The sequence below is a fragment of the Cryptomeria japonica genome, chromosome 8 (genome assembly GCF_030272615.1).
Source record: "Cryptomeria japonica chromosome 8, Sugi_1.0, whole genome shotgun sequence".
Taxonomy (NCBI): domain Eukaryota; kingdom Viridiplantae; phylum Streptophyta; class Pinopsida; order Cupressales; family Cupressaceae; genus Cryptomeria; species Cryptomeria japonica.
The window spans coordinates 436,625,326-436,697,414 of record NC_081412.1 but is presented as its reverse complement, the minus strand read 5'-3'; the positions used below and the strand labels follow the sequence as shown (position 1 = coordinate 436,697,414).

The 72,089-nt window shown below is 34.7% G+C and overlaps 2 protein-coding genes across 2 annotated transcripts; one reads left to right on the top strand and one right to left on the bottom strand.

Annotated features, from left to right (window-relative positions):
• Window positions 1-7,461: 7,461 nt before the first annotated feature.
• On the bottom strand, window positions 7,462-9,092 carry LOC131067842 (uncharacterized). Its single transcript, XM_058003011.2, has 2 exons — window positions 8,976-9,092; window positions 7,462-8,615 (listed from the first exon to the last, which is right to left on the bottom strand). Exons 1-2 carry the CDS (start codon window positions 9,052-9,054, stop codon window positions 7,684-7,686), a joined length of 1,011 nt encoding a protein of 336 aa, XP_057858994.2. The 5' UTR covers window positions 9,055-9,092; the 3' UTR covers window positions 7,462-7,683.
• A 26,979-nt stretch (window positions 9,093-36,071) lies between these two features.
• On the top strand, window positions 36,072-57,440 carry LOC131067837 (uncharacterized). Its single transcript, XM_059210406.1, has 3 exons — window positions 36,072-36,469; window positions 56,340-56,744; window positions 57,146-57,440. Exons 1-3 carry the CDS (start codon window positions 36,072-36,074, stop codon window positions 57,438-57,440), a joined length of 1,098 nt encoding a protein of 365 aa, XP_059066389.1.
• The last annotated feature ends 14,649 nt before the right edge of the window (window positions 57,441-72,089 follow it).

The window sequence follows — 72,089 nt, the reverse complement described above, 5'->3', positions numbered from 1 at the left end:
TTTTGCACTGCAGGAACTCGCTCAGATCTTCTTCGGTCCTAGCATCACCTTCCGGTTACTTCTGAATCACTTTGTGAATTAAAATAATTTTGAAAAGTCTTTTATTACAATCTAGGAATCAAGCATCATCATCTTGTCCGACATTATTGTTCGTGCGAGTGGAAAACAGCTTGAATTCATATTTGAACCAAGTTTGAAACTAGACCGTTGATTCTTTCCACAATGACACATCACACGATCCATACTAGTCAATCTGACATTGACCATCTTATGTGGCAAGTGAAAATATCAAAAGCATGATGCGACATCTCCAACTCATCATCCTCTTCATTGTTGTCAGCGGCCCCCACCATTTGGCTTATCTTGGCCCGCCCTAGATACATGGCATCATCTCGCGATGCCGTGATCATTAACCTCCAAGCACATTCTACCTCGGGGTAGCGAGAACCATCGGATATGTCTGAACTTTATACTGCTAGCCACGGTATGCGCCTTTTCTTGGTCGTTTAACGACAAAGCATTTTTCTGATCATGATTAAAAGATCTTCATCCATTAACACGTGCAAATAAAGGGAAACATTAGTAGCCTAACTGTTATTACAAATATGTCGGTAAAAAACAAAATAAATGCCAAGGACATAAATAGGCCCCGCCAACATTACTATAACCCGCAGACTTAAGTGATAAAGTAATGCGAGTTTATAACAAGTTTAGGAGCTCTTACCAGGACTTAGACAAATGCATAAAACCCTAAACCCTAACCCTGAAGCACAAGACAAAGAACAAGATAGATGACCCATATTTCACCTAAGACATGAAAATTTTTGCTAGGTCATTTTTACTGACCTTCAAATCCCAACATGAAAAAGGTCAAAAGGTCGTGACTCGACAGCCAATGCATCAATGCATCATCCTTATGTCGATTTGCTACCATTTGACAAGTGAAAGCCTAATGATAATGAAACAAATTTAAAAAGGAGTATGTAGTTATATCTTACGTTTCTTATATCATCATAAACTTTCATACATTTGCCAAAAGCAAGCAGCACTAGAGTCCTTTACACCATGTCAAGATCTCACGAGAATGCTTTCCCTTAGTAGAGCGAGTAGCAAGTTAACACAAGGTGGAACACCTATGCTAAAACAAATCCACAGAGAAAATGTTGTAAAGACGCCTTTTTGTGATCTTTTCAAGCCGGAAATCTCCCCCAAAGTCCCTCGAGCCCCAAAATATCGAGTAGCAAATTTAGAAGAAAAATCATAAAAATGAGACTCTACCCTTCCATGAAATTGTTCATCCCATCATGAAATATAACTATCTTAATGACTGATAAGAATTTCCTCCTCTGTTCTTTAAAAGCAGCTAAACTCATGTCCAAATATACACCATGGTCTACTGAATCTTCACACCGGTTGTGATACCCACATTAAGGTGAAAACTTGATTGACAATCTTTAGTCGATGTATAGAGGTATATTTATACATGCAGAAAAACAACTTTATGAGTCTACGCAATGGGAAATTGCGAGGTTATTTTGGAGAATTGAGAGGGTATCTTGGTATAGATAAGACCTTCACACATTAGAAGAGTGATGTTCTTTGCCATGTTTACACTAAGATATCAAAATATTTCCTAAGATATGGAGGATCTATCAAATTGTAAAGGGTGTCACAAAAAAAAAAGATTATACAAATGCTTTTTAATTTTTCAAAATTATTTGGGAGAAAGGTTCTATAGAATTTATGTCTGAACTACTAAAAACTTGAGGATAATTATTCCCTCTTGAAATATGATGAAAAGTTTTTAGAATTAGTGAAATTAATTCTTTGTCAAAATTCAAATCTTTTCAAGATTACAATTTTTTTCTTTAAATATTCGGTAAAGTTGTATGTGTTGGAACATGAAGTATCATCCCAAATAGAGATGATGCGATTATACACCATATTTAGAATACATTGTATAAGAGTTTCAACAAATAGTTGAACTATACTTTCGAATACTATCCACAAACATATGGTTAGATAAAAGGTTGTTTATGTAACTTGGGAAAATCTTCTAATAATTCAAATACAAGATGATGAATACATAGGGATTCTTGTTTTTGGTGTAGACTAAATTTAGAATTAATAACTTAGCAATTTATTCTATTCAAAATACCTTTTTTCATGTTATTTATGAGACTTCACTCAATGATTTCATCGACTTTTTCAAGGTTCCTTCTAAAAAAATCTTAGTATAGATATAAATAAATTTTAATATATATATAAAGAATGTACTTGTAAAAGTGAAGATATTACTAAAAATTAATAAAAAATCAATGATAAGTATAAGACAAGTGTATATGGCCTGAAAATAGGAAAATTACTTGGTGAGTGAGATCCTTGTTGCAAATTTAATTGGGTAAAGGCTCATTAGAGGAACATCTCATTACTGTAAGTACAATGAAATTGGCCCTTTGATTTAAGATTGATTTGCCAAAGGGATTGGATGTGAAAAATATCCAATGTGGAACTATATGAGTATCCTGAAGTTTAGAATTTAATAGAATACATATAAAAACAAAAATAAATAGTTTATGTAGCAAGTGGATAAGAGTACAAGACATGGGATAGATTAAATTTTGAACGAGTACCTAATTAGAAGAAATACAAGACGAAAATACAAGAACTATTAATTTTAATAAGTGAAGGGCAATAATAAAAAATACCTTGAAATTTAAAGTTGTAGTGGAGTAAGTGACAAACACCCTCCCTTATTTCTTTAATTTTGAATACCATTATAAAAAATTTATTAGTTAAAGTGTTTGAAAAAAATTGCATCATGTAAAAATAATTCTTCTATAAATTTTCTTATTTAATAATATTTTTCATCTTCTACATACAAATACTCTTGTAATATAGAAACTAATGTTTATAGAAAAACATGTTAATATTGACTTCATTAAGTTATAGCATATATGCTTCATACTTCCATATTTTCTATTATAGGAGGTTTCAATGTGTTATAATTCCTAGGAAGAGCCCCTTTTAATATTTCACATCAACTTTGGGTGAAGAAATAATACTGCATCATAATCTTCAAAACACACACACACACATACACACACACACACACACACACACACACACACACATAGATATATATATATATATATATATATATATATATATATATATATATTTTCTTATATTCATGTTAATTTTACCAAACAACACATCAAGGATGATGTAAAATAATGACATATGAGATTTTCCTTGATTTTATATATAAGATTTAAAACACTTATATATAAATATTTAAACATGTTTCCATGATTTCTTTCAATTAGTTAACTAAATATATTTTTATATTATTTTTTAGTTTTATATTAAGTAGTTTATTTATTATTAATAATTTTAAATTGGTATTAACAGAATAGTTAGACACATATTTAATCACATAACTTTTTCTTAACTTATATATAGATTTATTTTTTCTCTCATTGAAAGAAGATCATACATTTTGATGGAAATACAATTTTTGAATATTTATCTAATGAAGAATGTTATTTTTCTTAATGTCACAATTAGAGGTCATTTAAATTTTATGATGCATCTACATTGATTCTAAAAATTTAAAAATATAATTTTAGAAAACATAATATATTATATAGTTTTCAAAAACCTAATATTAATGGTGATACACTTACATAAACTTTTTTTTAAATAAATTGACATGATCTCTCAAAAGAGGCAAGAAAAATATTTTTAATTAATTGTTAATGTTGTAGAGGAGACTTTATCCAAGATTTAATTTATGGTTTGATCTAAGCCCCTTAGGTGGACCCCATTTAAGCTTCAAACATGTATTTTTAAAAAAATATGATTGCAAATAAAATATAGGATGGCCTACTAATAGGATAGTGATTTATGTTCTCACATTTTTAAAATGATACACATACTATGATATTCCATATTGAACCACAAATAATTTTAAGGAAAGGATCACAACCCTTGGTTGATCACTTTAAGAATCCACTACATAAAGAAAGAACAAGGACCTAAATAGATTTGTGTAAGATATTTTTAGCTTTTAATAATTGGATATTGGAGAATATTGAATTCTCACATGTACAATATTCAAACATATACTCTTTAATGTTTTTCTTTTGTCATGTAAATGTGGTTTTAAAAATTATGTAAGATCTCTTCTAAATCTACCTTTCTACCTTTATTGGGTATTTTTGTTGGTAGATTATATTTCTATATTTGACATACATTAAGAGCCAATATTTTGTTGGCTTCATCATCTATGTATACATTTGTGGATAAATATGATGCACATCATGATAAATTAAGAAACTAGATGTCTTGTATGAGCTAGATAGATACATAAGAAAATGAATAATTCAATTGATGATAAATATAGATAACACAAGAGAATAAATTATATTGACATATCAACAATAGGTTAGGAAGGTAGACAACATTTAAAGATTAAAATAGAAAGAAACAATGACAAGTTCAATCTATCTTCAAGAAAACTACAACTTTAAATGTATCAAGTGTAATCATGTAACAATGTAAAAGAAAATCATAAAGAATATAAGATAAATCAGATCATTAGAATAATATGTGAATATAGAAGGAGAGTGATAATGACATAATATGTGAATATTCATCACTTAAACAATTAGATAAACAATAGAATAAAACGTATAATTAATCATAATAATACAACAATGTAATCTAAGAATGGTTGAGTCAATGGATTATCAACAATGATTGAAGACTTTTGGTGATGATATATTTGCATTAATATAATAATGACACATACATTCTTAAGAATACATGGATAAAAGATATAGTTATGAAGTAAAATCACAAAAGGGTTAGTAAGTATGGATCACATGGACATGAAAAAATAAATCAAACCCTACTTAAAATTGAGTAATAAATAGAAATTAAAATGGTATATCTGAACAATAATCAAATCTTAAGAGAAAAAGTACACAATAAGAAAAAAAAGATCTAATATTATATTGTATAAGAATAAACCCTAATAAAAAAGTATTATGAGGTGTAGGATATGTCAATTTTACTAAAAATGTGAAGGAAAGTAACCAACCCTCACAAGCACCATAAAGAGTGTCAATTAATTGTATCTAATTATAAATAAAACTACATTAGAAAAATTAGAAAAAATAGTCAATATTGATAGTAATATATCAATGTATAAAATTTAATAAAGAAATTAAATGTGCCTAACAATAGACTTGAAGCAAATTTGACTATGAGAGATCTTGCATAATTATTCAATACTATTTTTCAATTTACTTAATCATTTAAATCTTTAAGTAAACTTTATGTTGTAAAATACTTTATGTCAAAAAAATATGATATGCAATTCATTTAAATTCCATGAAATCATCTTTTTGTGTGCCAAATTGATTTTAGGTACTTTACTTTAAATTGTTGTATGCCTTATTTAATCATATCTAAAAATTATAATAAATAGATTCATAATATTTTTAAACAACTTTAAGGAACTTTTAAAATAATAGTTATGTTTTGTCTACTTAAAACCTTAGTTTTCTTGATTTGAATGAATCAATTAATCATAAATCTACATTGCTTAGTAATCATGAAACAAATATTTCAAAGAATACATCATAGGGGATATAATTAAGAAATATAAAAGTACTAAAGGGCTTGTGAGTAGGGATGCAATACATATGAAGCAATCAAAATATCAATCCATACTCAAAATATAGTAATAAAGAGGAATAAAAGGGTGTATCAAACTCCTAATCAAATTGCAAGAAAAACATTATATAACCATGAAGAGAATATTTAAAACCATAGTACAAAAGAAAAATTACATGAATTGTAAGATATATCACAAAAAATATGAAGGAAACCAACCAAACATCATAAATATTTTAGAGAATGTATGTTAATAAAATTTAATAACAAACAAAAGTATTGTAGAATAAAGTCAAGATTGATACTAATAAATAAATAGATTAAATTTTAATAAAATAAATAAACGGTCTTAACTCTAGATTTCAGGTGTATGAGATTGTGAGAGATAGTACATAACTATTCATCACTTTTTTAGAACACTAAGAAGTAATAGATTGCTATTCTATACTAGGAAAGAAATAATTGAAATCTCAAGTCAATTATTTTGATGTGAAATTATTTTAGGCCAAATGTATGATATGGAATTAATTTAAATGCCTTGAAATCATCCTACCCTAAAATCGTCCATTTCTCTTGCAAAATTAAATCTTCCACATTTTGTTATCTATTCTTGTTCACCTCGCCTTTTGATGTTAAAAACTTATAGAAAATAGACTAAACATTGGTAAGAACCATTTACAAGCTTTTTGAGGAATAGTAATGTTCTCCCTAGTCAAAAATTTAATTTGTTTGATTCATTGGTTTGTAAGCAATGAGTAAAGGTATCAATTGATGGTCGAATATGTTTTTCTTCCAATCCATGGTTCTCTTTTGTAAAGAGTTTCGGGTCCCCTCAAAACTTATTTTTAACTTAATCAAAAACACAATTTTCATAATATTATATTTAAAACTATATTATTTTATAAATTTCATAAAAAAAAATTATTTATTATAATTAATTTTTATAAATAATGTCTATATTACCATTTAAAACAATCTTATACATATTTATAAAATACATAAATATATAAATAAAAGTAATATAAACAATTAAAATAAATATATTTCCTGCTACAACTATCAATGTTGAAGACCTACCTCATACAACTAACGACTAATGATTATGTAACAATAACATTCACAACTTTGTAAGATAAAATATGGACAAAATATATGTTTCAGACATTCTAACATGAATCATTAATTCTTAAATCCTAAGATTAAATGAGTACTGACAACTTTGCTCTACTCAATTTAGTTACTTCATTATAGCTTATATATGATTCAATTTAAACCACTACCACGTTGAACATTAAAAAATAGGCGGTACTGGATCGCATTCAATGCGCTTTCAATTTCTCCAAGATTTATGTTTTCTCATGAGTCCTGGGCTACAACTTGTTTTAAATTTAGAGAAAAACCTAGGCAATATCCTTTGATTTCTGTAATAAATTTCTAAATGTTACTCTAAGTTCAAACTGTTTAAAGCCCAAACAAATCAGAGACCCACAGACCAAAATACACACGTAACTGGTTATAGGTAACTCTAAATATCCAAAACTCTTTGAAATTTATCTCTGGTCATCCTACATGATGATTATCACTAACCAAACATATCTACTTAAACCATTGCATAAGAATCTGTTAACACTGCGTAAGCGACAGGATGCAGATTACTGTATTAATCGTGATCCTGTGAAATAGACTTCACAAATCAATTGGATAGAGTTTTTTTATTAAAGATAAAGCAAATTTTCAAAGGATTCAAACCTATTTACATATTGAATAACAAATAAATTATCGGAGGTCATCGAACCAACTTGAGACAATTATCTACATTAACAGTGCTACTAATACGGAAAGACAATCATAAAGCACTCAGAACTCCAAACCAAAAAAGGTAGTCACGTCTTAAAACTGTAGAACTCCAGAGAACCCTAAACTCTAATACTAATCATTTCCTCCTAACTCCTAAAGCAAATTCCCTCCCTTACAGTTTTCCCTTCCTTGCAGCAGCCATTATTTAGTTTGTTGAAACCACCATGGTTTCATGCTTTGTGCTGATTTGGGTGTTAAGCATTCCACCCCAGAAGGTTTTGATGAATAAAAGACGCTGATATCATTTGGAAGAGAAACAATTTTGTTTGTTGGAGGTGCATTTTGGATTATTGAAACGGGGTTCTTGCCCTTTCCATTTCTCAGTGACTCAGACCGCAATATGCCTACTGGTCCACCAGTCCAAGTCAAATCTGTGGGTGAATACCTAGGTTTAGGCTTGGTCTGAGAATGGTCAGGAATTGTATGATCTGTAGCTAATGAGCTACACAATGCACAATTTTTTGGGGAAATATGAGATGGTTGTGGGAGTTTATCTATAGCAACTTTTGCTTTACTCATAAGCCAGTCTATGACTTTGCTTGAATGATCAAAGCCCAATCTTTGCTGTAAATCATAAAACTGAAGAGCTGTAGAAATAGAAAGCCTCACCCTTGTGTCGCGAAGTCCTTTTGAAGTACTAACTTTACTATGCCGATCTTTGTTTCCACGAGAACGAACTCGTAAAGCTTTAGAAGCGTGAGGGCATATGTTTTCACATTCTGGTGCTTCTGAATCCATGGGGATTTCATGAATAAAGGCATCTTGTTTTGTCACAGACATGTTAGTCAAATTATTTGAGTTCTCCTTTGGGCAAAGCTCTTTTCCATCATTAAATTGAGGACGTGAGCCCAAAAGGATGGGCAAATTATATTCAACGTTTATTTCAGCTTGATCTGGAGAAAGACATTTGAAATGCATGTAGTCTGTAGCATCATATTCTTCATGGGACTGATAAATTCTTTCAGATTCCCAGAAAACATGGTCACTGTAGCTGGGGGGAAGTAATCCATCATCATCCACAGGGACAGGTCTATCCCACAATTCTCCAATGTTGATCACCATTAATTTATAGTCTGCTGCAAAGGATATAGGTGATAACAAGATCAAAATCCCCTCTATACTGGGGAAAGAATTGGAATCATTAAACATTGTAGCATAAGCCTACATGAGATTTTACAGAGAGAATTGTTTTTAATCAATGTTTCAGACCCCATTAAGGATGAGAGCATAAATGATCTAAATGGATATTGAGATAAGTAATAACAGTTGTGAAATACATATACCTAATACTGAACTATTACAAATGGAAATTCCAGGAAATCTACAACTGCAGAAATATAAAACAAGCCATGAAAAAGACTCTTTTTTGTTTATGGCAAACAATAAAAAATAAAATTCCACCCTACTGACAGAACCCAGAAAGACCTACGTACCTGGTGCTTTCCAAGGAAGCCTCTTTAGATTGCTCTGAGTGTACCGAGCAAAGCTATCCACTCTTGACACATAACACATTCTTTACGAAGCTCTAGATCTGGGTTATATAAGCAAAATGTCTCCTATGAACATAATAGATTTTTCCTGTTGATTTCTCTTTCAAGCCCTCATTAATTGACCTTAATTTCTCAGTTTATTTTAATAGGAACAACATCCCATCCATTTGATCCACATTATCTTTACCTGTCTTATCACCCGAAGCACTGACAGTCTGCCCTAAAAACAAGCAGCCGAGATTGGTTTTTAGAGAACAAGGTACAGTGAGACATTCACTGTTTATACCCATAGACCTGGCACAAAAGTTGTAGAGCCGGGACACATCAATTTCAAAGAATGTTTAATATTCCTGGATATATTAATATACTATCATATAAAATGATGACGGCATGACTGACATTAATGGGTGCCATTAAACAAATGGACCGTCCTTTTCAGTCACCAAAAGCACTCTGCGCACTTGAAAAACTTGGCCTACCTGAGTATACGACAAGTAAATGATGTTTAATAAGTGAATGGAGTCAATATTTAATTTAATTTGAATACTTTAATGAATATTATTAAACATAAAAAATAAAGATATTATTTCTAGTAATTTAAGTTTGCATATATACATTCAGTTAAATTAGTTACTAGCATTTGCACCTTGGTGTGCCAAGGGTATACCAAAGTGTTGTGGGAATTTAATCAAGAAAATTTTTAGTTCTTATTTTAGCATACATTTGTGGAGTAGATTAGGTCAATTGGTAGGCCATTTAGTAAATAATTTTATGTGAGCAATAAAGGTCTAAAAAAAGAAGTCGTATGTAGCCGAGAAAATGAACTTTGTATCCATTACCAATAGGCTCATCTTAGGCGAGAGAGAGAGAGAGAGAGAGAGAGAGAGAGAGAGAGAGAGAGAGAGAGAGAGAGAGAGAGAGAGAGAGAGATAGCTAAAGAGACAACAAACATAGAGAAGTATGTCTAGACAAATAGATATGAAGAGGGGAAGAGATAAATTTAGACAGAGAGGAATAGGGGAGATAGAGGGAGGGAGGGAGGGAGGGAGAAAGAGAGAGGTATAAAGATATATGACCATCGAAATTGTTTATTATAAGATAAACTTGTTATCATATTTTATTAATTGATTTAACCTAGATTATTTATATTAAAAATTATCATATAATTTATTTTTTCTTGTAAATGATGTTTGTGCAACAAAGGTCTCAATGGAGAACGGGTATCTTCAATCCACTATTCATCCATTTACAAGGTTCCAAACATGATTGAGATAAAATGTTTAAATGGAAAAGTTAATTAGGCTCAAGAGGGAGAGAAAGAAAGAGAGATTGGCATAGAAAGAGGGTGACATAGAGCGAGGGACCAAGAGAGAGGAGTAAGGAGATACTAATAGAGAGGAAGATAGAGATAGAGACGGATATGGAGATGGAGGAGAGGGATATGAAGAAGAGAGGTAGATATAGAGGGGAGAGAGGGAAAAATATAGATTGAAAAGATAATTATAGAGATAGGGAGAGAAAGGGAGAGAAAGGGAGAGAATAAGAGAGGGGGAGATAGAAAGATATAGATAAAGATAGGAAGTGATACAAAGTTCTAAAGAGAGGTAGAGAGAGAGTGATATATGGTACAAATAGATGAGGAGATAATGAAATAGAGATAGGGGGAGAGATAGAGACAAAGAGCTATAGATATAGAGGTCTAGGAAGAGAGAGAGGGGGCGAGAGAGAGAGAGAGAGAGAGAGAGAGAGAGAGAGAGATGTCCAGAGATAAAGGAGGGAGAGGAAGATAGAGCAAGAAAATAAGGATATATATATATATATATATATATATATATATATATATATATATATATATATATATATATATATAGAGAGAGAGAGAGAGAGAGAGAGAGAGAGAGAGAGACAAGAAGATCAAGTGGAAGAGATACAATAATACAGAGAGATAGGAGAGGGAGGGATAAATAAATATGTAGATGGTAAGATAGAATGATAGAGAGATAAATATACAAAGAGATTTGGATTTCAAATGGGAGATGGATATAGAAAAGTATAAAGAGAGGGAGAAAGCTAGAGAGTGAGGAAAGAATGATACAAAGAGATAGTGGTGAACATAAGGAGGGATAGACAAGAAGTGTATGTTTACATGAGTGAGAAAGAGATACAAAGAGAGATAGAGAGGGAGGGATAATTGTAAAGAGAGGAGAGAGGCTAAGTGGAGAGATATACAAAGGGGGTGATAGGGACAAGATGAGAGATAGAGAGAAAAGGAGAAATAAAGGTATAGATATAACTTGGGAAAGATAGACAGATTGAGTGACTAAGTAAAAGAGAGATAACTATGCAACAAGTTAGTTTCAAGCTTAGATAGATGTATAAATATGATTAATTATTTATAAATTAAATAATACATTAAAAATATAGAATAATTATAAAATTATTTTTTTAAACCTAATTTACCATGTCTAAATTCAAATTTATCAACATATATTTTTTTAATTGTCATATTTATTAATTCCTCTATGAAAATATTCAATAATTTTTTAAATAATAATAATGTAAATATTAAATACTAGATGCAAATAATTTTTTTTTGAAACTATTACCCAAATATGACTTTTTCAAAAGTAAAATTAAAATTAGCATACAAAAGTGAAAAAAAAAATATAGATATAATAAATTACTATGACTAAATATTATAAAATAACATTATGAATATGATGAATCTTATAACTATATAAAAGTATGATGGACTAAAATTTAATTAAGAATATCTAAATAATAATAAACCGCTGCCATGGGCTCACTACTTGGGAAAAATGAGAAGTGACGTGTAGAAACGATGGTAAGGGAAGGCTTTTCTACACCACAAGGAGAAAATAGAAATGGTAAACCTTATGTTAGTTTGTCTCATAGAAAAATGTGAGAAAAAAAGGCAAAACTACGATAAAAATGCCAAAAAAATAAAAATCGGTGTAAAAATCGAGGGCTAAAAAGTGTGCAATCATCTTCCATAGGCTAATCAACATTATCAATTATTGAACACCAAATGGAGGTTGTTTATTTCATATTAGGAACACCTTCATTGTAAAAATAACATCTATATTTCTTAAAATCATTTAATACAATCTTAAACACCTCTTTCACTTTTATCTCATAGCTTAAAATGTTTTGGATCTAGATTTGATTTTTTAAACTCTTCTAGATATAAATTTTTTCCATGGCACATGATTCTTCTAAGAGATTGGCTTTCTATGCCTTAGAAATTCAAGTAGATCTTAAATACTTTAAAGATGGAGTGTAATACCCCTCTAACCCTTGCACGATAAGGTGGATATGATGATAATAAACCTACACTTTAATGTAGATAATGTAGTAAAATAGTAATAATAAGTGTGGATGAAAATACTGTTAGATCTAGAGGTCATCATGATAACAATGTTTCCACTAATATAGTTAACTCATGAAGGTAGCATGGTTATATTTTAAAGATGATGGATGGAAAGGGATGACATCACATCATCTTAATAGATGAGAATGCATGTGATGTTAGAATCCCCTTCCAGTGAGTTTAATATTATGTTTGTTTTCATGCATATGAGTATGCCTAGTTATAATGTGAAAATATCCTAATTGTACTAATTAGGAAGTGGTTATTTAATGTTACTCTATTATTAATAAAATTTATCATTGGCAAGAAGATTTTCTTTCTAACCGTGTTTATTATATGATCTCCTTTGGGAAATGAATTATGTTCTAGGGTAATGGCCTCTATGTCTATTTTCCTAATTATGTTCTTATGGATTTATGTTGGCTTACGTGGCTTGTTGCCTCTGCATACTGAGTTGATTCAAAGAAGGTTACTTATATTTAATGGATCTATGTTCTAGGATATGTCTATGGGGTGATGATTTATATTTTTAAGGATTTATTGGCGATATCAGGGTTTAATGCTTAGGTTACTTGATGTTCTTATGTTTATGATGTTACATGTAATGATGCTTTATGATGATATTAGGGTTTCATGGTTATAGTTCTTAGTGGCTATATGTTATATGTTGTACAATGTATTTATGATGTACTAACATTTGTTCAAATAGTTTTAGATAAGGAATTCTTCTAGCTACTAATTCTATTTGCTAGATGTATATATGGATGCATATGTAGTGTAGGTGTTTTGTGTTTTGTTTTGGTGCAAGGACCAGACATCGACTCCACCTGGCTTCATAGGTCTGAGTGTGCCTAACAACCCTTGATGGTGGTAATGGAGATATCATATAGGCCTAAGTTGACGTAACCCTAATCATTGTGCCATAATAGGACAATTATCTTTGGTCATGTGTTTACTTGTTCGAACTTTCCCTAAATAGAATATTCGCTACCCTAAGTTAGTTGCTTGAGTTTGAGGTGAATGTTGTCTTAATCTTGGTTATGATGTAGGTGTTTATGTGTAATATTTTATTGGGATGCTAATATTATTTTATATGTAATTATTGATGATTGTTAGCATTATTATTAATATTATTATTTTATTAAAGATATGATTTATTGTTATTTATATTAAAGTGTTTATTCCTATTATTTAGTTATGAGATTTATTATTTACGAGGCTATAATTAATTGAGCTATTTTTGATGAGGAATAATAAATTATATAAAATCTTTATTTGTCTAAATATGTTTTAAGTGGGATGATATAAATTATACTTCGGATATATATTTAATTATTTTGATTGGTGGGGAGTTGGTTTCCATTTATGAGTTTAATTTTGGTTTATGCTTTCATTTTTAAGTTTATTTGTGGGAGTTTTTGATTAAGTAAAAATAGGTTTTTAAGGGACTTGAAACCCTGTACAAAATAGGTTTTAAAAGGGCTCTTACAACCAATAACATGAGATATTCAATCAGGTTCACAAAATGGAACGAAACAAAACAAAGAAAGGGTAGAGACCCCAAAGAGACAAGCTGCCTAAAAAGTAAAATCAACTAGCTGTAGGCAAACCATAACAAAAAAAGGGCAGCAGAGAGAAAAAAGAAAAGAAAGTTGCAGCTGCCCATAGGGGTAAAGACAACCCCCCTAACTTAGGATTTCCCAATGGATCCCTTCTTGTGGGATTGAAGGATCACGTCAAAAGAAGGAGAGGATCGCTTAGAATGTTTTCCTCTAACCTTAATCTAACTGTCTTCAACTCTAGCAGCCTCGTCTTGCCACTCCAATGAATCTAATGCTGGAAACCCAACAACCATGGAGTGACCAACATACAACACAGCTCCAACATGACCAGCAGGGCTAGAGTCAAAATCAGCCCTGGTAACAGATCAGACAAGCAAAGGGACCGCAACAACAATCTCCCCAGAGACAGGAACAACCCCAACAGACCAGTCAGATCTAGAAACCGAGGTAGATCCAATAACCAAAGAGCCAGCAACATCACCTTCCTTCCTAACAGCAATAGGTGGGACAACCTCAACAAAAGAAACACCAGCCTGCAACCCACAACCCCCAAAAGCCACCTCAGGTCATGAGAAAATAGAGCCACCCACCATGGGGGAAGCCACCCCATCCGTCAACGGGACCATTATGGCAGTCATTTTGTCCTGAGTAACCACTAGGGAAAAAATTCGCTGCGAAGAATTCTTTACAACAAAATAATGTTGAGTTGAAGCATCGTTCTACCAAGACATAGAACGTTTCTTAGTAACACCAATATCATATTTGGTAACAACATGACCCATTTTAAAGAACCTTCTGCACCTGAAGGGAATCCCTTCATAGTCCAAAGGATGAATCGAATGGCCCATAGGAGACATAAGTTTTATCTCTGCAGGCAATCCCTTAGACACATCAATTTCCACCAAGATGCGAGCATAGGTAGAATGGCGAATATTAAAGGAATCGGGATCGAACATCAGGAAGTCCCCAAGAGCCTCACCCACTTCCTCAAGAAGAGAATCCACCTAAAGATGAAGTGGAAGGTTAGGGATTCTAACCCATCAAAGAATCTTATTGAAATTTTCAGAAGAGGGATTGAAATCTTTGTGCCAAGGCTTAACCATTAACACAAAATAGTCATCCCAACTGAAGAAATGATCACACAGAATACAATTTATGTCCTCAACAATGTCAAATTTTTCTATGAAAAAACCTTTATGTAGAGGGAAAATATGAAGTGTACCAGAAATGAGGGGCTCCTAGTGCTTGGAAATCCACGCATTAAATTTTGGAAGGCTAGGCCAAAAACCCTTGAATCTATAGATGAGACCATGAGTAGAAAAAATGGAAGCAGCATGATCAATCTCGGCCACAGTATCCTCCTCCAAAGAAAGGCCAATGGACCTACAGACATTAAAAGGCTCAACAACCGAAGCAGCCTTCTTCAAGACCCCAACAAATGGGCAGCTACCCTAGGAGGTGGAGCAGGCAAACCACCTCTAGCCATAGACACTGGGGCACATGGAGAGTAACAAGAAGAAATCCCCTTCAAAATGGGGGTGCCCGCAGCAAGCTCTGCATTCAAATCCAAATTCACATCTTCCCCATCAACAGTCGACGACCCAGAGACGCCACAAATCACAGAGGAAGGAGCACGAGAAGAAAATACAAGGTTTGAAACACCCATCGGATGAGAAGCGACCGCAGTGTTCGAAACACCCACCAAGCAGGAAGTGACTGCATCCATGACCTATGATTATAGATTTGAAAACAAAGTTAGCACAAGTAATAGTTTATTTGTGGGAGCTGGTTGAGTTTTCCCCTACACAATTTTGTGAGGGGATTCTACATTATTCTATGTATTATTTTTAGAGAGAAAAGGTTGCTTATAATGGTGATTTTTTCTGGAGTTTTAGAGGTTTAATGATTTGGATGTGTGAGGATACGATTTGGTTGGAATTTGGTTCCAATTCTTTGTGCATTTGGTAATGGTTTCTTGTTGGATTTTTCTTGATAATATTTGGGGAGGGTTTTTGGTTGATTTGCAACTACATTTTCTTCATAGATTATTAAGAGGATTGTTGGTTGTGCGTGGGTTGTCCTCATGATTCAATCTTCCTCTTCTTTCTTTTTTTTTTAAATTTCTCCGCAAGACTCGAGACAAGAGTTGATTCCATCTTGCTTGATCTATTCTCATTGTTTTGAGAATGACAATAATGTGAATTTAATCAACTTTACTTTCAATCTGAAAATGGTTTTGATTTTTTATTATGCATGAGTACTTTTATGTTTGAATGCCCTCTTCTTCCTTGAGTTTTTAGGGGTTGATTTTTTAAGAAATCTTTGTTTTTTTTACAGTGATCTTCAAGTATAGCTGTATGGATTTCTTGTTGTGTAGGGTTTTTTTTATATGCTTCAAAATTATGTTGCTCTTATTATGGTTTTAATCTTATTTATATGTTGTATAACTTGAGTTGGCCCAGTGGTGGAGAACTTGTGCCCTTGAAAGAGAGGTCACAAGTTCAAATCCCATAAGGGGGTAGGGTATGTACACCTTATCGGCTTCAGCCCATTGCCAATAAAAAAAAAATATTATTTATATGTTGTTATTTCCATTTTTTATGCAAACGAAATTAGTTTGTGGTGTTTTAGGTGAATCGAGTAGTGTAGTTTTATCACAGTTTTGTGGGTTTGGTAGAGATTTTGGAAATAAAAGATATATCATTTGCTGCTATGGTAAATCATTTTTCAAACCTGACATATTTTCTTAAATATCAAAATATGCATTTCCATGGTGTCTTATAAGATTTCATTCAATTTGGTGTTCCTCTATGCAAGTCTAGTTGATCAGTTTTGTTGCTTTCAATTGATTTGGCAAGATAAATTGTGAACCCATTTTCAGATCTGAAATGAATCATTAATATATTGTTGATAAATAATAGGATCTCAGTTTGAGTCTCATACTTGTTGTTTAACTTTATTCATGCATTTCAGTGTCCAAGTGGATTCAAGAGGCTTGTCATGAGGTTGTTATTTATTGTATCAATGTTGATAGACTTATAAATCACTGAGAAGGGGGGGGTGAATCAGTGATAGAAAAAACAATAACACTTTAATCCCAGACTGGAAAAAATATTTAACCAGTTTACTTATGACTTTGCATGCAATCCAAAGTGTTATAAAAGCATTCACAATAAGTAAAACATTCACCATAGCACAAGTATTTATATGTGGAAAACCCAACTGGGAAAAACCATGGTGAGATGGAACTCACAAGTTAACTATCTACAGAAATAGGTAACTCAAAATGCTCTATTAGGAGCTCAGATCCTATTAAATATCCCAAGCCCTATTAGGAGCTATGCTTGGTTAAAGGTAACCTCAGTGGAGGATTTAGATCCAAGTTAATGAATCACCTTGTTAGAGGATTTATACAATGAAGCTTGTTAGAGCTTACCCGGTGTTAGCACATTTTTTTGCAAAATGTTTTTTATGCTATTTAATGATGCATTCTATGTATATTTCTATCATAAGAGCATTTACTGTTGGGTTGTATGTGTAGGAGCTATGTTGCAGCATCAGAAAAATCCAATTGACCTATTTTCTGAATGGACAAGTATCACTTGGGCATGTTAAGGGTTGGCACTAAGTGGGGACTACATGAAGAAGTTTCATTATGACAATATTGGGATCCTTATAAGAGCATTTTTGCATATGACAGAGTTTGGGCCTATTTGATGGAATCTGACATTTTATTAGCACATATGAAGTCTCCATGGAGAATTGGACACATCAACATCCATGAAGAGGAGCTCAATTTGCATGATTTTCAAATTTGAGTTATCGGCATAAGTTACCTCGATAAGACCACCTAGTCAAAACAATGGAAGGATCTATCGACGTAACCTAGACTGACCACTCTGAAGGAGAGCTAAAAAGAAGTTCATAATGAAAGGTGACTCAGTGCGTTGATCTAAGGAGATGACTTTATCAAAGAGACCTTCATCGAGGAGAAATCATGAAGAAGGGTTCATCAGCATAACATTCACTATCGGAGGCATGAGAAAAATGTTATGCCAATAGTCGATGAGGCTATTTGTATAACTTACACCGATGAAGGAGAATACAGAGTGGATACTTTGAAGTCATTGAGATATCGAAAGGTGTAAAAAATAGCTACCTCGATACCCAATAGAATAAATATCATGGCAGATGGAAATGAGGTTTCATCGGGATAGCCTACACCGAAAGAAGTGACTAGGAAAGTAACAAGGTGAAGTCATCAGGATAACATCGGCTAATCGGAAGAAGACATTTTCTGCTACACCGCTACCTGATGAGGAAGCTGGGGTAGTCAATAAGAAGGAGACCTCATTGGGGGAACATATGCCGATAGACCAAGAATAACATAAAGATAGACAAGCTGGAGCCCGATCTCATCGGGTCATCGGAGAAACATAAGATAGGTTGTCCCGACACCCGATAAGCTTTGAAACATGATGAACAAGAAGGAGGATTCATCAGGATAAGTCAGGTTCAGTGGAATGAAAGAAAAATGGCTACGTCGAAGCCCGATGGATTGATCGGGGAAACCTATGCCGATCAGAAAGACAGAAAGCCGCATCATCATTGCATGTACAAATTGGAAAAGTGTATTGTAATATAAGTGGAGCCAAATAATTGAATCATCGGGAAGAGTTGTGCTGATTAGCCATTGTAAAATCTGATTCTAAATGGAACAACCTGCCATTATTAAATGCAAACAATCGGTAGGTCTGTGTTCGCATGAGGCAAATCATAGCGGAATTTCAATTGAGTAAATGCTTCTAATTTGTCAAATCTATATATGGGAGTTTGTACAAGGAATTTTCATAACAGATTGAAGTGAACAAAAAGATTGAAGTGCAATAGAACTGTAGAGAATTGAATTTCAGAAGGCTTGAAAGATTCAAATATAGAGGGTTCTAGTTCTAAAGGCAAGATTGAAGTCTCTGATAGTGCCTCGAAGAAATCTAAAGGTGGAGAAAGCATGCAGAAGCGAAGGTTGAATAAGGACATGACTGACCAGATGAGCTCACCATGAGCCAAGTCCTGAAGGTCTAAGGTTGATTTGCCTATCCATGATCAACTAGAGGATAATTATAAGGAAATTGGTGATGTCTGGACTATGTTTAGGGGGCATGAATTGTTGCTCTACCATTACTCACGAAGATAGAAGCTGATGTCGATATCTAATCCGTGAATTACAGATCTGGGTAAGCTCATAGTTCCAAATGTATTCGCGAATATTGAATTGTTGAAAACCTTGGTTAAGAACTACAATGCTACGAAGAGATGCATCCAATTTCCCAATGGTGATGCATTTATTCGCTTCAATACGACCACAATCTATGAAGTGTTTGACCTGAGTTATGAAGAAGATGTGCCTCTATACTTTGAGGAATTGGAAGAAGAATACAGAACCATGGACACGACCTATCAAGGATGGAACTTAGCCATCCACAGGGTAGAGAAAGGGAAACTAAGTGATGAAGATGGTGCACCCTATGATGTAAATATTTTTAGACAGTATTTACAATACACATATATGGCTTGCGGACATGTAGGAGGAATGGAAGCTCCAGATGTAGCATGGATGGGGCCACTGGTTCTTGCAGCAGACATTCAAAGGCACAAATCAAGACAATTTGATTATGCAACCTATCTGGTTGACAAACTACATGAGGGTTTTCTAAATCTCCAGAATAACCTTGACAAGTCCTTCAAGCATTATTCACTATTGATGCATATTGTGTTGTTCTATGGAAGATTGAAAGGACTATGGCCAGATGGTTTAAGGGTAAATCCTCAAGGCAAGGATGGACAGGATCAGCCTATACAGTTGTGGGTGTTGTTGTGGGATTCAAGGTATGATAAATCTCACTATGTGAGATTTGAAATTTTTTTTGTTGAACCATTGTTCAGGGTTTATAATGTGTCGTGTGAAGTGTCATTCTCAAAAGTGATTAAAATATTTCTTCAGCCATATGAATACAAGGATACCAGAGTCAACCATAATTGGGGAGATTGGTATACTTGCAGAGATTTCACAATTGTTAGAGTTTTTGGATTCGAAGGTGCTCCCCATGTGCTACCAAAGCCTGTGCCAGACCGAATTACTTACTTGGAGATTCTGAGACAATTGAGTGTCTCTAATGCATGACACTTTGGGGATGCCCACAAGCAAACCTTCTTACCTGGGACTCTTCAGTTTGGAGATTTTAGAATAGTCTCTACCAGAGCTTATGAAGCCATAAATAAGAAGCTAGTGGATGGATTTAATCTATATACACACGCCAAGGAAGAACTATGACCTAGAAGGTTACATCCACATGTGCAGAAAAACACAAAACCTAGGAGATTATCTCCATGAGTATGATGACTATGAGGATTTGTGCAAGAACAAAGAGTTAGAAGAACTTGCAAATGTTGTTGATGACTTTTAACGAAGATTGGAAGAAAGGAAGCAAAGACTTGGGGATATGGAAGGAGAACAAGAACAAGATGTGGAAAGTGATTCTGGAGAGAATGAAATAGTTTCTAAGCTTCAAGTACCGAAAAAAGAAGATGAACCGGATGCTCAAGACAAAATTGTAGAAACATTGAATGTAGATTTGGATGCTAGGCTAGAAAAGTATACATCTTTTGTATCAAGTGATGAATTTGTTAAGTCAAAGGAGTTTAAGTCCTTTTTGTATCATTTTAAAGGAAAGAAATTTAGAGATGCAATGCCAGATGTAGCACTAGAGAATGAGGCAGAAATGCTCAGGAAGCTGAAGGCAGAAATTAATTCTGAGTTAGAGAACATGACCCCTCAAAGGGGAAGACAACTTCTTGTAGAGGAAGGAATCATTCTTTTCCCAAGCTGGGACCTTAGTGCATCTTTTATTTTTGATAGCTTGTTGCATTAAGATATGAAGGCTTTTAAGTTAGACATTTAGGGTGTTAATGATATTTTTATTGGACCAAGATATGATCTAGATGATGAGGCTATACTTTTATAAGTCCTATATCCCCCAAAAAAGAGACCAAAGATTATAGATGTTGACAAGGCCTTTGGCCATATGATGAAACTAAAAGTTGGAGAAATAGATCCCATGGTCACAATAGAGATGGGGATAGATCTTTCAAAGTTGAACAAAGCTTAGATGGAAAAGAAAATCACAGAAAAGGAAAAATACAAAGCTTTGTATGAAGAATTATTGAAGAGAGGTGGTCATCCAGTACCACAGATTACAAATGGTTCAAAGATAAAAAAGAAGTATGATGAATTATTATAGGAGTACCATAAGTTAAAGAAATAGATGCGAACTATCAGAGCGGATGCAACATGTGTGTTGATTACTAAAATATATGAGAATTTGTAGAAAGTATTAGAGGAATTCTCAACTATTTATCAGAAAAATAAGGATAATATTGTATCACACCAAAGAATTTATGATAGATTAAATTTGTTATTGCAAGATAATACATAGAGTGACAAAATTGTCAGCAAGGTCAAGAAATTAATTAATACTCATGATAAATTTATGACTGAATTAAAAACTGAATATGAGAAGTGTCAGGGGATTATCCAACATGGATTCCCAAGTGTTGTGGATGATACAGGGATGATAAAGGATAAATTCCAATGGATTTTTTATTGCAGATCACTACTCATTGTAGCCCTCAGCATCGCCCATGCGGATACCTTGGACATGACTGAAATAGGGGAACAACTAGAGAAATTTGTTACATTGGAAGTGGCAGTCAGAGATATCATCTTCAACGCTTGCACCTACAAGCATGAAGGATATCTTTGGCATATTCAGAAGTGCATCAGATGCTGGATGGAAAAAGTTAATTTGTGTCATTGTAATATGTTCTGTAATGTTTCTGGTTGTCATAGTAGTTAGGGAGTTATTAGTTAGGTTTTTGTTAGTTTTTAGGTTATATTGATGAAAGGGTGTGTCCTTTCATTTGTGTCTTTTGACTCACATATGTATAAGGAGTAATTTTGTATGTAGAAGGGTTACAATTTTCACATTGTCTGTTGGGACTGCGAATATTGTGTTAAGGCAAGTCTATAGGAATGAAAAGTTATTTTTGTGTAAGCAAGAACATCACGAAGTACCTATGAGTTTGCAGCTTTTGTACTTATTTTTATTTAAAAACTAATATATAAGATTTGTTGTTTTATCTTCAGATCATTTTGTGTTACATTATGTTGATGAATCAAGTCATTTGGATAAAACTAATTTAGATTTGCTTTAGTGTGCCATCACATGTTGTTGTAGGAAACATAATTGTTTTTGTTTTTCTTACATATTGTGAGTTTTTCAAATTGTCTCCAAAGTTGATTAAAATATTTGTCCACTAAGTAACACATTAATTGTCAGATAAGGCACTGGTCTATTGTTCGTATTTGTGAGTATTTGTTAGGTTTGAAAATTTGGTAGACATTTGGACAAAGATTAGAGGGCATGAATTGTTCATCTTTGGATATGTGTGAAGAAATGCTCTAGAGCCTATAAATAATTAGTGGAGATTCAACCTGGGAAAATTGGCAGTTCCCGATGTTTTTGTAAACATTGAACTTATGAAATCTGTAGCCAACAATTATGACCCCAGGACGAAAACCATACATGATTATATGGGGAAACCAATAGTGTCCATCACTAAAGAAGTTATAGAAATTGTATTTGACTTAGATTGGGGATTTGAAGAAAAGATAGATACTATCAAGCTTACTCGGGAGTATTTTAATATGGAAGATATATATAAGAGGTGGAGACTCCCAATCCACAGATGAAAAAATTGCAAGATAAACAGTGCCATTCGGTGAAGGAGATAAAACTCCCTTTGATGTTAACTTTTTCTACCCCTATTCCAAGTACACATATTATTGTCTAGCCTAGGTCTTAGGAATAGAAGCCCCCCCCCCCACCTTGATGGATATAATGGCTATGATAATCTGTGTAGATTTGCAATCAAAGGACTCTAGAGCATTTGATTTTGCTACTTATTTATCTGAAGCCGTGAATCATGGTTTGGAGAAGTTGAAAGGAGACATGGTGAATGTTCATTTCAAGTATTACTCTTTTCTCATGCATGTATTACTCTATATTGGACAAGATAAAGGATTCTGGCGAGATGGTTTATGTGGCAATTTGAAGAGATCTTTGTTAAAACATTGTACAAATTGCTAGGTTATCTGTGTGATCATTCTATATCTCCAGAAATTCAGAGATTTCTCAGGCCAAAAGAGTTATGTGAAGACACTCCAATTACACATAATTGGGGAGATTGGTACTGCTTTCTGGATTATACTCAGATAAGGGTGTATGGGTTTGAAGGAAATTCTTGTTTGTTGCCTATTATGTGCCTAATAGAGTAGCTTGCCTTGAGATTATCAAACAATTCTCAATAGCCAGTGCTAAACACTTGATAGATCATGGGAAACAATCCATAGTGCTTGGGTTATTGGTATTTTTACACTTTATTGTAAAATGTTCAAAGAGCTATGGCTTATTGCAAAATAAATTGGGTTATTATAAGATGGTGGAAGGTGATCCTAGGTCAATCTTTGACCCCGAAGGTTATATGAGAGAAGCAAAAGCATCATAGAAGCTTAGGGCTAGAGAGCATGTTCCATTGATGTCTGATGATCTCATCAGAAATATGGAAACAAAAGAATCTATTGAGAAAAGGACAAAGTATGACAGAGTATCCAAAGCCTATGAATGGAAGCTTAGTAGAGGAAAGATTAATGAGGATATTATGTAGGGGATAGATGACCCCTTATCCATATATAATAAACTTATGCAACATGAGTTGGAAATTCTCAATGGTGTCCCTATGTATGTTTTCAGGGACAGGAGACAAAACGTTAGGGATGCATAGCCATTAGCACACATGTCTCTTCAATCTATTTCTGAGTATGTCCCTGTTGATTCACCAAGAGAAGGGTAGCCACCTGGATATGATTATAACATGCAGACGAGTCTGGCAACTAGCCAATATGGTGTAGAGGAGATCAATGATGTCAGGTTACTGGAGCATGAAGAATTCATTTCAGACAATGACTTTATTCATACCAAAGAATTTAACATATTTATGTGTCAGTACAAAGGGACATTGGTTAGAGCCAATACACAAGGGAAAACCAACGAAGAGATGCTCAAAATACTACAAGAGGAAATAGACCAAGCCATGAAGGAAATGATGCTTGAAAGGGGAAGGCTATTACTTAAAGATGTTGGGGTATTAATATACTCGGGATGGGATATGAGATTTTCTTTGTTGTTTGATAGTTTTCTAAGGAAACGAGGGCTCGACAAATAAATCATGTCAGATGTAATAGATAAGATTTTCATGGGATCAGGATATGATCTAGATCAGAAAGCTCATATGTTGTGGGCTTTATACCCTATGGAGAAAAGGCCATTACTTGTCGACACTGATGAGGCCTTTGGACATTTAATGATTCAACAAGTTGAGAAAACTGACCCTAGGGTAACTTCCAAATTGAATTTGGATGTGGCAAAATGCAATCAAGATCAAGTTGAATTCTTAGTCAGGGAAAATCGCACATATAAAGGTTTATATGAAAAGGCCAGCGAAGAAGTACAATGACTGCAAGAAAGGATATTACAATCAAGCTCTGCTCCAAGAATTGATACAATGGATATGGTACTTGAGACTGATCGAAAGGTCATAGATGCTCTGACAGACACTATCTACTGGAAGACTAAATGTGAGAAGTTGGTTAAACAAGTAGAAAGTGCTTGACAGAAAATGGATAAACCGGTTAATGATATCATTGAACACGGGTTTACAACCATGGTAACACATGCAGATCAATATTGGAATGTGTATATTGGGTCTGTCAAGGCTCTAAGGGAGCATGAAAGATTAAGGAAATGACTGCAATAGGTGATGAACGACGATGATACCATGACACCTGAAGAGAGAGAAGAAGGGACAACATCCTTGGAGGAACATGACAGATATGTAGATACATTGAACAAAGACCTCCAAGCGTTGGATGATGAGAGCACTTCACGAATGATAACAATCTACAAGGAGGGGGAATTGGTCTCATTGGAGCAATGGCAGAATGAGTTTGCTAGCATCAAGGAGTGAGCCATCTCAGGATTGGATCGAGATAAAGATTTGGCCCCTCATGTCAACCAGATAATCTTTGAGTATATTTCATTGAAGGCAAAGATGAAGAAGCAGAACATTCATATCAGAGGCTATAGAGAGGATGATTACATAAATCATTTGGGAATGCTTAATATAGTTTTATTTAACTTTGTTAAGAACATACAACCTAGTTGTTGATGTTAGGAAGAGACATGAATTTTCGTAAAGATATTTTTTGTTCTCATATATATGAGAGGTTTTTTGTAAAACAAAAGAAAAATTAAGAAATAGATATAATATATACTCTGGGGTTTTTGTAACTTTCGAAACGCTATCAATATAATCAGTTGTTTTTTACTTTATATATGTGATGTGAGTTGTTTATTTCAATTTGCAGTTGTTATGTGATATTGTCTCATAGAAGATAAGGTTGCTTGTATCTTCCTAGTGAAGTTTATTTTCCTGCTGCTATTAATTTGAATAAAAGGCCTACTTGTGGATTATAATTGTTCCTTGTAAGTCTTCCTTGAATGGTCACTTAAAGTAAGGGTTAAATTCATTTGAGCAAATTATAGCATAAGACTATTAAAACGAATCTTTTTGAGGAAAGGTGACTGACAGATCTACCTGGGGGGTGATTAAAAAATTGTCTCATAGAAGCATACATTAAGTCTTGCTGAAGTAATAGACTTTGTGGCCCAAACAAAAGGAAAGGCACTGATCATTCATAAACAACAACTTTTTACCATATCAATTACCTTTACTTTAAAGCAATAGGAATAGCTGAGTAGGATATATAGAATCAATTAGCAATAGTGTATACATATAAATTTCAAGCACAAAGATCGAATAGCTTTCACAAAAAAAATCTTGAACTCATCTAAAAGCCACCTATCCTAGGAACCTATGCCATTCTGAGATAGGGAAAAATTTAGATCAAGATACTCAATCTGCTATAAAAAGAATTGGTCATCAAAAGTGACTAGTGAATAGTTATACACACCCGGGTTTTGTAGAGCCTAAAGTGAGGGAGTTAGTAACCAAATAGGTTCACTCTATAAGTTGGCCAAGTCAATTGGAGGTTTTGATCATAGGAGTTAGCATTTCCTTAGAACCTATCCAATCTGTTGATTTGAGATCCAACAGATTGGTGACTCTGCTGGGCAGAACATTCATTTAAGAAAGCTTCTGTCGTGGGAAAGAAATCATACACAAAATACAATTTCCTTTCAAGAATAAAGATGGCAATTTTGAAATAAGAAATTTTATGTACGAAAGAAGGTCATTAACACAAGGCCATCCTATTGTGCAGTTGGAATTCAACAAGAAAAGAAACCAGAACAATCAAAAGAAAGAATCACTAAACAGATCAATGGATGATTTCATGTATGAGAGATATAACCAATATTACTCCAAAACTAATCCACATTCATCTTGGAATAAATAGAACAATACAATTCCTACGTGCCAAGGAAGTGAAGATCTAGTAGCTCTGAACAAAGCACAAAAAATAAAAAATAAAGTTCCTCCTGGTTTTGAAAACCACCACTCAAACTCAATAATTAAATCAACATGTTCATCTAGCTCAAGGGGTATAGATGCACCAGAATATCTTACAAGACTTTTGAAATAGCTTATGAGGTGGCTGAGGAAATGAAAAATACTAGGAGGTCACGAGAAGCTGTGGAATTGTTTGCTAAATTAGGCATCAAAAATGATGAAGACAACATTGATAATGATTTAAATATATACAAAGAAACATTCATAAATAATAATACAACCCAAGGGTTGAAACAAGAGAAAAATCCCAAAGGCGAAGAAAATACAAGGGGTGAAAATCTCAAAATACATGACAATACCTTATATCATACACACAGCCAAAGGATGAACAATTTCGCACATGTTAATAATAACATACCTTATGAACAACAGTATAATCATTTTAACAACTTCGCCTATCAAAATCAGTATCAACCTCATAATCAATTTTCCTCTTTTACTTATCCATATAACAATGCAAACCAAAACTATGGGAATTAATTCCAAGGAGACTTTGGATTGGTTAATATAGAGCATATCAGACAATTTGATTTCTTGGGAATGATGGTCTGTCCTCACCCCATTCCAAATGAAGTCAGAACTTCAATTCCAAAATTCACAGGCAACAATGCTATCACTGGAGAAGCGCACTGCAAAGCCTTTGATACAGTCATGGAGGATTTTTGCCTTCCTTATGAAGATGTCAAAATGAATTTGTTCATGAAATCACTGATAGAAGATGCAAGGGATTGGTTTAGAAAATTGCCTGATGCTTCGATAAGCAACCTTGCAGAATTTAAAAGGCTTTTCCTTGAATAGTATGGGCATCATATTAGCCCCAAGTTTGCATTACACGAAATCATAAGTATCAAGAAGGAACAAAATGAAACAGTGGTTGAGTTCAACAAAATATTTAACAAAGTTATGAGCAGAATTCCTAATAGGATAAAACCAGTACCTGAAGTGAGTATCCTTTATTACATAAATTCTTTTGATAGCAAAACAAATTATGAACTCGGGATAAAAAACCCTACAACTCTTCAAGAGGTAATGAAGGTTGCTATAACCATAGAGAATAGCAGGAAATTTGTTGGGGAGAGATGATACCAGGTTGTTTAATCCAAGAGCTCCCAAGAAAACTAAGGAGGAAGACAAGATGGATAAAGTATTGAGTTCTTTAAAAGATTTATCTGTTGGTATTTTGGTATGGTTTTGTCATTGATGTCAACACCTACTAAAACACTAGCACTTTGGAGATCCAGCAGCATTCACCGGCAAGCAAATAACTATTGCACAGTTACTGGTATATGGTTCACTGGCACTTGGAATGATATGGAGGACACTTGGTAATAGCGAAGACATCGTGTAGACATCTTATCTTAACGAATTAATCATTGATATATTCATATTTGCATATTTTCTTTTACCGACAAATAGGTCTAGGGTTATCTAGGGTTACACCGGTAGGTTTATCTTTTCCAGATCAGCATGGCACGCTATGGAAATGATTAATTATTGTTGTAAATGCATTAAGTCGACATGTTCAATTGGTTATTGCATTGGATATTATATTATTTGTAAAATGTTTTTATTGTAATATCTTGTAGAGCCAACCTACTAAAATTGGTCTTAGGTTATGGTATAAAGGTAAGATCTTATTTGTAAGATCAAGTGTGGAATGCAAAAAAGAATTGTGTGAAGGTATATGCGAGATTAAGTAGTGCAACACATGCAAACATCATTTGAAGTTGAAGTTAGGTTTTTGTGAAAGCATATCAGCATTACATCGGTACTGAATCCAGCATATGAAGATACTATTTTGTGCAGTACATTCTTATTGGATTTAACCATCCAATTGTAGTCAGTGTGACTCCCATTTTGTGATTGAGCAGTGAGCTATAGGCTATTGGCCTTTCTGCATGTGCAGGCCCCATTTATGTACACTTACTATCTACAGTAGTATCATCTAATTGTGGGTAAGGTTTCCCACCATGGTTTTTCCCCTTACAGGGTTCCCAGGTACAAATATTGGTGTTATGTGTTGTGGATGACTTTGTGTTTATGTTTCATGCATTAATCTTTACCAGTATAGCAATTAACTGTTAAAACTATCTACTGACATACTTAACTGGTTTACCGATATTAAGCATTAAGTTGGTTGAGTTGTTTTTGGTTTGAATTTATTAGACAATTGATTCACCCTCCCTCTTAGTTGTCTCCGAGACCTAACAATTGGTATCGGAGCTTAGTCTTCTTTTGCAGAAGTTTAACAACTTGAGGAGATCCAATGTCTACTAATTATTTCAGGAAAGATAGTCCTAAATTTGATGGAACCAACTATGGCATATGGAAGATCAGAATGGAGACACATCGGAATTGCATTGGAAAAGACATCTAGGAAGTTACAAAGAAAGGTTATACTGTTGTTGTACCTGGTCAGCCCAGTCCAACTAACTTGACAAAAGATGAGGAAAATGATTGCAAAGCAAGAGAAGCACTTTTGAGCGCATTATTAGATCAACAAATCATGGGACTATCAGATAGGTCTACTGCTAAAGCTATTTGGGATCATTTGGAGACATTGAATGAAGGAGATTCCACAGTCAAAATTGCAAAACTTGAAAGCTTCCGGGTCAGGTATGAACATCTGAAAATGGAAGAAGATGAAAGGATTTCTGCTTTTATGGAAAGAGTAAATGAAATTGTTTTGGGCATTAAATGTTGTGGAGGAACCTTAAGTGAGGATGAAATTGTTTCAAAAGTTTTTAGAGGATTTCCACCGACATATAAAATGAAGGTTACTGCTATAAATGAGTTAAGAACAATGCCTAATGCATCAGTAACTAGGGATACATTGATTGGGAAACTTTCAGTTTTTGAAATTGAAGAATTTGGTCCTATTGCTACTATAAAGACAAATTTAGCCTTTAAATAATCAACATCATTTGCTCCATCATTTGACAAATCTGATTGGAAAACCTTTTATGCAAGAGAACTTGAAGAAAGCAGGAAAGAAAATGAAGAACTTGAAGAACTTGAAGCACTATTTGCAAGGAAAATGCCTAAAGGTCTAGTTGGAAGTAAGTATGAAGGTAAAGCACCCTTTAAATGTTTTAACTACAATAAGATTGGTCATATGGCTTCGAGATGCCCTGATAGACATGCTAGACTAAGAGAAGAAGCTAGAAGAACATACAAGCCTAATCCTGAATATCAGAGATACAAATTTAAGAAGAACAAAGACAAATCTTGTTACATTGCTGATGAAGGTGTGACTGATGATTTTGATGAGGATCCAAGAGACAATGGATGGGTTTTTGTTGCTATAACAGAAGATCAATCGGTACCTACTGCTCAACCGGCAGAACAAGCCCTAGCAGCTAAAGTTGAAGTAAAGGATGAATGGATCATTGACTTGGGATGCTCACAGCATATGACAGGAGACAAAGGTAAATTCTTGAACTTTCAAGAATACAATGGAGGCTTAGTAAGATTTGGAGATGACAAAGCCTATTCAATCAAAGGTAAGGGTACAATATCTCTTGATGGTAAGCACAACACTAACAATTTTTACTATGTTGAAGGATTAAAGCATAATCTTTTAAGTGTTGGTCAATTAGTTGAGAAAGGATTTCAGTTACAATTTAAAAATGTAAAATGCAAAATCATGAATAGAACTGGTTTGGAAATTGCAACCGGTAATCAGACTAGTGGTAATATCTTTCATTTGAATAACAGTCAAAAGACATGCTTGATTGCACATATAGATGAAAGTTGGTTATGGAATAAGAGACTCTGTCATGTAAACTTTGATTGCATGGTAAAGATCAGTACTACTAAGGCAGTTAGAGATTTACCTAAAATTGTCAAACCTCAGAATACAATATGTAAGGAATGTCAATTTGGAAAACAAGTTAGAGCTAGTTTCAAAAGTATTCCAGAAAAATCCAATAATGCTCTTGATTTGATTCACATTGATTTATGTGGTCCAGGTAGAACTAAAAGCTTACAAGGTGATAGATATTTCATGCTAATAATTGATGCTATTCTAGAATGTGTTGGGTTACTTTTCTCAGAGAAAAATCAAAGGCACTTGGAAAATTCAAACTATTCAAAGCAATGGTTGAAAATGAAACCAGTAAGAAAATCAAATGCTTAAGATCAGATCAAGGAAGAATTCACATCTAAGGACTTTAATACATTCTGTGAAGTGAATGGAATCAGAAGACAACTATCAACACCTCAGACACCACAGTAGAATGGAGTTGTTGAAAGGAAAAATAGAACTATCTTGGATGTAACGAGAAGTATGTTATCAGAAGCAAATTTACCACATGTGTATTGGAGAGAAGTTGTCAGTACAACGGTCTATACATTCAACAAAGTTCACATCAAAGGTGAAACCGGTAAGACCCCTCATGAACTATGGTTTGGTAATAGTCCTACTCTTAAGTATTTCAAAAATTTTGGAAGTAAATGTTATATCAGAAGAGATGAGTATATTGGCAAATTTGATCCTAGAAGTGATGAAGGAATATTTCTTGGTTATTCATCTAATAGAAAGGCATATAGATGTTTTAACAAGAGATGGCAGAAAATTGTTGATAGTACAAATGTAAAAATTGATGAACAATTCAGAGGAACTTCAAGGTATATAGACTCTGAACCGGCAACACAAATTGAGACAAATGAACCTACACTAAATCCACCGGTACAGAATGAAGATCCAGTTATCCCGGTACTATCTGAGGATTCCACAATAATTGAAGAACAACAACAAACAAAGACACCCCAGTATGTAAGATTGAATCATTCTGAAGATCAGATAATTGGAAACAAGTTTAAAGGAGTTATGACAAGAGGAAGATTGGCAAATGAAGAGGTATGTCTTATTTCTCAAATTGAAAAATCATCTGTTAATGAGGCATGTGAAGATAAATTTTGGATTAAAGCTATGGAAGAAGAATTAGAACAAATTGAGAAAAAATAACATTTGGACATTAGTTCCCCGGCCTAAAGATAAAAATGTAATTGGAACCAAATGGGTATTTAGAAAAAAACTTAATGAAGATGGTAAGGTTGTCAGAAATAAAAGCAAGACTAGTGTGTAAAGAAGGAGCTGATTACAATGAAACCTTTGCACCGGTAGCTAGAATTGAGGTAGTTAGATTATTCTTGGCTTTTGCAGCACACAAGAACTACAAAGTTTATCAAATGGATATTAAATGTGCATTTTTGAATGGTGATCTTGACGAGGAAGTATACATTGAACAACCTGATGGATTTTCTTTGACAAATGACAATGATATGGTTTGCAGGTTAAGAAAAGCTCTGTATGGATTAAAACAAGCTCCGAGAGCTTGGTATGCAAGATTGGATAAGTATCTTTTAAAGATTGGTTTTACTAAAGGAAATGCGGACAACAATTTATATTACAAAATAACTAATGATGACATCTTGATTATAGAAGTATTTGTTGATGATATAATCTTTGGAGGAGAAGATGGTTTATGTAAGGAATTTTCTACTAAAATGCAACAAGAATTTGAAATGTCTATGATTGGAGAAATAAAATTCTTTTTAGGATTGCAGATTTCGCAGACTGACAAAGGTATATTCTTGAGTTAATCCAAATACTTGAAAGAGTTACTAAAGAAATTTGTGATGGTGAACTCTAAACCGGTAAGCACACCTATGACTATAAATGACAAATTATCTCAAAGGGATGAATCTACACCTGTTAATCCAACTAGATACAAATCTATGATAGGAGGTTTACTGTATTTGACACAAACTAGACCTGATATTATGAATGCAGTATGTATTGTTTCAAGATTTCAAAGTAATCCTAGAGAAAATCATTAATCAACGGTAAAAAGGATTTTCTGATTCTTACAAGGAACTATAAATCTTGGATTATGGTATCCTAGAGACAAAACATTGAATTATGTGCATACACAGATGCAAATTGGGTAGGAGATGTGGATGATAGAAAAAGCACCACCGGCGGAACATTCTTTCTTGGAAACAGACTAGTTTCTTGGTTGAGTAAGAAACAGAGTTGTACATCTTTATCAACAATAGAATCAAAATATGTTGCAGCAGAAACTAACTATACATAGGTACTATGGCTTAAGCAAATGTTGAAAGACATAAAGAGATCAGCTTGGAGTCATACCACCACCGATAGAGACTTAGACAGTTGATGAATGTCATCAACTGGCAGAATTATCAGACAAATATTTTACTCCAGTCTTTGATGAGGAAGCTACTTCTCATGGGAAGTAGTTGGTATATTGAATTGATTGGTATTTTGTATATGAACTTGGTTTTATTATAACTTTGGCATTTGATGTCAAAGGGGGAGAGATATCTATTGAAAAACACATACATTATCTTTTGAGGAACTTTGGATAACACATGTTGCTCCCAGGGGGAGAGATTGTTGTTTGGGAGAGACTATTACTCTTTGTATTCTGGTTATGATCTTTTTGGAGATTGTTGGTTTTTGGTATTTGGCATTTCTGTTTTGGCACTTTGATGGTTTTTCCATCTTGTGTTGCCATCAATGCCAAAGGGGGAGATTGTTGGTATTTTGGTATGGTTTTGTCATTGATGTCAACACCTACTAAAACACTCGCACTTTGGAGATCCAGCAGCATTCACCGGCAAGCGAATAACTATTGCACAGTTACTGGTATATGGTTCACCGACAGGATATAACGATCACCGACACTTAGAATGATATGGAAGATACTTGGTAATATCAAAGACATCGTGTGGACATCTTATCTTAACGAATTAATCATTGATGTATTCATATTTGCATATTTGCTTTTACTGGCAAATAGGTCTAGCGTTATCTAGGGTTACACCGGCAGGTTTATCTTTTCCAGATCAACATGGTACACTATGGAAATGATTAATTATTGTTGTAAATGCATTAAGCCAACATGTTCAATCGGTTATTGCATCGAATATTATATTGGAAAATGTTTTTATTGTAATATCTTGTAGAGCCGACCTACTAAAATTGGTCTTAGGTTATGGTATAAAGGTAAGATCTTATTTGTAAGATCAAGTGTGGAATGCGAAAAAGAATTGTGTGAAGGTATATGTGAGATTAAGCAGTGCAGTACACGTAGACATCATTTGAAGGTGAAGTTAGGTTTTTGTGAAAGCATATCAGCATTACATCGGTACTGAATCCAGCATATGAAGATGCTATTTTGTGCAATACATTCTTATTGGATTTAACCATCCAACTGTAGTTAGTGTGACTCCCATTTTTTGATTGAGCAGTGAGCTCTAGGCTGTTGGCCTTTCTGCATGTGTAAACCCCATTTATGTACACTTACTATCTGTAGTATTATCATCTGATTGTGGGTAAGGTTTCCCACCGTGGTTTTTCCCCTTACAGGGTTTCCAGGTACAAATATTGGTGTTATGTGTTGTGGATGACTTTGTATTTATGTTTCATGCATTAATCTTTATCGGTATAGCAATTAACTGTTAAAACTATCTACCGACATACTTAACTGGTTTACCGATATTAAGCATTAAGTTGGTTGAGTTGTTTTTAGTTTGAATTTATTAGACAACTGATTCACCCCCCCTCTCAGTTGTCTCCGAGACCTAACATTATCTATGAAGGTAAACAAAACAAAAAAGCAACAGTTCTTCCATCGTGATAGACCCAGATTACATGATATGCCTTACAATACTACATGGAAGGATGGAAAACCAGTGGAAAAGCATCAGACAAACATTATGCATCCCCTAGATCCTTTGAAAAGACCTCTGAATCATATGATAGATGATAGTATATGGTGTTTTGCTTGTGACATGCCCCATTCTCCTTCTCAATGTATAGTAGTGAATAAGTTACAGGAAGAAGAAAACTATGAAGGGTATGCTAATGATCAAACTATAAACATGTTATCATTTTAAGAATACAACTCATATGAAGAGGAAGGGGAATATGATATAAATTCCAAACGAATCAGTCAACAGTATTGTGTACAACAGATATTTTCAGATGAAGAAGATGAAGTCAATCTCAGGATCCCTACTGAAGAGGAAAGAGAAAGAATTACAACAGCTACAGTTAAACAAGCCAAGAGGACTTATAATCTAAGAAATAGAACTATAAATCCTAAACAAGGAAAGCCCTCTGGCATGTTCATGAAAGAGAATAACAAAGTACCCAAGCAAACAACTAAGCCAAACAAGATCCAAGAAGAAGATCTAGTAAAAACTAAAGAGAAGGATCCTAAAGCTACAGAATTACAGAGTGAAAAGGATGAGGCGATAAAAGTCCCAATGGTACCTACCACCACATAATTTGACATTGCTAATGCCCTGCTACAAATGAAGGTTTATGTTCCTATACTTGAAATGATGAAGTTCTCTGAATATAGAGAAAAGACTTTGAAGATGATTATAGATATCCCGGAGGAGAAAGTAAAAGAGCACAAACATGATGATAAGAATTAAAGCGGTGAGGTTGATCCAGGCCAAATTATATATTTAGGATCTACAATAACAAAAAATCCTACTAAGTCGACTCTTTCTATTTAACTTTGGAATTTAATAACAAAAGGATTAAGAATTGCATGATAGATTCAGGGGCAGCAATAAATGTTATGCCTATTGGAGTTATGAGAGAACTTGGAATGGGTGTAGACACTACTTTTGGTAAATGCTATGCAATGGATAACAGATCCGTTCCAGTAGTGGGTGTCATGAGAGATGTAGAATTCAAGTTGGTAGCATACCCTGAAACCTCTTACAAAGTAGATATCACAGCAGTAGATGTTCCCTCAGATTATGGGATGTTGTTATCTAGACAATGGTCAAATTTGATAGGTGGACATGTCTAATTGGATTTTTCATATGCCACCATACCAATAAATGGACACAAAGTAAAAATTGAAAGAGAGCCTCGTTCTTCTCATATTATTGAGGATATCAAACCTGTTGAGAAAATATGCTTCATCCATTTGGATATGGATAATTTTAAGGTGCAATTAATAAAGCCAAAAACATAAGAGTTGACCCCAATTAAATCCTAAATCCAAGAAAATGATCAATTATGGCACATGTAATTTGATGGATCATTTACCAAATGGAGAGACATTCAAATACTCTTTTAAATTGATATTTGAATGTACAATTAATATTGCTCAGTATGAGGCCTTGCTCACCAGATTAAACTTAGCAGTTAAGCATGGGATCAAGATGCTTAATGTGTTTGGGGATTCAAAATTGATAGTGTCATAGGCCAAAGAAAAACATGCTTACAAACATCTTAGGTTGAAACAATACAGAAATGCGGTATGGGATACGATTGATTTGTTTGATGCTTTCCAAATAAGCTGGGTTGATAGATCCAAGAATATAATGGCTGGTTTCTTAGCAAATGTTGCATTGAAGGAGAATGATGTGACATTGAATGGAATATCTGAGGTGGAGATAAAAGTCAGACCTTTCATTTCTAATAACTTATATAATTGGAAGATATTCCAAGATGATGCTAATCTATTAAACTTATTACAATGTGTAGACCATTATGAGGCCAAGGCCATTAACTTTAATGACTTTGTGGAAAGGACTAATGATAAAGAAACTTTATTTGGACAACAAATCATACAATTGAAATCTAATAAATTACTAAAAGGTTTAGTGGCATTAGAAAGAACTTTTATGGAAACAAAAGTAACTCCGGCCAAAGAAAGTGATGTTGAGAAGGTTAATTTGGGCAATGAAGAATCCCCAAGACATGTGTACATTGGGAGGAGGTTAACCCCTACAATGAAGCAAGAATTGGTGATTTTACTCAGGAAATATAGACATGTGTTTTCTTGGTCATATGATGATCTTAAAGCCTACAGAGAAGACTTATTTCAACATCAGATACCATTCAAACTAGACGCTAAACCATTCAGACAGAAACAAAGGCCTTTAAATCCTACATTGTTACCCATAATGAGAGAAGAAATAATTAAAATGAAAGATGCAGGAATAATTAAACCATGCAAGTATTCTACTTGGGTTTCAAATTTGGTACCTATCAGAAAAAAGAATGGAGAAATAAGACTATGTGTGGATTTTAGAAATCTGAACATATCATCATTGAAGGACAATTACCCTCTACCAAATATGGACACCATATTGTAGAAGGTAACCGGATGTGAGATGCTATCCATGATGGATGGATTTTATGGTTATAATCAGGTAAAATTCAAGGAAGAAGAACAATATAAAACAACTTTCACAACACCATGGGGCACTTACGTGTATGCTAGGATGCCATTTGGATTGACTAATGCAGGAGAAACTTTCTAGAGAGTAATGGATGTAGTATTCACAGAATTGATAGATGTGATCATGGTGATATATCAGGATGACTTGACTACCTACTCAAAGGAGGCAGAGGACCATTGCAACCACTTGGAAAAAAATCTTTAAAAGGGCTTTGGAATATGGGATATCACTTAACCTGAAGAAATGTCATTTTGGGGTTGAAGAAGGAAAGCTTTTAGGACATATAGTATCTAAAGGAGTAAGAATTGATCCATAGAGGGTGGTTGCAATCAATGAAGTCCCTATCCCGAAAACCGTTATGGCCATTCAGTCATTCCTAGGACAAATAAACTTTTTCAAAAGATTTATCTTGAATTTTGCAAATATTGTAAAACCTATAGTGCGGATGTTACAAAAGGTAGCTAAAATAGACTAGATTGTTGAAGCATTGGATGCATTTATAGCCATCAAGAGGGCAATAACTAAAGCACCTGTGTTGATAACACTAGATTTTAGTAAACCATTTTTTATATTCTCCTTTGCTTCTTGTCACATAGTAGCAACGGTACTATTACAAAAGAATAAAGATGGTTGTGATCAACCAATTGCATATTTCAACAAATCATTGAGCCCTACTGAAATAAAGTATGAGATAAATGAAAAGAAAGCCTATGCCCTTGTAAAAGAAATCAAACACTTTAGGCCATATTTGGTGGGGGAAAAGGTGATAGGTTATGTCCGTAGCGTAGCGGTGAAAGATATGTTTAGACAAATTGAGGTTACAGGGAAAAGATGTAAATGGATAAATCAAATTCAAGAGTTTGACATTGAGCTTAAGATTTCACAAGTCATAAAAGGACAAGAATTAGCTAAAATCATGGCTGAAGCAGATATTAAGAAGTCACAAATAAATTAAATCAGGTTGAAAGAAGCTAATTTTAGTATTGAACATACAACATGGTACAAAGACATTATGTATTACCTCAAACATATGAAGTGTCTAGATGGCATGACTGAAAATCAAAAGAGGACTTTGAAAATTGCAATCTTCAAAGTATGTGATAGTTAATGGTGATTTATATTGGAAGAATAGAGATGGAATATTACTACTTTGTTTAGATGAATATCAAGCAGAAAAAATCTTGTAGGAAATGCATAGTGGAGTGTGTGGTGGTCATTTCTCTGCCAAGACTACAACCCCTAAAATACTAAGGGCTAGATATTACTGGCCACATTTGTTCAATGATTCTTATAAGTGTGTCAGGAAGGGTGAATCCTACCAAAAGTTCTCAAGAAAAATGAAGTACCAAGGGACACTCCCATTGAGACCCATGCAAGCTGAAGAACCCTTCCAACAATGGGGGTTGGATTTTATAGGGGAAATATCTGATAGGTCAAGTAGGGGACATAGATGGATATTGGTAGCTACTGATTACCTTACTAAATGGGTAGAAGAAATCCCTACTAGAGATGCTACTATTAAAGTGGTGATTGATGGAAAATACTACTACCAGGTTTGGTGTCCCTACAAGAATCATTACTGATAACGGTATGTGTTTTAGATTTGAAGAATTTAATACATTTTGTGAGGAATATGGCATTAAGATATCACATTCATCCCCTTACCATCCTCAAGGTAATGAACAGGCTAAATCTAACAATAAGAATATTCTCAAAATAGTTAAAAGTGTGTTGGGACAAAATAAAAGGGCTTGGGATTCAAAACTAAATTTGGCACTTTGGGTAGACAAGATAACAGTAAAAAAATCCACAGGAAGGTCCCCATTTGAATTGGTCTATGGTAAGAAGACTAGACTCCCCCTTGACAATATCTTGTCCATTCATAAATTTATAGTACAAGAAGAAATTGATGTTGTGGATCCTCTGCGAGAAAGGCTTGTGCAATTGATAGAACTGGATGAAATCAGGACAAAAGCTCAGAGACAAAATATCAAAGCATAAAATCAGATGAAGAAATTGTATGCCAGAAAGGCAACAAACAAAAAAATTGAGATAGATGATTGGGTCCTAATGTGGGATTCAAGAAATCAAGAAAAAGGCAAGCACGGAAAATTTGAAGCTCTTTGGCTTGCGCCATACATAATTATGGAAAAGGCAGGAGAGGACTCATATTTCATACATAGTGCAACAAGAGAGAATCAATAATTTCCAGTACATGGACAATTCTTGAAGAAATTTTTCTCTTAAACAGAGAAATATATTTCCATGTACAGTAGATTAGGACCCACTTTTCATTGTAAATACCATAATCTCTCAGTGATGTGTGTTCATTCACCAAAGATTTTGAATTCTTGAAGGCACCCATAGTATACCTCCATCCCAATCAGAGCCATTGTTATACAATATATTCACAGACAAGATATTGCCTAATCTCTTTAGAAGTAACAAAAGTTTAAAAAAAAAAAAAATGATTAAGTATACCCCTAAGAATTTCTATAGAAACCTTTGAACTTTCATCGACATTAGGCTCACAACTCCTATCAGCCAAATTCGACCATCCAGTGAGAAAAATAAACTCTCACCGAAAAGCTTAGTCCCACCAAAAAAATATATCTATTGTATCGAAGAAATTGATAAATGTTTCCTTTATAATATGAACCATCAAAGGGATTGTGGCCACGATAAGACTCAAAATGGATTCACTAAAGTCATTGTTTCTATCACAAAATGTATAGAAGAAACATATTGAAATGCCATGAACAATAGTATTTCGAAGAGATGTGAGTTTCAAAGAACCAATAAAGCATTAGGTTGATGTCTAAAGTCTTATCGATAAAGTAAAATGTCATCGACGGAAGCGAGTCATCAAAGGAGGGTTTTTGGCTCTTGGCGAAATGAAAAGTTTCATCAACACAGTGATATCGAGTAAGACATGGAGGCCAGTCATCAATGACTTTTCATCAATAGAACTCACGCATCGGATAAACTATTTCAAGGTATAACGATGGCATGGCTTTCATCAAAAAAATTGTTTCGATGAAACGACAAAGGTTCACATCGAAGATGATCACTTGGAATAAAAATGAATGGGATCCATTTTTTATGAAAATGATGATTCAATGAAAACCTACAACACAATAGCGATAAAAATACTTTCATCGAAACAAAAGTAAGTTCGATGAAAGGGGACCTTTCGATAAGAAAGAAAGGGACACTGCCGAAGAACATAGTTTCATCGAAGTAAACGATAAAATCATACCATAAATGAGCATCGAAGAAAGAGAAAAGGAACTGTTATAAGAAGTAATTAACTTTTGCCACAAAATCATTCCATAATTAAATGAAGTCCCATCCTCATAAATTAAAAACAAGTGAGTTCATGATTGTTACATAACAGGTGGATATAACTGATGAAACTACTATAAAATTGTAATAAAATGACAAGGAAGAGGACAATTTAGGCAGCATTGGTTAGAAGAATTCATAGAGAGTCTTCAACAATTAGAAGGTCCAAAACTCCAAGTAAGTTCCCTATTTCTGAGCTTTGTACTTATAATGGAAGCCTCTTCATCTAAGAAAACCAGAGCTAGGAAACCTAAGGAAACCCAGTCTGGAGAGGAAAAACCAAAAAGGTAGAAGAAGGAAGGTCGCCCATTAGACAAAGACCTATTAGACCACTTCCCTGCCTCGAGCCATCAGTCCAAAAAGATTAAAACAGATGACAAGGGCTTGCAGGATAGGTTTGAAAATTTGGGAGACATTTGGATAGAGATTAGAGGGCATGGATTGTTCACCTTCGGATATGTGCGAAGAAATGCTCCAGAGCCTATAAATAATTTGTGGAGATTGAACCTAGGGAAATTGGCAGTACCCAATGTTTTTGTAAATGTTGAACTTATGAAATCTCTAGCCAACAATTATGACTCCAGGACAAAAACCATATATGATTATATGGGGAAACCAATAGTGTCCATCACTAAAGAAGTTATAGAAAGTCTATTTCACTTAGATTGGGGATTTGAAGAAAAGATAGATACTAGCAAGCTTACTCAGGAGTATTTTAATATGGAAGATATATATAAGAGGTGGAGACTCCCTATCCAGAGACCAAAAATTGTAGGATCAACAGTGCCATTAGGGTGAAGGAGATAAAGCTCCCTTTGATGTTAACTTTTCTACCCCTATTTCAAGTACACATTTTATTGTGTAGCCCAGGTCTTAGGAATAGAACCCCCCCCCCCCCCCCCTTGATGGATATAATGGCTATGATAATCTATGCAGATTTGCAATCAAAGGACCCTAGAGCATTTGATTTTTCTGCTTATTTATCTGAAGTCGTGAATCATGGTTTGGAGAGTTTGAAAGGAGACATGGTGAATGTTCATTTAAAGTATTACTCTTTTCTAATGCATATATTACTCTGTAATGGACAAGATAAAGGATTGTGGTTGGATGGGTTATGCGTCAGGGCTTATGATAAAGATGGAGTAAGGAAGTCTATACAGTTATGGTTATCTTCGTGGGACTAGAGATACAACAATAGTCAATATTGGCACTTTGAAGAGTTCTTCGTTTAAACACTGTACAGATTGCTAGATTATCCATGTGATAATTCTATATCTCCAGAAATTCTGAGATTTCTCAGTCCAAAAGAGTTATGTGAAGACACTCCAATTACACATAATTGGGGATATTGGTACTGCTTTTTGGATTATACTTAGATAAGGGTGTATGGGTTTAAAGGAAATTATTATTTTCTACCTATTACAGTGCCTAATAGAGTAGCTTGCCTTGAGATTATTAGACAGTTGTCAATAGCCAGTGCTAAACACTTGACGGATCATGGGAAACAATCCATACTGCCCAGGTTATTAGTTTTTTTAGATTTTATTGTTAAAAGTTCAATGAGCTATGGCTTATTGTAGAATAAATTGGGTTATTATAAGATGGTAAAAGGTGATCCTAGGTCAAACTTCAACCCCGAAGGTTATATGAGAGAAGCAAAAGCATCATAGAACCTTACGGCTATAGAGAATGTTCCATTGATGCCTGATGATTTCATTAGAAATATGGAAAGGAAAGAAGCTATTGAGAAAAGGACAAAATATGACAGAGTATCCAAGGCCTACGAATGAAAGGTTAGTAGAGGAAAGATTAATGAGGATATTATGCAAGGGATAGATGACCCCTTAGCCAAAGTTAATAAACTTATGCAACATGAGTTGGAAATTCTCAATGGTGTCCCTGTGTATGTTTTTAAAAACAGGAGACAAGACGACAAGGATGCAGAGCCATTGGCACACATATCTCCTCAATCTATTTCCAAGTATGTCCTTGTTGATTCACCAAGAGAAGGGTATCCACCCAGATATGATTATAACATGCAGACAAGTCTGGCAACTAGCCAGTATGGTGTATAGGAGATCAATAATGTGAAGTTACTATAGTATGAAGAATTCATTTCAGACAATAAATATTCATACCAAATAATTTAACACATTTATGTGCTAGTACAAAGGGACATTAGTCAGAGCCAATACAGAAGGGAAAATCAAGGAAGAGATGCTCAAAATACTACAGGAGAAAATAGACCAAGTCATGAAGGAAATGAGGCCTAAAAGGGGAAGGCTATTACTTAAATATGTTGGGGTAATAATATACTCAGGATGGGATATGAGATCTGCTTTGTTGTTTGTTAGTTCTCTAAAGAAACAAGGGTTGGACAAACAAATCATGCCAAATGTAATAGATAAGATTTTCGTGGGATCAGGATATGATCCAGATCAGAAAGCTCTTATGTTGTGGGCTCTGTACCCTAAGGAGAAAAGGCCATTACTTGTCAATATTGATGAGGCCTTTGGACATTTAATGATTCAACAATTTAGGAAAACTGACCCTAGGGTCACTGCCAAATTGAATTTGGATGTGGCAAAACTAAATCAAGATCAAGTTTAATTCTTAGTCAGGGAGAATTGCACATACAAAGGTTTATATGAAAAGGCCAGTGAAGAAATACAATGGCTGCAAGAAAGTATATTACAATCAAGCTCTGCTCTAGGAATTGGTACAATGGATATGGTACTTGAGACTTATCGAAAGGTCATAGATGCTCTGACAGACACTGTCTACTAGAAGACTAAAAGTGAGAAGTTGGTTAAACAAGTAGAAAGTTCTTGATAAAAAATGGATAAACTGGTTAATGATATCATTGAACACAGGTTTAGAACCATGATAACACATGCATATCAGTATTAGAAAGTGTATATTGGGATTGTCAAGGCTTTAAGGGAGCATGAAAGATTAAGGAAATGGCTGCAAGAGGTGATGAACGACGTTGATACCATGACACCTAAAGAGAGAGAAGAATGGACAACATACTTGGAGGAACATGACAGATATGCAGATACATTGAACAAAGACCTCCAAGCGCTAGATGATGGGAGCACTTCACGAATGCCAACAATCTACAAGGAGGGGGAATCGATATCATTGGAACAATGACGGAATGAGCTTGCTAGCATCAAAGAGCAAGTCATCTCAAGATTGGATCAGGATAAATATTTGGCCCCTCATGTCAACCATATAATCTTTGAGTATATTTTATTGAAGGCAGAGATGAAGAAGAAGAACATTGATATCAGAGGCTATAGAGAGGATGATTACATAAATCATTTGGGAATGCTTAATATATTTTTATTTAACTTTGTTAAGAACATACAACCTAGTTGTTGATGTTATGAAGAGACATGAATTTTCATAAAGATAGTTTTTGTTCTCATATATATGAGAGGTTTTTTGTAAAAGAAAAGAAAAAATAAGAAATAGATATACTATATACTCTCGCAGTTTTTGTAACTTCAAATCTCTATCAATATAATTAGCTATTTTTACTGTGCATATGTGGTTTGAGTTGTTTATTTCAATTGGCAGTTGTTCTATGATATTGTCTCATAGAAGATAAGGTTGCTTGTATCTTCCTAGTGAAGTTTATTTTCATGTTGCTATTAATTTGAATAAAAGGCCTACTTGTGGATTGTAACTATTCCTTGTAAGTCTTCCTTTAATGGTCTCTTAAAGTAAGTGTTAAATTCATTCGAGCAAATTAGAGCATAAGACTATTAAAACGGATCTTTTTAAGGAAAGTTGACTGACAGATATACCTAGGGGGTGATTCAAATATTGTCTCATAGAAGTAAAATTAAGTCCTATTCAAGTAATAGACTCTAAGGCCCAAACAAGAGGAAAGGCATTGATCATTTATAAACAACATGTTTTTACCATATCAATTACCTTTACTTTAAAGCAATAGGAATAGTTGAGTAGGATATATAGAATCAATTAGCAATAGTGTATACATATAAATTTCAAGCACAAAGATCGAATAGATTTCACAACAACAATCTTGAACTCATCTAAAAGCCACCTATCTGAGATAGGGAAAAATTTAGATCAAGATACTCAATCTACTATAAAAAGCATTAGTCATCAAAAGTGCCTAGTGAATAGGTGTACCTGCCGAGGTCTTGCAGAGCCTAAAGTGAGGGAGTTAGTAACCAAATAGGTTCATTTTATAAGTTGGCCAAGTCAATGGGAGGTTTCAATCATAGGAGTTGGCATTTCCTTAGAACCTATCCAATCTGTTAATTTGAGATCCAGCAGAGAGGATTGGTCTTCATCTAGTTATAAATTTTATGAAAATACGGAGGAAAATCCTTTATATACTATAAATGCAGAAGATAATAATGACAACCATGATGAAACCCTAATTGCTGAGGAATAGGAGGAAAGGCAGTGGGATGTAGTCATACATAAAATGGATGACTTAAATGCAGATGAATCCAAAATGGCAAAGGCTCTTAAGAGACAATCAAACTAGGTATTGCAGAAGCTCAGATTAAAAAGAGATACTATTCAAATCCCTAAGCCAAATGGGGTTGAAGAAGAGAAAGGAAGAGTTGAGGGAAGTAGACCAGCAACCCCTAGGTATAGTCCCCCTCATATGAGAAACATCAAACAATCATTTAGGATCTTTGATAATCCATTGTTTGATGTTTTGAATAGTGTAGACACCCAAAATTGTCCAGTCTAATTAAATAAATATTTTATTTGTTTAATTATCTAAGCTTAATTCTTCTATTAATTAAATAAATCTTTATTTATTTAATTAATTCATTTATCCTCTTCTAGCCTTATTTCTCATTTAAATAAATACATTTATTTATTTAAATTATCATTTTCCTAAATTAAATAAATATCTTATTTATTTAATTGATCCCACTTCTTCTATTAATTAAATAAATCTTTATTTATTTAATTAATTCATTAATCTTTTCTACCCATGACACATGTCATTCATCTCTTAATTCATACACTACCTACCCCTTTCATTATTTTATTATTTCTTTTACCTACCCTCTAATCATAGCTGACCTCCTTTTACACCTCTCAATCTTATCCCTCCATTTCATATAGTGTCTTCTATATAAGGAGATGCTTCCTTCATTATCGAACCCTAATCAATCATCCTAATCAATCATCCTAATCATTCATGCTAATCATCTTTTATGCAATTGACTACACTACGATCCTACTTGCAACCACATTCCATTCTTTGTTGAGCTCTTGTGCATATAAAATCTGAGAGCAAATATATCAAGCAAGATCAATGGAGATAGGAAGAATGGAGATCAAAACCCTATTGGACATGTGATGGTATAATCTTTGTGATTTCATGTGATTTGCATTGTCTTAGGTAATCTTCATATGTTATGGTGGATCTTTGTTGATTGTTAGGCTAGGGTTTTGTGGTTGAATTCATTTAGCCTTTCAATATTGTTATTATTGTTATCCATTTTCACCATATACATTTTGGCACGCCCGGTGGGACATGGATTTTTCTTAGATTTATGGTTTTTGCAGATTTTTCTAACCCTATATTGCTATTTTGTAAAACAATTTGGAGAATAACCTTGTACAGCTAGGGTTTTGGACACAAAATCAAGATCTTGGAGAGATTTGATCATATCTCATAAACGGATTGGAAATTTTGCACCAAATTTGTTTTGTAGGTTGAAGAAAGTACCAGGAGCTCTCAATCCAAAATTTAGAATTTTTGAAGTACATTTTCATTTTCTATTAATTTTTTATGATTTTTCATAAAAAATTAATTTTGAGAGAAAATGAGAGAATTTTTTGGATTTTCTTATATTTTTGGAAATCTCTCATAATTATACATAGGATCTATTCTTTGTGAATTTAATTTTGATGCAAAATATTTCCCTAAAAATCGGATCTTTAAAAATTAAGGTTTTTCCTTATTTTGATCAGATATCACAAATAGATTTGAATTTTGACATCAAATGTTTTGTGCAGGTCACGAAAAGTATCAAAACTATTTAGTACAAATTTCAGATTTTTTGGATCGATTTTGCATTTTATATGAATTTTTTATGATTTTTTCATAAAAATTAATTTTGAGAGAAAATTAGTGAATTTTTTGGATTTTCTTACATTTTTGGAAATCTCTCAGAATTATACACAGGATCTATTCTTTGTGATTTTAAATTTGATGCAAAATCATTCCTCAAAAATCATATCTTTGAAAATTATGGTTTTGCATTATTTTACTCATATCTCACAAAATGCTTGGATTTGTTGTAGAAAATTTTTTGTGCAGGTTTGGAAGACCATCAAGACTCTCCAGTAAAAATTTTAAATTTTTTGGATCGATTTTGCATTTTATATGAATTTTTTATGATTTTTCATAAAAAATTAATTTTTGGAGCAAATTAGCAAATTTTTTGGATTTTCTTACATTTCTGGAAATCTCTTGAAATTTTACTAGTTTTCTTTTTTTATGATGAATCAAATCTTTGAATTGGTCAACAAAACGCATTGTTGAAGGCCCCTATTTCACAAAGTCTTTTGGATCTAAAATTTACTTAACTTGTGTGCTTGCAGGAAGGGGTGATCATTTGAAACAATCCAAAATACTAATAAATTTTTGTTGCAGGTCCTTGACAAGGGTTTTTTGGATTTTTATTGTGTGCCTTGTTTTCATAGACTAGTAAACACTTCAATTGGTGCACTAAAATTGAATCATTATCTTTTGTGTCTTGAGCAATAGGCTCTTTTTGTTTAATCTTTAGAGGGCATGTCTTCCTGTGTGGTCATTAGGACTACTAGTGAGAAGAGAACGACCCAAGTGGTAGCGAGGAAAATCCACCTCTTCCGAACCACTATAAACAAATGTATTCATGGTGGAAACTATGGATAACGTGTGCTGATTAGTTCATACCGACACTATGTCTCCCCATAAACTCATTTGATCAAATTTATTTGATCATTTGTAGGGCGTAACCCCTACTGACTGGGATCCTTCTATATTTACAAAGCTAAAAGTGCTGCATGTATGGCCACATGAGTGGATGCCCTTACTAGCACCTTTTAATTTTAGAAGCCCATTTCCTTCTAGTTGTTGGGGCAGGAGGTCGGACCTCTGGTAGCGGCCCACACACATACGGTTCTTAGTAGAGATACAAAGTTTGCCACGGGGAGTTTTCGTGGGGACTGATGCTTGGCTGACCCGAGAAGTGAGTGTCGAGGGTGGAGCCAGTGAAGTCAAGCATCTAAGTATCCACTCTGAATAGCGTAGCCTCGAGGGTAAAACCTCATGTGGGATCAACAACTATTGCCTTGGCCAGCCATAAGAATTGTGCTTGACTTATTTTAAACATTCAAACCATTCAAGACCAAACAACACAATATTGTGTCTTTTGTGTCTTCAAGTGTATGCAAAACATTTTTTTACATCAAACAACACACTTTTCTTGGAGTCATTCTGAGTCTAAACACTTGCAAACATTGAGTCCTCATCAACATTGTGTCCTCTTGTCACGAAAAACAATCAAACATTCAGATTTCGTCACAACCAACAACTTCGCAAATTGGAAAATTTTTATAGTCCATCAAACTAGAGCAATCAGTTTTGGAATTCTTGAGCTTCCTAGGTTATTTCTCCAGGTTTTCATCTAGCATTCAACCTGTCCTTGGGTCTCACAAAATCCATCATTGCTTTACACCTTACATTACATTCACATTTGTCTAAACTTGAGTCAAAAGGTCACTTGCTTGTCCTCATCATACTTTGTCAACACACTACATACAACAACACTTTGCTAAGTGGTCCCTCATCAAGGTTTCTTACCTTTGGGTCTCATTTGGTTTTACTTAGAGTCAAGGTCAACTTACCTCATCAAGAGAAACTATCCTCTCTTTGGAAGTCACACCTACTCTACTACATACATACTTGGTCTTACACTTTGGACATTGCAAGTACACTTCAGACTCATTTACATTCCATTCAACTCTTGGTCTTCCATACTCTTTCCATTTTTCATCTAGTCTCTCACATCTTGGTCAATACCTAGTTCATGGTTGAAACCCGTCTTCAAAAATCTAGGAGAGAAACTAAAGAGGCTCAAGAGTCCGCAAACATGAGTTCTTATGAGTATGACAATGATATCTTTTTCAATTCTGATCATACTACATTACCTGACATGGATGTCTATAGAAACATTCCAAATGTTGAGAACATGGACACTATAAACAACAATGCTACACATAATGACAATGTGGACAACTTTTTAGTACATTCAGCAGATGTGGAAGAATCCATTATGAATCCCCATTTCAATCGATTGGTTGAGGAAATAATGAGGAGGGATAGACAATACTTCTTACAAATGATGGCACAAAGTGGAGCCAAGATACCTCATGATTTTGACATGTCTCAAATAATGGAACATAGACCTTTGCAACAACCTCACTCCAATATGGATCAAAGGAGACCTAATAGTGGAGGAAATAGAGGACCACATATGGTACCTGAATCACCATTAGCTTTTCTTCAAAAACCAGAGGTCCCACATACACATGGTCAAACATATGATACCCACCTTCGCAGACCATTATGGAAGTCTTATGCAGACAGATATGCTCAATCACATGCCAATGCTAAGGATCAACCACCAAAGCAATTGGATATTCAAAGGCATGCTCAAAAATTGGACACAAGGAAACCTCGTGTCAAATTTGGGGGTAACACATTAGAACATGACATGCCTGTAGACTATGGTATACATGGACAAAATAGATATTTCGTTCCTCAACATGAATCTATACCAAGTGCTCCATATATGCAGCATCACTATAGACCTCCTCCATATGAACATGTGTATGATCAATATCATCCATATATGCAACATGCTCCTCCTCCAATTGGTGCCTCAAGCATGGGGTATGGTCCAAGAAGTCGATCTCCACCTAAGAGCAATTTGGAGCAACAAATTAGGGACTTACAAAAGAAAATGGAGGACATAAATACACCGAAGCCAACATACACAATGAGAGACATATGTCCTTATCCATTTGACAAGAGCATTCCAATGCCTCCTTTTCCTACACACTTTGTGACACCTAAATTTGATAAGTATAGAGGAAAAGGGGATCCTAAGGCACACATAAGACAATTTTTCACAGCTTGCATTGAGGTAGCAGCAGAAGAGACATATTTGATGAGATTATTCCCACAAAGCTTAGGTGATCAAGCTATGGAATGGTACTCCCAACTTCCACCTAGAATTAAGTCATGGGGTGACTTAGCAGAGGCATTTATTCAACATTTCTCAAACAACATAGAGACAGACATATCGGTCACTACTTTGTGCAATACTAAGCAAAAAGAGGGAGAATCTTTTGCATCATTTTTACAAAGATGGAGAAATCTAGCCAGCAGATGCTCTTGTGAAATTCCACAAAAACAAATGGTAGAAATGTTCACCCAAAATGTTAACAAAGAGATTGGTTATGACTTAAGGAAAGCTTGTTTGTCCACCTTCAAGGACGTCATTGAAAAAGGCTTAGCGATAGAAAAGGTCCTAATTGAACAAGGAGTCATTAAAATATTCAAGGAAAACAAAGATGACTTTAAAGGAAAAGACAAGCCAAGATTTTGGAATAAAAACAAGAACACAGTCAATGATGGTGTTGTTGATGCCAACACAGTGTGACCCAAATTCATTTTTTCTGGATCAAGTTCTACAAACAATCAAGTGAATACTCAAACAACTTCTAGATCATGAAGGAAGTATACCCCATTGGGAGAACCACTTGAGTCAGTTTTCAAGAAGTTAGTGGCAAACAAGGTGATCACAATTCCAAATTTCCCGCCATATGAACCAAAGGTCAAACCAAATTGGTGGAATGATGATGAGTATTGTGAATTTCATAAGAGCAAGGGTCATAAGACCGGAAATTGTCATCGGTTGAAGAACATCATACAAGATCTCATTGATAGAGGTGATATTGAGATTGAGGGACATTCATCCAATAAAGAACATGAGATGTTTAAGGAACCATTCCCAAAACATGACAAGGGAAAAGCTAAAGCCACAGATGATCAAACCAACTATACCAGAGCATCCTATAACTATGATTCAGCTATCAATCACATCTCGATGGACAATTATGTCTCTACCATTATCATCAAGGACAAAATGCCTGAGAATTTTACCCAAAGACCCAAGATTATCCTAAAAGGCATTGGATCTTCTTCCGAACGTACCTCTGAATGTAATGTTACAACTCATCGAGGTAAATTCACTTTGCAAGGTGCTCCAGCTAAAAACACCGCTTCTTCATCAACCAAACCTGAGTATGACCTTGTAGAACAGTTAGGGAAAACACCCGCGCTCATCTCCATCCTTGAGCTCTTACGCATATCCCCCTCACATAAAGCTATTCTTGACAAAGTCTTGAGAGACACTGCCGTTCCTACTGATCTAAACATGGACCAGTTTCAAGCCATGGTGGGATACCTTTCCATTCCACACTCCCTTACATTCACAGAAGCCAATGATGCCTCTGTAAGTCAGCCACATAATGCACCATTACACATTGAAGCCTTCATACACAAGCATCGAATAAAAAGAGTCCTGATAGATGGAGGAGCAGGTCTAAACATTTGCACATTAAGCACTATCACACAATTGGGATATTCTGATAAAGCTATGAATTCTACAAACAAAATCACCATTAAAGCATATGATGATGAAGAGCGTTCATCCAAAGGCACAGTCACCTTACCTCTCAGAGTTGGGCCAGTTACAAAGGATGTGGTTTGTCAAGTCCTAGACCTAGATCTCACTTATAACATCCTTTTGGGAAGTCCTTGGATTCATGAGATGAGCCCAGTACCATCTACATATCATCGATGTATCAAGTTTCCACACAATGGAGTTGAAGTGACCGTCAAAGCTGACCCAAATCCATTCATATATTGCAACAATCTGCGACCTAGATTAGAAATAACAATTCCAGCTAATCGAGAAGTTGTTCCATCTTCAGCATATGTGGATCCAGAATCATTGAAAGCTTCTACATCAAAACAAACAGAGCTCAAAGAAAAATTCAAGATTAAAGACATGGGATGTGGTGAGTATATCTTTCATGTTGATCAACTCCCATTATCTCCTAAGACATTCAGTTGACAAGAACAATCTATGAACAATTTGCAAGGAATTGGGTATGAACCACCTAGTGTTGTGGCTACTAAGTCTGAATGCAAATCTCCTCCAGCGATGCAAGCAACTCTTGATATCAATAGTCCTAAGAGTGGTTCCAACAAAGAATCTATTGAGTGTATCGCCAGCCATCTTGAGGACTCACATAGCTTTACCATATCATCCACTCATTCCATTTCCACTCCACTTCCAGACTTGGATAAACAAGAATTACAAAAGCCCTTACTCATTGGGGATCAAAAATCAAGCTTTCAAAAGAAAAATCTAAAAGTCAAAACTAAAGAAAAGTCCTTCAGTCCAAATCAAAATCAAAAGCTATTGGACTCTACAAAAATCAAATTCAAGGATAAAAATCCTATAAAAGAAAAAGAGCAAGAGTTGATCTCCCCTAATATCAAAATAACTGGGGGCAAAAGTTCTAAAATTTCAAGTCAAAAAGCATACTTGTTGATCCTAAGTCTCCATCATGCTATCCTACTTTCACTTCTTTTCACAGTCATAAGCCTTCATCACTCATCCACTTGTTCCGCAAATCCATTCCCTTCTGGCGATACATCATGGACCTTTAATGGAGCTACCTCAAGGGAATTTGTTATCAGGGATGCCCGAACTTCTTTAGGTGACACGCATACGGGCCTGTGTAGTCCACACACTAGTAATTGTATCTCAATTCCTTCATCAAGGAAGACAGTCACTCGAGCTACACATCATTTAATCAAGGAACAATGCAGCTACAATCACAAGGTCAAGCCTCGCACATTTGAGGTAGGTGACTTGATTCTCAGAGAAGATCCTAAAAATCAACAAGACAAAGAGAAGAAGGGCAAGTTCGAACCAAACTGGCTTGGTCCTTACATTATTACAGCAGCATATGGATCTGGTGCATATCAGCTCTCAACTACAGAAGGTGAACCTTTGGAGGATCCTATCAACAACATGCACCTTCACAGGTTCTACACATAGCTCTTCAGAGTATCCTAATTCAAAAATTTCAAAAATACAAAAAAATCAAAAATTTTAAAAATACAAAAAAAGTCAAAAATTTCAAAAATACAAAAAAAATCAAAAAATTTCAAAAATACAAAAAAAATTATAAAACAAAAAAATCGTTACTTGGTGAAAACCTGGCAAACAGGCGCCTTGTGACACAAAAAAAAAAAAAACATTGAAAAATCGAAAAAAAGTAAAGAGAAATAATTTCGTCCAACGGTGAAAACCACTTCAGTGGTGCCTTGGGCAAGTACCATGGTGAAAACTGGGTCACCAGCGCCATGCGTAGAGACATTGCTCCTCCCTCCTTCAGGATTCTCTTTCATCACTTCACTTTGCACACACTCACAACCTATTCATTCATAACAAACTTACCCATTCCCATCATGGCTTGTCAATTGATCTACCCAAGATTGGTTAGCCATTCATAATAAACCATCCCTTTTCACCCCTTTCCATCCATAATAAATCAGATCCTATATGTGGCTAAGGCAAATCCTACGTCTAGTAATGGGTGTGGAACTGAGAACATCACATGTTTCGAGGAGTATAGTTTCTTCCAACTTCCTTCAGTCTGTTCGCACACAATCCGCAATAAAGCAACATTTGCATCACAGATCCGCAATAAAGTTTCGTCTTCTCCGCAATAAAGTATCAGTTTCATGGATTCAGCCAATTTCAGATGAGATAGCAGCAAGAATGGGCTTCAACAAATCAAATCTTTCAACAGACTCAGACAACATTATGGTTCAGTGCTATCTATCCTTTCTGTGAAAGTAAACATTGTGACCACAATCAAATAAGACTTATACAAGTGACAAGAGACACTAAACTTGAGGACTACAGTGGATGTTGGTGTCGAGTCTTGGTTTTCTTTTGATTTCATCATTTTTGGTGATATGTCTTTTAGCTTTTTCGGGATGTCTTTGACTAGAGAATCTATCTCCAGGATGTTTTTGACTAGAAAGGCGAGGATGGGGTATCGTCACCTATTTGTATTTGCTGTCTGTGGATTGTCTCTTAGTAATGCTATGACTTGTCCAAGGATATGAGGACACTGTGAGTCTAGTATGAATTGGGGCATTCCTTGTTTGTGACTGTCTTATCTCCATGCAAACAGGTACAATGACTTTCTGGGTCGAACATATGCCTCGATTGTCATAACCTACTTGCCATATTAAAGCTCAATGATGATAATGCACAAGAAGCTCTTTCACTTTCATATCTTCTGTCTTTCATCCCCCCTTTCTTGATTGACTTCCATCATCCTTCTCGAGTCCGCGTAGCCTGCTATCACATGACTGAGTATAATGACACACCAAAAACATTTGCATTTCATGTAGTTGCACCTGCATTACCACATATAAGCATTTCATACATTCACATTTGCATCATGCATACACCTATAAAACATAAACAAACAAAAAAAAATAATATTACATTGCATCATATACATATTTGCATCCATATCATAAGCATCACATAAGAACATCTCATCACATAGGTACACATGCATATAGCTGCCGCAAAGATGAATCATCTCATATATATATATAAAGTGTCATGATACAATGATGTCAAAATCATACGGCTACAATCACCCGCAGGTGTCTACATCATTATACAAAATGGTACAAAACTGATACAGAGGAACTCACTGATCACTCTTGCCAACACTATTGGTAGTGCTAATCCTATCCATGTCATGGTATCCCATGCCACGTGTCCCACCCTCATCTCCAGTCTTGGATCCTAGAACACTCGTCTAAGGGCATCCCTGTCTCCGTCTTGATCGTACGGAATCAGCTCCCCATCAATCGGTATCCGCATAATCCTATATACATCCTCTAGGGTGACTATCATCTCACCCATCGACAGATCAAACGTGCACGTCTCAGAGTGCCATCTCTCAGCCAGCGCAGTCAGCATACCCATGTTTGCCCGAAACTCAGGCACATATAGCACATGTCTCAAACCCATCTCCTCGATGGCAGCTCTGTACTCGAGTGACAACTCAGGTCGCAACCTCTGCGTCGATGGGAATCTCTCCCGTGACTCTAGCATCGGCAAATACTCCTGCAGTCAAACAACTCAATCATGTTAGTTATAGTGGCATTCACTGTTTATCACAAAATGCTACTCGCTATCTAAATGCATATGGCTATCTACCCTAGTGACACTCACTATTCATCACAAAGTGTTGCTATTTATCCTAGTGGTACTCACTGTTCATCACAAAGTACTACGTGTGTGACACTCCCTGTTCATCACAAAGTGTTACTCACATTTGCACTCCCTGTTCATCACAAAGTGCTGCTCATATTTCAGTACTCCCTGTTCATCACAAAGTACTCTATCTTGGTACTCACTGTTCATCACAAAGTGCCTTGATCTATCCTAGTCTTCCTAGAGGACCTGCTTGAGTGTATCCCCTCAGCAGCTTATCCAATCGACAGCATATGTTCATCACAGAACTGCCGATTTGACCTAGAAGACACAAATTCACATTTTTGGACACAAACGCGCTTTTTGACATAAACGTGCATTTATTACATTACTTAGTATGCATTAATGACAACAATAAATGCATCAAAGTACAAGGAGGTTTTGTGGTACTTAGTGGCTCTCCTGTCTCTGCTGGCCTTTGAATCGGTGAACGCAATCGAATCTGTGAGCCATTGCCATCTTTGCTGACTGCTGCTGCTCTATCTCGCTCTGCACTCTGATCTCTTAGATGTGTGGATGACAATGAGGATGTTTTCCCCTCGTGGTCTATCTTATAGACTACCCTAGCCCTCGTTTCCCGAGTCAGTCTTCATTATCCCGTGACTTTGTCACTTTATCTGGTTAGTCCATTCTAGCCTTTCTTTCTTATCGAGAGATTGTCTGTGGTCTTTTCACACATTTTCATCCAATCTCTCGAGGGGGCATATCATTCCCATCTTGGGGCAACTCTGTATCAGTTCATCTTATCTTCTTTGAAACAACGCGACAAGTCACATTGTCTCAAAGAGGGGCAAAATGTAGACACCCAAAATTGTCCAGTCTAATTAAATAAATATTTTATTTATTTAATTATCTAATCTTAATTCTTCTATTAATTAAATAAATCTTTATTTATTTAATTAATTCATTTATCCTCTTCTAGCCTTATTTCTCATTTAAATAAATACATTTATTTATTTAAATTATCATTTTCCTAAATTAAATAAATATCTTATTTATTTAATTGATCCCACTTCTTCTATTAATTAAATAAATCTTTATTTATTTAATTAATTCATTAATCTTTTCTACCCATGACACATGTCATTCATCTCTTAGTTCATACACCACCTACCCCTTTCATTATTTTATTATTTCTTTTACCTACCCTCTAATCATAGCCGACCTCCTTTTACACCTCTCAATCTTATCCCTCCATTTCATATAGTGTCTTCTATACAAGGAGATGCTTCCTTCATTATCAAACCCTAATCAATCATCCTAATCAATCATCCTAATCATTCATGCTAATCATCTTTTATGCAATTGACTACACTACGATCCTACTTGCAACCACATTCTGTTCTTTGTTGAACTCTTGTGCATATAAAATCTGAGAGCAAATATATCAAGCAAGATCAATGGAGATAGGAAGAATGGAGATCAAAACCCTATTGGACATGTGATGGTATAATCTTTGTGATTTCATGTGATTTGCATTGTCTTAGGTAATCTTCATATGTTATGGTGGATCTTTGTTGATTGTTAGGCTAGGGTTTTGTGGTTGAATTCATTTAGCCTTTCAATATTGTTATTATTGTTATCCATTTTCACCATATACAAATAGTAATTGCGAAAAAAGGGGTAAATGGAAAAATATACCCTACAATGAGAATACAAGCCAGTATAATGATAGACAATACAATGATTACAATAGTGAAAGAAGAACTAGCAATGGAGGAAATACTGGTAACTGGAATAATAGCAATAGGAGCATCAATGTAAGTAATAATAGAGGTAACAACAGTAATAATGGAAATAATGACAATAATGGAAATGGTAATGGCAATAATAGAGGTAACAATGGTAATAATGAAAATAATGGCAACAATGGTAATGGAAACAATGGAAATAGAAATAACAATAATCAAAATGGTGGTGGAGGCAACAATGGAAACAATGGTAACAATAGAGGAAATGGAAACTATCAAAATACCAACTATGGTTCCAGACCACCTATGACCATTGAAAGGTATAAACAGTTGGATTTTAGTGGGATAGTTGGATATCCAAATTAGATTTCAAATGATTTAAGGTCAGCCATCCCTAAGTTCATAGGCAATGGAACCGATTCTGTAGAACAACATGTAATAAATGTAAAGAATACCATTAAAGATTTTGAAGTCTCTTATGAAGATGTTTTTATGAAATTTCTTGTTTAGTCTCTAATAGAGGATGCAGGTGAATGGTACAAAAATCTTCTTGACAAGTGCATTGGTAGCTGGCAGGAGTTTGTGAAATCTTCTTGAAAAATGAAAATCAACCAGTCTCTGAATTTAATAAGAGGTTTATTAAAGTGCTTAATAGAATACCAAGGGAAATTAGACTTGTTGATTCATTTTTTATTGACTTTTATTTGAGTGCTTTTGACAGCAAGGCTCACTATGAGATTTTATCTCATAGGCCTATGACCTTGGAGCAAGCATTTAAGACATCCACTAGCATTGAAAATAATAGAAAATATGTTGGGAGAATCGGAAAGAGAGATGATGAAAAACTATATAATCCTAGAGCTACAAAGAAGGATGAGCTTAGCCAAATCATGGACATGCTGAAAGATATGAAGGGTAACCAAAACCGAAATGAGAAGCCACCTCCATATAGAAGCAAGAATCCAATGAATTACAGTAGGCCAAGATTGCACGACATGCCATATAACACAAACTAGAGAGACGGTAAGCCAATGAAGCCCAATCTAAACAAGGAAAATCCAAATCCATTGAAAAAGAAAACAATTTTGTGGAGGAATATCCATGGTGTGAATTCTACAATCCACCCCATGCCGCAAAACAATGTATGATTGCTCAAGGTTTAGTAGAAGAAAAGAATCATGAGGATGAGTATGAGCCCATAGTGAATGTACTTTCATCGGATCCATTTTGGGGTAGGGATGAGGATTTCGATAAGGAGTAGTCATCAGATGTACAATGGAGGAGAGAGAGCCAATAGTACAATGTGTAACAAGTTTTCATTGATGATGATGATGAAGATACCCCAACCTTGAGGAGATTGTTCCATGATAAAGAGCTAGTGCATTCCTTGAGAAACCTAAGAGATGAAGAAAATAAAGCTTATACTGTGGAAATAGTAGCACAGGTAAAAAGCAATTATTAGCTAAGGAACATAACAATGAACCCAGAGAAAGGTAAGCCATCCGAGATATTTGTAAAGGTTCTTAAAGCTAGTGGAAACAAAGACACCATCGCCAAGAAGGAAAAGGAAGGTACAACAGAAAAGTTCAAACAAATAGAACCTCCTAAATTGATAAAGTCAATTGAAAAGAAGTAGATTAGAAAGCTAGTTTCAAATTATGGATCATTTATGTCTCAAGCTTTATCGCAGGTGAAAGTATCTCTGCCCTTGCTTGAAGTGATGAAATTCCCTGATTATAAAAATGAAACAATCAAGATTTTGTCTAACGTTCGTGAAGTTAATAAAGAGGATCATAAGACAAAAGCTGAAGATCCACCTGTTGTCTATTTGGGAACTTCTATCACCAAGAATCTTACCTAGGTTGATCCCTTTTATCTGACCTTGTTGATTAATAATAAAATGGTTAAGAATTGTATGATAGATTTAGGTGCAGTCGTGAACATAATGCCAGAAGATGTCATGAAGGAACTTGGGATGCATGCAGACACTCCCTATGGGAAATGTTATGCTATGGATAATAGATCAGTCCCAGTTGTTGGAATTATGAAGGATGTGGAGTTTTGATTTCCAGCATGCCCAGATGCATCATATAAGACATACATCACAGTTGTTCAAGTGTCTGCCAATTATGGGATGTTACTATCAAGGCAATGGTCAAATTTGGTAGGGGGACACATTCAGTTAGATCTGTCATATGCAACCATCCTGGTAAGAGGAACATATGTAAGGATTGATAGAGAATCGAGATCATCCTACCTAATAGAAGAAGTTGTTCCAAATGAAACAACATGTTTTCTCCAATCAGATATGGATAACTTTCAGGTAAGTATATCTAAACCCATTCAATGCAAAACAATTAAGCTTGAAGACACTATTAAAGCAAATGAGGATAAAATTTGGAAAATGTACTTTGATGGTGCTTGCAGTAAAGAAGGGAATGGAGCTGGTGTGGTTTTTATTTCTCCTAATGGGATATCATTCAAATATTCTTTCTTGTTAGCCTTTGAATGTACAAACAATGTTGCTGAGTATGAGGCACTCTTGTTAGGTCTTAGAATAGTAAATAAATATGGTATTAAACTACTAATAGTTTATGGTGATTTAGAGTTAGTTGTATCTCAAGTAAGGGAAAAGTTTGCTACTAAAAATGTAAGGCTTCAAAGTTACAAAATGAGTTATGGGACTCTATTAAACTTTTTGATGCATTTTCTATAACATGGACTGAAAGATCTTACAATATTTTAGCATATTTTATGGCTAACCTAGCAGTAAAACATAACGATATTCCTTTTGATGACATTACCCAAGTTGAAATAAAAACTAGACCTGTAGTGCTAGATAACATAAAGAACTGGTAGATATTTGATGATGACATGGATCTTCTGAAGTTCTTATTTTGTGAAGATCAGTATGAGGGCCAACACATGGATTGGAATGCATATGTGGAAGAGGAGAATGATAAGGAGTCTCCATTTTGAAAATACAATCTACAACTTAAAACAAATAAGATTCCAAAAGGGTTGGTGGAACTAGAGAAGATGTTTGACAATAAGGATATGGCGAATTTCAAGCCCAACACTGGAAGTTGTGAAGAAGTGGAGAAATTAAACTTGGGAAGTGAAAAAAACCCTAGAGAGGTCTACACTGGGAAGAATTTTACACCAAAAATCATAACTGCATTGATCAATCTGTTAAGAAAATATAGACATGTGTTCACTTGGTCATATGATGACCTTAGGGCATACAGAGAGGATTTGTTCTAGCATGAAATCTCACTGAAGCCAGATGAAAAACCATTTAGGAAAAAGCAAAGGCCTATAAATCCCACATTGGCTCCCAAAATGAAAGAAGAGTTGATGAAGATGAGGAATGCAGGGATTATAAAGCCTATAAGGCACTCCACATGGGTATCAAACTTGGTGCTTGTTAGGAAGAAGAATGGTGATATCAGATTGTGTGTAGACTTTAGAAACTTGAATATATCATCTTTAAAAGATAATTATGCTTTTCCTAACATGGAAGCTTTGCTACAGAAAGTAATAGGGAATGAGCTACTCTCTATGATGGATAGGTTCTCTGGTTACAATCAAGTGAAGGTTAAGGAATTAGAAAAATACAAAACAACTTTCACTACACCATGGCGAGCATATGTGTATGTCAGGATGCCATTTGGACTTACCAATGTTGGAGCTAATTTTCAAAGGGCCATGGATGTAGCCTTTGAAGGCCTCATTGATTACATTCTAGCTGTATACCAGGATGATATGACAACATACTCCAAGAAAGAAGAGGACCATTGTCATGATCTAGAAAAGATTTTCATCAGAGCACTAGAATATGGTATTTCTCTAAATCCAAAAAAGTGTCACTTTTGAGTCATTGAAGGTAAATTGCTTGGTCATATTGTATCTAAAAATGGAGTAAGGACTAGCCCTTTGAGAATTGCAACCATTGATAAAACTCAGATTCCTAAAATAGTCAAAGCCATCCAGTCATTCTTTGGACAAATTAATTTTGTGAGAAGGTTTGTGTCAAATTTTTCTGAAATTGTAAAACCTATTGCAAAGATGTTGAAAAGGGGTGCAGATATAAAATGGACTAATGAAGCAATTGAGGCTTTTGTGAACATTAAGAGGGCCATCAAGGAAGGACCTGTACTTAAATCTCTTGATTTCTCTAAACCTTTTCAAGTATTTTCTTTTTCTTCATTTAATACTATTGTTGCGGTTATGTTACAAAAGAATAATGAAGGTCATGAACAACTAGTGGTGTTTTTTAGCAAAACACTACAAGCTTATGAGTTAAATCATGATATAAATGAGATGCAAGCATATGCCCTAGTAAAGGTTGTAAAATCTTTTAGACCATATTTAGTGGGAGCTAATGTCATTGCCTATGTTCCTAATGCAACAGTCAAGGATATTTTCAAGTAGACTGAAACTACTGGGAGAAGATGTAGATGGATCAATCAAATCCAGGATTTCAACATTGACATCCAAATTACTAAATTGGTAAGAGGTCAAGGTTTGGCTAAACTGATGGCATAATCAAATTTGGAAGCAGCACAGATAAATCAGGTAGAGTTGGAGGAGGCTCCAATAAGCATTGAAAGGTGTCCTTGGTATAAGAATATTATCTATTTTTTAAAACACACGAAGTGTCTAGAGGATTCAAATGATAGTCAGAAAAGAACACTTAAGATTCAAGCATCTAGGTATGTATTTCTTAAGGGTGATTTATATTGGAAAAATAGGGATGGTATCCTTTTATTTTGTTTGGATGTTCATCAAGCACAATATGTTTTAAAGGAATTGCATGAAGGTGTATGTGGGGGTCATTTTTCAACAAAGACTACTACCCATAAAATACTCAATGTCAGTTACTATTGGCCACAAGTCTTTAAGGATTGTCATACTTATATTAGAAAATGTGAGGCTTGCCAAAAAAATTCAAGAAAGCTTAAATATAATGGAGCTCTTCCACTTAGACCCATGCAGACTGAAGAACCTTTTCAAATATGGGGTATTGATTTCATAGGTGAAATTGCAAATAAATCCAGTGGAGGGCACAAATGGATTTTGGTAGCCACTGAGTACTTTACCAAATGGGTAGAGGCAATTCCTACAAGGTAGACTACAAGTAAGGTAGTGACAAAGTTTATTTTGGAGAATATTTTGACAAGATTTTGGGTACCCCACAAGATTGTTGTAGATAATGGGATGTGTTTTAGATCCAAAGAATTTGTTGACTTTTGTGAAAGTTATGGAATCACTCTGTCATATTCATCACCTTATCATCCCCAAGGGAATGGACAAGATGAATCTAGTAACAAAAATTTGTTGAAGATCATTAAAAGAATTTTAGGTGACAACAAAAGGGCATGGGACTCAAAGTTGAATTTGGCAGCACGGGAAGATAGGGTAACAATCAAGAAGTCCACAGGGTTTTCTCCTTATCAACTTGTTTATGGAAAAGAACCAAGGTTGTCTCTAAACAACCTACTCCTGGTGTATAAATTTGTTTCAGAGAGATATCTAGAAGAAGTTAATTTCATGGAAAATAAGCTGGTCCAGTTGGTTGAATTGGATGAGTATAGAAGAGAGGCTTAGGAACAAAATATATAGAGGCAAAAAATGGTAAAGGCATTGCATGATAAGAAAGCTTGTGACAGAACTTTTAAAAAAGGAGAGTGGGTGCTCAAGTGGAATGCAAAGGACCAGGACCAGGGCAAGCATGGAAAGTTTGAAGAACTTTGGCTAGGAACACACATCATCATGGATAAAGGAGGAGAAAATTCATACTTTTTGTAAAAAGTTGATGGTGAAATTCAGGAGTTTCTAGTCCATGCACAGTATCTCAAGCTTTTCTTCTCTTAAGGAGCAAGGAGTATCTTTGTACTTTAATAGTGTAGCCTTTATTTTCTGTTTTTGTTTATTTATTTTTACTGGTCTGCTTTCCAGAGATAGCTAAGATCTTGCTATGTCTGTAAAAGGAACATACATCCCTAGAAAGAGCCACTGTTAGCACATATTTTTTGCAAAATATTTTTATGCTATTTAATAATGCATTCTATGTATATTTCTCTCATAAGAGAATTTACTGCTGGATTGTATGTGTAGGAGCTATGTTACAGTATCAGAAAAATCCAACTGTGACCTATTTATGAATGGACAAGTATCACTTGGGCAAGTTAAGGGTTGGCACTGAGTGGGAACTACATGTTCATTATGATAGTATTGGGATCCTTATAAGAGCATTTTTGCACATGACAAAGATTGGGCCTATGTGATGGAATCTGACATTTTATTAGCATATATGAAGTCTCCATGGAGGATTGGAAGCATCAACATTCATGAAGAGGAGCTCAATTTGTATGATTTTCAAATTTGAGTTATCGACATAAGTTACCCCAACAAGACCGCGTAGTCAAAAAAATGGAAGGATCTATCGATGTAACTCAGATTGACCACTCAGAAGGAGAGATAAAAATAAGTTCATAATGAAAGGTGACTCAGTGTGTTGATCTGAGGAGATGACTTTATCAAAGTGACCTTCACTGAGGAGCAATCACGAAGAAGGGTTCATTGGCATAACATTCACTATCAGAGGCATGAGAAAAGTGTTATGCCAATAGCTGATGAGGCTATTTGTATAACTTACACCGATGAAGGAGAATATGAAGTGGATACTTTGAAGTCATCAAGATATCAAAAAGTGTAAAAAATAGCTACCCCGATACCCAATAGAATGAATATCATGACAGATGGAAATGAGGTTTCATCGGGATAGCCTACACTGAAAGAAGTGACTAGGAAAGTAACAAGGTGAAGTCATCAGGATAACATCGGCTAATCAGAAGAAGACATTTTCTGCTACACCGATACCTGATAAGGAAGCTGGGGTAGTCAATAAGAAGGAGACCTCATTGGGGGAACATATACCGATAGACCAAGAATAACATAAAGAAAGACAAGTTGGAGCCCGAACTCATCGAGTCATCGGAGAAACACAAGATAGGTTGTCCCGAAACCCAATAAGATTTGCAACATGATGAACAAGAAGGAGGATTCATCGGGATAGGTCAGGTTTAGCAAAATGAAATAAAAATGGCTACGCCAAAGCCCAATGGATTGATCGGGGAAACCTATGTCGATCAGAAAGACAAAAAGCCGCATCATCATTGCATGTACAAATTGGAAAAGCATACAATACGGGTGGCGCCAAATGATTGAATCATCAAGAAGAGTTATGTCGATTAGTCATTTTAAAATTTGATTCTAAATAGATCGACCCACCATTATTAAATGCAAACAATGGGTAGGTCTGTGTTCACACGAGGCAAATCATAGCAGTATTTCAATTGAGTAAATGCTTCTAATGTGTGAAATCTATATATGGGTGTTTGTACAAGTAATTTGCATAACAGATTGAAGTGAATAGAAAGATTGAAGTGCAATTGAACTGTAGAGAATTGAATTTCAAAAGGCTTGAAAGATTCAAATATGGAGGGTTCTAGTTCTAAAGGCAAGAGGAAGGTCATTGAAGTCTCTGATAGTGCCTCAAATAAATTTAAAGGTGGAGAAAGCATGTAGAAGTGGAGATTAACCAGGACATGATCGACCAGATGAGCTCACTAGGAGCCAAGTCACGAAGGTCTAAGGTTGATTTGCCTATCCATGATCAACTAGAGGATGATTATAAGGAAATTGGTGATGTCTGGACTAGGGCTAGGGGGCATGATTTATTTCTCTACCATTACTCATGAAGACAGAAGATGATGTTGATATCTAATTCATTGATTACCAATCTGGGTAAGCTCATAGTTCCAAATGTATTCATGAATATTGAATTGTTGAAAACCTTGGTTAAGAAGTAAAATGCCATGAAGAGATGCATCCAATTCAAGTGATGACAAATTTATTCACTTCAATAAGGCCACAATCTATGAAGTGTTTGATCTGAGTTATGAAGTAGATGTGCCTCTATCCTTTGATGGAGTGGAAGAAGAATACAAACCATGAACATGACCTATCAAGGATGGAACTTAGCCATCCACAGGGTGGAGAAGGGGAAACTAACTAATGAAGATGGCCCACCCTACAATCTAAATATTTTTAGACAATATTTACAATACAAATATATGGCTTGCAGAAAAGTAGGAGAAATAGAATCTATGGATGGGGCCATTGGTTCTTGCAACAAACATTCAAAGGCATGAACCAAGACAGTTTGATTGTGCTACCAATCTGGTCGACAAACTGCATCAGGGTTTTCTGAATCTTTAGAATAACCCTGACAAGTCCTTCAAACAGTATTCACTATTGAAGCATATTGTGTTGTTCTATGGAAGATTGAAAGGACTATGGCCAGATAGTTTAAGGGTAAATCCTTAGGGCAAAGATGGACAATATCAACCTATACAGTTGTGGGTGTCGCTATGGGATTCGAGGTATGATAAATCTTGAGATTTGAGAAATTTTTTATTAAACCATTGTTCAGGGTTTATAATGTGTCATGTGTAGGGTCACTCTCAAAAGTGATTAAAATATTTCTTAGGCCACATGAATATAAGGATATGAGAGTCAACCATAATAGGGGAGATTGGTATACTTGCAGAGATTTCACATTTTTTAGGGGTTTTGGATTCAAAGGTCCTACCTATGTGCTGCCAAAGCCTGCGTTAGACCGAATTGCTTACTTGGAGATTGTGAGACAATTGAGTGTCTCTAATGCACAACACTTTGGGGATACCCACAAGAAAACCTTCTTACCTAAGACTCTTCAGTTTGGAGATTTCAGAATAGTCTCTACCAGAGCTTATGAAGCCATAAATAAGAAGCTAGTGGATGAATTCAATCTATATATACACACACCAAGGAAGAACTATGACCTACAAGGGTACATCCACATGTGCAGAAAAACACAAAACCTGGGAGATTATCTCCATGAGTATGATGCCTATGATGATCTGTGCAAGAACAAGGAGCTAGAAGAACTTGCAAATGTTTTTGATGACTTGGAAAGAAGATTGCAAGAAAGGAAGCAAAGAATTGGGGATCTGGAAGGAGAAGAAGAACAGGATGTGAAATGTGATTCTGGAGAGAATGAAATAGTTTCTAAGCTTCAAGTACCAAAAAAAGAAGATGAACTAGATGATCAAGACAAAATTGTAGTAACATTGAATGTAGATTTGGATGCTAGGCTAGAAGATCATACATCTTTTGTATCAAATGATGAATTTGTTAAGTCAAAGGAGTTTAAGTCCTTTTTGTATCATTTTAAAGGAAAGAAATTAAGAGATGCAATGCCAAATGTGACACTAGAGAATGTGGCAGAAATGCTTAGGAAGTTGAAGGTAGAAATTAATTCTGAGTTAGAGAACATGACCCCTCAAAGGGGAAGACAACTTCTTGTAGAGGCATGAGTCATTCTTTTCCTAGGCTGGGACCTCAGTGCATCTTTTATTTTTGATAGCTTGTTGCATTTAGATAAGAAGGATTTTAAGTTCAATATTCAAGGTGTTAATGATAATTGTATTGGATCAAGATATGATCCAGATGATGAGGCTATGCTTTTATGGGCCCTCTATTCCCCGAATAAGAGGCCAAATATTATAGATGTTGACAAGGCCTTTGGCCATATGATGAAACTAAAAGTTAGAAAAATAGATCCCATGGTCACATCAGAGATGGGGATAGATCTTTCAAAGTTGAACAAAGCTCAGATGAAAAACGAAATCACAGAAAAGGAAAAATACAAAGCTTTGTATGAAGAATTATTGAAGAGAGGTGGTCATGCAGTGCAACATATTACAGATGGTTCAAAGATAAAAAGGAGGTATGATGAACTGTCAGAGTTGATGCAGCATGTGTGTTGATCACTAAAAGATATGAGAATTTGCACAAAGTATTAGAGGAATTCTGGACTATTTATCAAAAAAATATGTAAAATATTATATCACACTAGAGAATTTATGATAGATTAAATTTTTTATTGCAAGATAAAACATAGAGTAACAAAGTTGTCAGCAAGGTCAAGAAATTAATTAATGCTCATGAAAAACTTGCAACTGAATTAAAAATTGAATATGAGGAGTGTCAAGGGATTATCCAACATGGATTCCCAAGTGTTGTGGATGATACAAGGATGATAAAGTATAAAGGCCAATGGATTTCTGATTGCAGATCACTACTTAGTGCAACCCTCAGCATCGCCCATGCGGATATCTTGGACATGACTGAAACAGGGGAACAACTGGAGAATTTTGTTACATTAGAAGTGGCAGTCAGAGATATCATCTTTAATGCTTGCACCTACAAAGATGAAGGATATATTTGGCATATTCAGAAGTACGGTCAAAGGCTGGATGGAAAAAGTTAATTTGTGTCATTGTAATATGTTTTGTAATGTTTCTAGTTGTCATAGCAGTTAGGGAGTTATTAGTTAGGTTTTTGTTAGTTTTAGTTTATACTGATGAAAGGGTGTGTCCTTTCATTTGTGTCTTTTGACTCACATATGTATAAGGAGTCATTTTGTATGTAGGGGGGTTATAATTTTCACATTGTCTGTTGGGACTGCGAGTATTATGTTAAGGCAAGTCTATAGGAATGAAAAGTTATTTTTGTGCAAGCAAGAACTTCATGAAGTACCTGTGAGTTTGCAGCTTTTGTACATCTTTTTATTCCAAAACTAATATATAAGATTTGTTGTTTTATCTTCAAATCATTTTGTGTTACATTGTGTTGATGAATCAAGTCCTTTAGATAAATCTAATTTAGATTTGTTGTAGTGTGCCATCACATGTTGTTGTATAGGAAACAAAATTATTTTTGTTTTTCTTGCAAAACATAATGAAACCATTGCAGTGATAATCTTAAATATTGTAAGTTTTTCAAACTATCTCCAAAGTTGATTAAAATATTTGTCCACTAAGTAATACATTAATTGTTAGATAAGGTACTCATCTATTGTTAGTATTTATGAGTAATTCTGGTGTGCATAAGGTCCTCATCAAGGAAACATACTTCTTATTCCTATCAGTATTATTCTTTCATAATTACTTAAAATTCTAGCAAAATTCTCTTACAAATATTCAATTATAATCAAATACACTCTATTTTTCATATTTAAGCAATTAAAAGCACACAATATAGCAAAGTTGCAGGTCAGTTTGCCAAGCCTGTAAATAGCTTATGCATTAAGTTTAAATTCACTATAAAGAAGTCTCTTTGTGCTTTGGAGTTTAAGGTATACTCGCCTAGGTCTAGGGGAGTCTGAAATGTGGAGGAATTTAGTCTTTGATCATTCCTTTTCATTGGCTAGAATTGATTGGATCAGTGAGGAATTTGGCAAGTTCCTTTTGATTTCCAATCTATGGTTTTGGGAACCAACACCCGGTTAGGGGATTTAACTATTGTAGTGATTAGAAAACAATAGGTGGTATGATCTAAGAATAGCACATTCTTCTTGTTTAGATCCTTTTCTGTTCACTCATTACTGCATCACCGACATACTCTGAAACTCCTTAAACAAATCGCATCAACTCTAACTCATAACATAACTCGTATCTTTCATATGAAAATAACTCATCATAATATCTTTTTATAGACATTAGATTCCATGTCGACTCCTAAACCTCAACACAATTTCCTAGGTTCAGTGAATCTGGAAAAACTTCCTTAATACATCACAAATGACTGCCAAAAATGTCGGTTGGTGGTAACACATCACGACCAGTGATAACTTATCACACAATCTAGAAAACTGGTAGGAACACCGATACCAGTTGAGTGTTGACTACTTCCAACTCACAGACCGATTATCTCCAAGCGACTCCTTGTCTCTCTCTATTGCATCTCAAAATTGGTAATAATGGAATTGACCAAAACCAATTGTCTTAACTGCATATATCAGTTGTCTACATATACTGGTTTAGACACCTTCATACCGGTTAGACTTACTCAATACATATGATATCGGTTTGACCTAACTAAGACAATACAAACATATGTGTGCCATCAATGACAACACATAAAGTCATCCAATACAAAAATCATCATCATGCCAACAATCTCCCCCTTTGGCATTGATGGCAACACTTAGGAAAATTTTGTCAACTAAGTGTGCTTAGAAAAGTATATAGACTCCCCCTTAACAGTTCATACAAAATTTTGACCTCTTAAACTAGTTCTACTCCCTCTTTGACAAAAATGCCAATTTGAAAAGTAAAATACATATATTACATCAAAATTTGTCACCAAAAACTGCATATATATATATAAATATAAGAGTTTTTAAATCTTTACAATGTAATTCTTGAGAAAATGTCATTGAAATGAATCTTCAACTCTTCAAGGTCATTATCCCATATTTCTAATACTGTCTTAGTGATCTCAATATTTGTCAAAATTTGTGTAGTAAATTCTTCCAAAGCATCAACAGTTCTCATCTTCGGGGTAGCCAAAACTGCTTCAGAATCCTTGTATGCCCTTTGTAGGATTTCAACTTTTGGAATTAGTTGATTCTTTAGATCCTTCAAGGATCTTATCTGCTTCACTTGTTCAAAATCATAAACTTCTAATAGGTGTTGTAAGGCATCAACAGATTTACCAAAATTTAAAGCGGAATCTTGTATTTGTATATAGGCATCACTTATGCTCTCAAGTTCCTTCTTTGTATCTTCTCACTTTTTATTCAAATCATAATATAATAACAAAACTTTATATATAGTAGCCAAAATTTTACCTCCAGTTTCTATACCAGTTCTTAACAAATCTTGATTCACTAATAAATCAATCTTGCCTTTATCAATTTCTAGAATCAGTTGCTCTCCCTTTTTCTTCGTATAATCATTTTCTACTAAGGCATGAGCTCCCTCTTCAAGTGATTTTAGTTTTTCACGGACATCAACAACTAACTATCCAAGCTTAGCAATAGGGGTAAATAAATTACCAGTATTAGTCTCTGGTAGGAGACTTGACAAAATGTCAACAACAATCTGAATAGTCTTTGCTTCTTTTCTCTACTCTTTCAACCTCTTCTTTTGTGCTTTGGATTGCATAACAGTAGCAATCTCCATCAGTTTAGATGCACTCAAATTATCCATATCTATAGGGCCTTTTATGCTGATTGAATCATCATTATCATCATTGGTTTTCTTCTTCTCCTTTTCTTTTTCCTCTTCATCCTTTTTCTCTTCTACCTTCTTCTCTGTTTGTTCCTCCTATGTTGTTGTCGTGACCAGTGGCAATTGAATTTCAACATTGTGATCCTTTATTGGTGGTGGTTGTATATCCACACTTTGTTCAATAATTGGTGCTTCCTCTGCTATTTTTTTCTCAACAATATTCAGTTCCTGTTTTGTTTCCTTAGCTGGTTCAATGTCATTACCGGTTGTATCAATAATATCCTGAATTTCTTTAGTTTCATCCACAAAGAATTTGACCGGTGGAGAACTTGTGTCATCCTTATTCTTGATAGGGTAGACTACATCTGGTGTATAACTTCTTCATTATCTAGCTCTAGTGGAGCTCCAATCTTAGTCTCATAAGGTTTATTATGATAGCCCTTCAATTGCTCATTCATCTTTTGAATATCTTGTGCAATTCGATGAGTATCATTTACAACTGTCTGAATCTTACCGTCCAATAGCCTCAGTCTCTTTGTTTTAGAATGAAATTGTCATTTATATTTGGCAAGCATTTCTAATAATTCTTCATGAGACAACTCAGGAAAATATTGAACAAAAATTCTATCAAGAATCTCTTGGTCCTGATCTATAATCAACCTCCATTTATTTTCAAGAATTAAATATAAAGATTCAGAAATGTTCTTTTGAATATCTTGTGGTAACCGGTTATTTTGACACAGGCAATTAATTACCTCTTGTACCACTTCTTGTTTCTGACCTTCATCAAAGGAATCAAAATGTTCTTTTACATTATCAAATCACTTTCTCCTTAATATTTTTAGAGTCCTCTCAAAATCACTCATTGGTTTGAAACATGTAACATCAATATGAGTACTTTGTTTGGGAATTTCTCCTACTGGTTTAGATTTTTTACCAGTTACCTTCATCTTCTTTGATTCTTCTTCAGGTTTAGTTTCCTCGGATTCCTCTTGAAGGATGATATGTCTGCTTCTTTTCCTTGTGACAGTGGGCTTGTTTTCATATACCTTAGGTACTGGTTCCTTCTTGATTTGAATACTCCTTGTTATTCTTGTACTGGTAGACATAGAAGCTCATTGATCTTCTTTCTTCTTTTTCTCCTTCACACAATTGGGTTTTGTCGGTGCAATCCTTTCTTGATAAGTGCCCAGTCTTTTCTTCTTAGTGTCCTTAGGAGATTCCAAAAGGTTGTTGGCATAATCAATTAGTAAGTCATAACTTACTTCATAGCTCATTTCCTCCATTTCTTATTCTCTTGGTTCAACAACTTCCATAAGACAAAAGTCAGTGGTCACAATGAAACAAATGTCTTTTTCAAAGTGTTTCACCACTTCATCCAATAACCTTAGTCTAATGCTCATCTTCTTCTGGAATTCATTGAAATACCTATTAATTGCAATTGTGAAAGTGTTCTTCACAACCTTTATTCTATTCTTAATTTGGGTTGTAACAGGTGTATCCTTAGACCATTGTATATCGCCAATTCCTGGAATAAAATTCTGAAAGTAGAAAAACAAACCGATCAAAATTCAAGCCCATATTTAAACTTATGACTGTTGTCCTTCTTTATTGATTTTAGATTCAACATCAGTTGACTTCTCATCACCTCACATAGATCATAATCAGAATCTTCTTTCATCATCCAGTAGGTGGCATACATGACAACAGATGGTACACTGTTCATTTAGCTGGAATGAAATATCTGGTAGCCAATAACTATTGTTGTAAACTTGACTCCTTCATCTACAATGTTATTGACAGATATAGCATGACCATCAACAGTGGTCTTTGTCAACTCAACAATAGTCTCCTTCAAGATTTTCCTTAACTTGGGTACTTCACCGGTTTGGCAGAAACCAATTATTGCATGAATAGCCTCCTTTGTGATAGTGTGAGACCTATCAAGATACATGTTTCCTCCATGTACATGACTGAGGATGATCCTGACATGTTCTTCCTCAAAATCTTCTAGAAAATAGACTGCATTATGAAAACCCTTCTCATAAACCCTAATATATTTGGGTTTGATCTTCCCACTCTTGTCGTATAGAGATTTAAGCTGAGAATATATTGCCAATGACCCTATATCCTCAATTTTGCAATCTATATAACTTGTCAAATTACCTTTAATCAAAACACCTTGGGTTACTTGAGATAATGCATTATAAGACTCTATCTTATCTGTCCCCATTGACTCCATAGCTTCAACAGTGATAAAAAGACTCTCTGCTGGTGTAGACGACGATGCCATTCTAAATAATCTTGATTCAAGAGAGATTGACAAAAATACCTTGTTCCCTTTGTGTTGCTAGGGTTTCTAGTTGCTCTCTCGCTTGCACACCCGATTTGCCTTTCCTTTGCTTCAAATCTGATTCAAATTTTTAATCCGTAGCACAAATCCATTCTCAATCTACTAACAATGCTCTGTTTCACTTTGCAAGTGCTCAAAAAATGCTTCTTCAAATGCAAATAGGGTAAAAATGACTTAGTAAAACA

Bases quoted from the DNA above. Each gene is read 5' to 3' on its own strand.
- LOC131067837 (XM_059210406.1), top strand. From the start codon at position 36,072: ATGGCTGGTTTCTTAGCAAATGTTGCATTGAAGGAGAATGATGTGACA. The intron at 36,470-56,339 runs GTTAACCCCTAC...ATATACAAATAG, and splicing joins CATGTGTACATTGGGAGGAG to TAATTGCGAAAAAAGGGGTA. The intron at 56,745-57,145 runs GTATAAACAGTT...TGCTTTTGACAG, and splicing joins CCACCTATGACCATTGAAAG to CAAGGCTCACTATGAGATTT.
- LOC131067842 (XM_058003011.2), bottom strand. From the start codon at position 9,054: ATGTGTTATGTGTCAAGAGTGGATAGCTTTGCTCGGTACACTCAGAGC. The intron at 8,616-8,975 runs GTACGTAGGTCT...CCTTTGCAGCAG, and splicing joins GCTTCCTTGGAAAGCACCAG to ACTATAAATTAATGGTGATC.